The sequence below is a fragment of the Odontesthes bonariensis genome, chromosome 6, assembly GCF_027942865.1.
Source record: "Odontesthes bonariensis isolate fOdoBon6 chromosome 6, fOdoBon6.hap1, whole genome shotgun sequence".
NCBI classification, from domain to species: domain Eukaryota; kingdom Metazoa; phylum Chordata; class Actinopteri; order Atheriniformes; family Atherinopsidae; genus Odontesthes; species Odontesthes bonariensis.
Genome location: NC_134511.1, coordinates 34235701 through 34306625, shown reverse-complemented (window position 1 = coordinate 34306625; position 70925 = coordinate 34235701). Strand labels below are relative to the sequence as shown.

The following is a 70925-nucleotide window of genomic DNA, read 5'->3' as shown; positions in this document are numbered from 1 at the left end:
CAAAGAGGCTGAAACTTTCAGAAGTGAAGCTGGTGAGGAGTTCACTGCTCAGTGAAAGATTTTGTGGTAAATAGTGTAATAATTTGAGAAAATGATTCTATAATTCAAACTTTCCTAGAATCTCATTATCTATGGTGTATTATAACTCCACAAATGTCCTTTGAAGTTTCAAAGAATTGGCAGAGACAAGACTGAAAACTAGTATGAGGGCTGTGAAAACAGACATACCTCTGCAGTTTCGATTCCCTGCATGGACACAGTAATACTTCTGAAAAACAGTAAAACCTGATTACAATTTATTGCTGTATCCGTAAAAACACTACACTATGATGAAAAAAATATCAACAGATAAATGAGATCCAGATCTGTAGCTGCCTTCTCTGGCCCTGAGCTCATTTAGGATGGCCAGAGGCAAATCAGAGAATATTTCTGCGCTCTGATGAATCAAAATGTGAGTTTAATTGGAGTGGAATACAGTATTAGATTTGTAGGGTTGCCTGAGGGAAACTCGGATTAAACTGTGAGCGTATTTTGTATTATTTCAAATTACAGAGGCTGTTTATTATGATTTAACTGGCTCTTTTTTCTGTCTCTTTCTTTTGTATTTATTTTTCTGTATTCTTGCCTGTTTCTTGCTGCCATGTTGGCCATTTCATGTATCTGTTCTCTTCTTCATCTCATAGGATCAACGAAGCAGCTGATTTCAAGGATCACAAGATACAAGTAGCAAGCTGTCTTATCTCTCTGAAAGTGGAGCCTTTACCGGCTTTGTCAGTAAACCTTTCTGGAACTCCGCTCATCAAGATCGTCCTCAGCCATGTCTTGGTAAGAGTAAACCCATACAATCTCCCAGATTCTTCTGACTTGACTCATGTTTTTATCAGTCATTTACACTTTCCCTGAGTGAGTAATACAGAGAAAGTGCTCATTGGCGAATGCAGCTGTTGGCTCCACGTTGCCCACCTTATCAAAGGAATGATGGCTTTATGGTCCGCCCGTAGCTACGGTAGCCAGACCCCAACATATGAAATCTTTCAGCTTGATTTCTAGTACTTCTTATGTAAGAAGATGGGTGACTGTAACTGACTGAGGCTTGTGCAGCTGGGCATTCACCAGCAGAAAGAGTGAGACCTATTTTGGTTTTCATTAGCCTGCCTAGAATTTCCCTCACAGAGCATGTGGCGTCCAGAAAGCAAGCTGATTATGGACATTTGAATTGCAAGCTTAGGGCGCTTGAAAGAAACAATAACTTTCTTTTATGAACAACATATTTTTTTCCTTTGGTGCTTTTTGGCAGGGACTTTGCCAGCTTTCCATGTGAAATGTTTTGAAACTCGGAATGAAAATGTACTTAAAAATGTGCATTGTGTTAACTTTCTTGCCTGTAAAGTAAAAAAAATGCGATGGTGTACATCAAAGCAGTGTAGTCAAGTGTATTGATGTGTGTTAATAGATATTTGGCTATCAAACAACAACACTGATGAGGCAGTTAACAAAACTGGTCGGCTGCCTGTTTGATTTTAAGTGTCCCAGAAGAATTACTCACATTCAATTGAAGAGAATTCCCAATATATATATTTTTTCCCTACTCGTTAAATCTCAGTACAAACTCATGCAGCGTCATGAAATCATGGCAAAAAAACTTTGTTTGCCTTTATTTTCCATGGCAAAATAAATATTTATGCTGTAATTATCTGGCCTGGTTTCTTTTAGAATGATTATTCTATTTGTTTTAGCTGACACCATGGAAGGGGTTTTACTCTCTCTTTGTTATGGAAGTGCGAGTGATGCTCACCAGTTCTGCTGTCTGTTGAGTCAAGGTGTTTCTATTTTGGTTAGATTGGTTTTAAATCTGATGCAAGGAAAAATCTGGTTTCATGCATTCTCTCCTCTCTGTCCCATTAAAAATAGCTGTTATACTTCTTATGAACGCATGCTGACTGGAACGCACTTGGCCCATTTCAACACATTTCAACTTAACACAGCTCCAACTATGATTTATATTGAGGAGCTGCATTATAATTTGGCACACAGTACTTTTGGCGAGGATCATGTCCAGAAAAGGGCTGTTTTGCTATAACTGGTTTTCTGCTCAGACCTGTGGTCAGATTTAGTTCAAAACTGACTATTTTTGGAGTTTTAATGTCTTTGGCTGTCGATGGATACTTATCACCTTCCTAACTTGGAGGCAGAGGGGAGCAGCTCACACAGTATGTGGCCATCACAGTTTATGGTGCTCTTTATGATCTGCATAAGTTAGCTAAACCCCAAATATATCCTCTTATGGCAAGTCACCCCGCTAAGTGTTTTTCGTCTGACCTCTCTCTTTATTCCCTAAGAATAGTGCTCATGACTTCATTAAAACCTTTTGGTGGCCTGAAACAGAAAAGAATCAGCTCCCTCATCTGTCTTTTCATGCTGTCATGGTTACAACAAGTCTTGTGTGCATCTCTAGTACTGTACAAACCGTTAACGCATGGATCAGATCCAAATCTCCTCAGTTTTCTTTATATGACACTTGTTTCGATAAGACATACCAGACCATTGATTGATGGGGTCACCAGCTTGTAAATAACCTTGAGTAATGGCAGGTATTGCTCATTCAAGCCAAGGTCAAAGCCATGTGGTTGATGTCAGAGTGACCTTGCAGTCTTGATTGATGCTCTTTGAGCTCAAAGAAACAGTCTGGTGAGGTCATGCCATTCCCATCTGACTCAGTCAGAAGCAAGGTGCCGCCATCGCTTATTATGTGGTACAGAGTAGGTTTGGTGCCCCGACAAGGTGATATCGAGACTGCTGCAGGCCCACATGCTTTCTCACGCCATTCAACTGTGGTGTTGATTGGAATTTGGCTCCATCAGTGATTTATTACTGCCTTCTGACTCTGGTTTAGTTTGCGAAGAATAAAGCAGAGAGTAGAAGACAGAGGGTGGGAGGCATCGGGGTCTGTAGTTAAACATTAATGCATACGTATAAAGGCCAACAGTACCTCTGTGTCCTCTTCTTCCATCCCAGCATCACACTGATGGTATGAAGTGAATGAATGGAAAGATTGATTTCATGAGCAAACTCAATTTATAGGGTCAAAACTGGGAGGATTTAAAAAACAGATTTGCCAGGGGTGCCTGACTTTACTGGGTTATAAAGAAGAGTGTTAGCTTGGCCGCTCTATAAGACTGTCCAAGGTGATGGATGGAATTCTATGGCAGTAAGAGATGGTGGTCTCTATCCGTGTTCACTACTTCATTTTTTTGGAATGTGACATACAAATTATAAACTTTACAGACAAGCTTCAGCATTTTATTATTTGCTTTCTGGCAGGAAATAGATCAAAGTAAGTCTTTTGTATTTTTAGGCTATGATTAAATAGAAGAGCTGGTTAGCTAAAGCTTTACAAATAGATTGTAAACAGGGTGAAATAGCAAGCATAGCTCATACTAAAGCAAAGCAAAGTAAGCCCTCCCAACAACCCCGACAAAGCTTACTATAACTTGGTTTCCATTTTAGTTTTTGATTCACAGGTAGTAAATATGAAGAATAAACGTGAGTGGAATAGGTAGAGGGCTGCAGGGTGGTGTGGTGGTTAGCACCATCGCCTCACAACAAGAGGGTTCCAGGTTCGATTCCCACCTGGAATTTCTGCGTGTTCTACCACATATGTATGCGTGGGTTCTCTCTGGGTACTCCAACTTCCTCCCACCGTCCAAAAACATGCATGTCCCTATGAGTGAGTGTGAGCGTGCATGGTTGTGTGTCTCATTTGTGTCTGTGTGGCCCTGTGATGGACTGGCGATCTGTTTAGGGTGTACCTCCCAACCAATGACAGCTGGGATAGGCTCCTGCCCCCCGCCACCCTAAATTGGATTAAGTGAGAAGATGGGTGGATGGAATAGGTAGAAATTGAGAAAAAAAAAACTCTCACTACCATCCAAAAAACTGTATTTGCTCACCAAAAAAACTATGAATTTTGTTTTTTAAAATGACGACTCACCAGCTGTTTCAAGTCTAAGTCTGCAATGAACTTGAGTGACTGAACGTTGTTTCCTCAGATATGATTTAATATCAGATATTCCTTAAGATGAAAGGAATACCTGAAGAAGACCTCTCTACATTTTTCTCTTGTGGATGCCCACCACAGGTGTTGTTTTTTTCTCTTTGAGGTTTGTTTCCAGTTCGGACATCTACGTCATCTACTGAATTACAGCCACTCGTAATGTAGCCTATACTGCCATCTGCTGGTGACCATACACGGCCTAGTTTATTCTCCTCAAACCAGTCTATAGAAATGTGCCTCTTGCATCTTTTTATCAGAACACTTAAAATTTGTTTCACTTGAAAATTGAAACCCAGTTTCACTGGTGTATATGCATCGACAGGAATGTTTTATCTGTTAGCAAAGCTAACTCAAAATATTCCAAAACAAGCATTTGCAACATTTTTACACAACATCAATTTGTGGTAAATGCAACATTTTTGCTTGAACTTCATCAGAAGCCTTGGATTTTCATCGGTTTTTCAGTCTACATGGAAAATTACTTAAAAGTTCACCAGGTGCCATCCCAACAGAGGCATGACATGAGTGCGACCACTTGAGCAGCAGAAACGCAGACAAAGTTGAAAGTGAAACTCAAAGTAATTCAAACAGCTGGTAGATCTCTGTATCTTACAAAACAGAAAATTATGGACTGTGATCAAAACCCTGTCTTTGTAGTGGTCTTTTAAACCAAAGAACAAGGTTTATTCAGTTGAGAAGGAAACAAAAAAAAAGTCCAAAATATTGTATGTTTCATTTGAGACAATTTTTCATATGCATACGTTTTTTATTGATAGTAACAATATTAATATTTTATTTGTTTTCCTTTAAGACGTTAAGTTCACACTTGGTTCAAAGTTCACATAGATTCAAACTTAACTTGAACTGAAATTCAAAATAAATTAGTTCACGTTCATTTCTCACTTTTTTATGATCTCCTCTAAATGATCTTCTCATTATGGTACATACTGTACTGTTATTAAGTGCTATGGCTCCCCAGAACATGGGCATCAACCCATCACGACATGATCACTGTTGAAAAGAAATGTTCAATGGTGTGAGAGAGGGCTGCGCTCCCTTCAAGTTTAAAACAACCTCACTCAGTTCAAATTCAGACAAAAAATGTTCAAGAATTTCAAAGCATTAATTCACAAAACTAAACCAGAGGCTATGCATGCCCAGAGGATAGCAACTTGTCAGTCACAAGCTACCCCCCCAAAAAGCATATCCAGCTTTATTATTACATATTACATTATTTTTCAGACATTAAAATGAGTAATTGAGACCATAAACTCATTTGAAAATGTTATTACTGATAAAAAGTACATTTTAACCTATTTTTGTAACCAGAGGGGTTTTACCCTATGCTGCCCTTGAAATAGAATATAGGATTAAGGTCCTTCAGCATTGGTTTATTTTTCAGACCTTTATTATTCACCCTGTGGTATCACGGCGCTGCGTTTATTTACAATTTACAGGATTGTAATGGAAATACACTATTTTCCTCTTTGTTTCCCTACTAATCTAAGCTAAATGGCCTTTAGCTGTAGCTTTTCTCTAAACTGAAAATAATATGAATATATAGATCCAAGTCAATTAATTAAACCATTATACTTAATTAGTTTGGATATTTAGAAAATGAACGTACAAAAAAAATAGGTTTCCCTTTTAGTTTGATCCATTTTCCCCATCCATTTATAAGGGGACTTGGAGTAGTATAGTACCATAGTACTTATAGCAGTATAGAGGTAGCTGCTGAAAAGGAAAATAAAAAGCCATTTAAAAGTGTTTAAAAAGCCATCTAGACTTGTTGGAGTTTCTCATGCCTGTTGAAAACAATAGATTGATTGCTCAGTAACTTAAATAAACACAAAGGTTATTTAATACTTTCTAATACCCACACTTTAACCACGTAAGCCTAAGATGATATCAGTCTGTTTTTCTCACAATGGGGACGTGCTTTATTGCCGGTCTTTTTATAGCTCTTCGCACACGCCCAGCTTAAACCTAGTGGGCAAAGACTCTCCTTCCTCCCTCCCTCTCCCAACCACCCACACCCAGCCATACACCAACGAATACATATAAACACAAGCTGTGTGAGCCAACACACTGATCAATCACAGATGGAGGTCTGGTCATTGCTATTCCTCACTTGCCATAAGACTGAAAGACTCTTGTTACAGCTCCTCCCATGCAGTACCCTCCTCCCTGTCACTGCTCCAACATTGCAAACATCAGCTCTCGCTTTGTGTTGAACATAAACAGAAAAGGCCCCCAACTGCGTCCACATACAAGTGGCATTTTCTGTGTGGACAAAAATATTTAGAATTTGCACAATGATTTTATCAAAGAATTTCTCTACTTGTACGTCAGCCAGTAGAGCTGTTGCAAGATTCTGCACACAAAATCAAAGTTCGTGCACAATAGATTTATAATCATAGAAGAAAAATCACATCAAGATGAAAACAAAAGAAAACAAGACTGCTTTTTTAGTATTTTAAATTCAAATTAGAAGACTTCACCTTTTTTTTTATCGTCTGTGTAGATTGTGTGACATTTCATAATCTGAGATTATTAATAATTCATACGATGAGATCATTGGTAACTCTCACCAGTACTGCTTTTGTGCTATGATGTGCTTTTAACACTGACGTTAAATCTTCAGACAATTATTTCTGTGTAAATTATCAAGTTGCGCTGCTCGAATTTCTTCAAGAACTTTAGATATATAAAGGAGATTAGATATAGGTCTATAATTACCCAACAGTCCTCAATAAAGAGTTGGTTATTTTAAGTAAAGGTTTAATTTTACAGGAACCTTAAAAGTCTGTGGTACATAGCCTGTCAACCAAAAGAGTTTGATTAAATTAATAAGTGTTGATTAAGAGAAAAATCTGTTGAAACAGTCCGATTGGGTTATGGTCTAAAATACAAGTTGATGGTTAAGATTAAGCTATGGTTGTTGTTAGCTCAGAGAGCTTGACAGGATAGGAACACAACACAAGTACAGATAAGAAAATGCATCACAATGAGCAGGGCCGTAGCCAGGATTTTGGAATAGGCGAGGTCAGCGCGCGCCGAAATTTTTACAATATATATATATATATATTAAATTATATAGTTTTTAATATATAGCCTACATTTATGTATATGTACAATATATATTTATATTTTTTAATGTATTTATTAAATTACAGGTCACACAAGAGTTGTATTGTTTAAATGGCTTTTAATTGTATAAACCAGCATTTATTTTTTTAAATGTACTGTACTAAATTTACATTTTTTTTATAGTACACCACCATGTTTTTAAAGAATATAGGGGGTAACTTTGAACTTGTTGAACTGAATGATGAATCAACGTATATCATAGGCCTTCCAATTTACAATCAAATTACCTTTCACGGATAGTCTATGCTTTTACATGAGCCTATGTTTTTAATGTTCATATTTTATGCAGCTGATGGTGTCAGTCGGTCTTTTTTTTTCTCCACTAACCAAATGACGGCTTCTTAAAAACAGTGACTTATCAAATTGCTTCACAAAGTTGTCAAAGAAGACATCATAGCCTACTCATAACTCATTATGCATAGGCTACTGTTTTAAAACTGTTGGCTTTGTTGCGCCCAAGTGCTGCGCTGCGCAGCTTAATCACTTGCGATGTCTACTGAATTGCGTTCTCTTCCACGAGTCGCACCACTCCACTCGCACAGTCTTTTTCACTCACACAGGCAAAAAACGAAAACAAAGCCCATGGATGTTAACCACAATCTGCAAAGCCCGTTTCACAGAGGTTTTGAGGTTTTTTATGTTTGATTCAGTTGGGCATTTTTGGCGGTCCAAAAAAAAAAAAAAAACCTCGGGAGAAATAAGGGAGGTCCAGACCTCGCTGTCCTCTAATGTCGCTACGGCCATGACAATGAGCCCATAATGAAGCCTTATGGGAATTATACACATGAGTTCACGCATGAGGAACATTTTCCTTTGTCAGGTGTGCTTCCTCCTCAAAGTTTTTTTTTTTTTCCCTGTGTACTCCCACCAATCAACTTGTTAAAATCACTCTGTAACTTCTGGGGTTGTTTAATTGTCCCCAGTTTTCCTCACACCCTGCATGACTATCAACACGTCTCCTTGTTTTTGGTCTCCAACTCTGAGATTGAGTTGAGACCACAGCTGCATGTCTTTTTACACGTCCCCTGACGGCATGATCTCACTCAAAGCCCGTTGTGTTTTTGGATTCAGATTTCTGCTCTGCATGGTGTATATGGATAAGCTTCACATCCGCCTCTGATTGAAAAGCCCTGTTAACGACAAGAAGATCTTTGCACAACAAGAGTCACAGGCTGTGTGATGCTATAGTTTATTTTACCTTAAAGTCGCTCAATGGGCAGTTTTCTTTCTTAAGCAGCAGGTGAAGTTTTGTGTGGGGGCTTATTTTTTCTTCCTTTTTTCTGTTTAGTTTGCTGGACTGAGTAATGTCACACTACACCTCTGTGTTCCCTCCCCAAATGGGTTTCCTTCCCTGACTAAATTTATCAACAGTCAGTGTTACTGTAGCTTACACTCTCTCTGTTGGATCAACTTAGCTATTGTCAAGCTCTGGCAACATCTAAATCAGCATTTCTTTTAACACCTCCTGTACACAATGCAGCTGAAGGTGTTAGTATGTTAGTAATAGTAGAGTAAATTATGATTGATGAGTCTCAGTGTTTTTATTGAAACTGCTACAAAATTCATGACTGTACTGAATGCAAAAACTGCTAATTACAACTTGGCTCCCAGTGCTCTGAAAGTATTTTGAAAAATTGAAGGACAAAGAGAAAATCCCTCCTTTTCACTCAATCATTTACTCTGTCGTGTTTTTTTTCTCTTTACATCTTGCCCAAACCAAGCCTTTTTTAGACTTCTTTGCCCCTAGAATGAGCTTGATGAGAACTAGAACTACAGGGTGCATCCAGGTCAGTTTTCTTTTGAAGAAGAAGGCCAAGAATTCATTTATATTCTCAATATTTGACACTCTGTCAATATGATCACAGACTAGACTTCATTTCTTTTGGTAAAAAAGTTGCATTTATGTCTCAGCAGTCTACCTTCATGGCATACAATCCAGCTTATTATTACTGTTCACAAGTGCTGGAGGAAATTAATGACTGATTTCATTAAGAAAAAGGTGTGTGTGCATATCAAAGCTATGGGTAGTATTTCAACCACAAAAAGAATGTCTGTTCTGAATTGGCTGTTGAAATCAGAACAATGAGTGTATGTAACTGTATTCAGCTTTTCTTGATTTGCACCTCACCCAGGAACCAGCTGTCGCTTTGACTTGGCCTTGAGTGGCCCGATGTCTGAGGAGATAAGCTTTGAATGTTTGCTGAAGCTAAAACTCAACCAAAGCGAGGGCTTAAAGTTGTGCAAGTGACCGGGTTGTGTGTGTCAACCCAAGACTTATATCAATTTGTGACGCCTGAGTGTGTTTATTTTCATCTGTCAACACAGAGGAACAAGTTTTGCTTTGGGTCAGAGGAGCATCACACAGCAGTCAGTACTTTTCTTGTCGATGTTGATGGTGGTGTCAGTGCCTGCCACTAGAGAGGTTTTTGAGAGGTGCTGCCATTTGCAGTTCAATGAAATATACCTTTTGATTGACTGGTAACCTCTCCAGCATGTATGACTACTTATACCAAATGGGATCTGCCCAAGTCCACAACTATGTTAAGACCTTTTTTCCACAGCCAGATCCCTTAGGTCGTCATCACAGTTATTACTTTCACTCCCTCACTCATGTCTTAAAACGAAAATTGATCAATCAAGTCAGATTTAAAGACCCATCTTTATTGTCTTGTTTTTGATTATGTGCTATTTTGCCCTCTTGTCATGTTTACCCATAGGCGTCTTATTGTAGTGGTTCCAAAGGAGTTGCATCATGGTTTACAGTATTTGTATCCCTCTGCAGCTGTTTCACTTGGAAAACTTGTGCATCAAAGACTCACTTTACTGTCCCTGCTGCTAGTAATTTCAGATATTTAAAAGGCTCTGGCTACATTACCACTCCTACACCCACGTTTCACCCACTATAATGAATTTAGAGCTATTGATACAATTCATGTTAAGATTCATGTTTAAAATCTGACAAACATTGTAGGTGAAGGTGGAAGATTAACCCAGCGATTGACAGGCTTGTGAACCACATTTCTAATATCTAAGTTGTCAGCAGATGTGAATCCTCATTCAAAATTCTGGGATGTGTCGTTTAAGTCAATTTAGGCGCAAAGCCAAATTCAGATCATTTGATTTAATACATAACAAAAAAGTTTATGCACGTAACTTTTTTACTAATAAGTCAGGCGTATTTCTAATCAATAAGTACTTGGAGTGCAGGACACATACTTGTTGTGACTTGTTACACTTTTGAATGTCGGCAATTAAAGTTATGTAAGGATAAGGAAGGTTTTTCATGACATGATCGCTCTGATTTTTTTTTGCCATTATTTAACTCCACTTCTGTAAAATTCAGAGGCTACTGAGAGGCTGTCACAGAAAGCACTGTAAAATGATACTGTGCTTGACAGCTGCACCAAGTAGGATGCTACAGAAGCCTGACTATCAATTATTTATTGTCCTGAGGACACTTCTCCTCTATCAGCCTGCCACTGGCCTGTTGCATGCTTTCACTCTCACTTTATCCTCTCATCTGCTCCTCTTATGGGACTGAGTGATTTCCAGGATGGTGTTAGCTGGCCTTCTGTAGTTAGTAAAGAGCTTGAATGCCAGCTACAGTCTTGGCTGGTAGATTCTGAGGGGCACTAGGGGAACAACAGCATGAACTCTAAGCTTGGCCGGATCTCAAAATGCATTAAAACCCTCACCAGTGACTATCAAGTCCTTGTTCCTCTCCTCAAATATCAACTGGAAGATCTTATATTTGTGATGGGCTTTTAGTCCATGTATATTTCAGCTAGTGTCTGTTATTTAGGGATTGGTAATGATGGACTGTTTCCCATCAGGCTGTGTTTAAAAATGTGGACTTAATATGGATAATAAGTCCTTGTTCCTTGCACACAAAATGTAAAGTTTCAGTGAGAGCAAATATGACAGTGTTTTACAAGGCGTTTAGTGTGCCAGCTGCACTTCGTCTCTCCACCATCTGCTTTCATTTACACCCTACAAGAAAGGGAGTTATCAAAGCCCACAGGGGACAAGTAATTTCACTTGCAGGTTTGATTGCAGTTCTCCAAAGCTAGCCAGCAGCCAGGTGATGATGGGGTGCGTTTAAGGTAGTCTCATGGCTCTTGGACCCATATTCATGAGTTGAGGGGGGGTATGAATATCTGTCCAGTGTATTCATCTCAAGTGTCTCAGTATGTGATGACTAAAGGTTTCGTATGTGCGCAAAAGACGGAATGAGAGCAGCGAATTGACAACGCAACAAAGTCAAGGTATGTGCTATGCTTTGTAATATGAATCTCTGGGCCTATGGGCCAGGAAACAGACAGCATGACTGTCAGTTTCATTCGCACTCTCACTTTTTCCAGAAGGAAATGGTACAGTCACAGTCCTTATACTTATTCAGTCTGAGGGTCAAAGCTCGAGGAATGCAAGGAGGTGTGCAGTCTCGCTCAGTATACACCCCACCATCAAATGGAAGTGTTGTTTTCTTCAGATGACAGATTGGGGAGGGTAGTGGTTTGACTTGAAACCAGGGCCAAGCCCCAATTACTGCATTTTTGCACTGTTGCCATTAGGTCACTGTCTCTGGAGACTCCAAATCCCAAATTAAGGAGACATGGAAAATGTGATTTATAATCAAATAAGATTTTTGAGGACAAGAGGGATTTCGCTCAGCTGAAAAAATGTGAATTATTTGGTAGCCCTTCTCTTTCCTTGAGCATGATGTCTTCTTTTCGTATTTTTGTTTCAGCAAGTGCCTCTGCTGAATATATGAGTAGGAAGTTGTAAAAGTAATTATGAAAGAATTACTTTGAGAATGCAGGTAATTGCTGTCTAAGATACTCCGTGCTTCCTTCTGGATCAAAGAATTTTTTTCCAAACAGGTTGCTCAATGCAGTATTTTGGGTCATTGATGTGCAAGTAAACATTGTTTTTCCTTTTCATACATTTTTCTCATACAATTTCCCAGTTTAACCTCACCATCGTTTTCTTTTCTTTTTTTCTTAGAGTAAAGAACAGCAGGACCAAGTACTTAACCAGAGCAATAAAGTCTTTCTCTACTGTGCCTTTCTGGACTACAGGTGGGTCTGTGCTTCTTTTTCAGAAACGCAATGTCTCATTTAGATGTACAGCCAAAGGGATTTTATCTTGATTGTTGGTTCTTTGCACTTTTGTTGTTCTCGTTTCCAAGGCTTCTAATCATAAGAAAGGATCCGATATTTAGAAGAGGTGTGCTTTGTTTCACTCAAACAAATCAAACACATCCAGTGATATATCCAGTGTTGCGTTTCAGTTTAACACTGAGAAACAGCCCTCTGTGGAAATATGATGCTCTTAAAATATGGATCCAAAACACTTTTTAGAGGGCATGAATAATCTATTTTGGTTGGATCTAAAGGCTTCCTCCTTTCACTCCCCTCTGCCCTAAAGCTCATGAAAAATGTGAATTATTAGATTCCCCTGTCAGATTGTTCTGTCAAAGTCAGTGCCTCCCGCAATAGAGTGAGTAATTCCAGCCAGCAGTGATTAGATAAAAAAAGACTGTTTTTTCTCTGCTTATTTATCATTTATGGTTTGATGATATTTACCAGGTTAATAAAACTTGACTGTTGTTCTTTTTAGTTCTAAAGAAGGAGTGTGGTCCAATGAAGGCTGCGTACGCTCGGACGGAAACATAACGTATTCTGTGTGTTTGTGCAACCACCTCACCAACTTTGCCATTCTTATGCAAGTTGTGCCCTTGAAGGTATGTTCTTTGGCTGAACTTTGAAGCTCAATTTTATTTAATTTTTTTCAAGACAGTACTGTGCAAAAGTCTTAATCCAGCCTGCATTTCTTTCATTTTTTGGTCTTAAGCAATAGTTCTCCAGGCTTTTTGAAGGTGTTACAACATTTCTCTTTGAACATTGGCCGCTTTTTCACAAATTTTCTATCAAGTCCTTGTACTCTGTACCATTTTCAGAGGAACACATTTCTTTGTTTGAATCACACTGAAACTATACTGAAATTGAATAACTCAAGCATTAAAAACATGCACCTACCTCCAGGGATGTTGAGTGTTGTGTCAACACACAATACACAACTTAGCAAAGAACCAATTTTTATTGATATCTTCAAAATGAGACAACAAAAACAACTGGATTGAAAATCAGCGGCAACAGGTCTTATGGAGGGATGAATCCCGGCAGAGCATGGACCTCAGCATTATCATAGCTTTTGAATGTCATTCAAGAAGCCTCACCTATTTATGGAGTCTACTTGGAGAAAGTAGAACAAAAGCTTCAATGAGAAGGTTCAGGCTATTTGTATGTTCCAAAAAAATTGCTGCACTTATTTCTTGTTTCCAGGAATATATAAGCTATCTATGTGCTACCTCCCCAGCACCGTGTTTGAAGCTTCAAATAAAGCTTCAGTTATTTTATTTCTAACATGCAAGTGTTTTATTTTCAAACACAATGAAAGGATCACCAGCAAATGCCAAAACTTGTTGCATTGCCAGTGAGACTTTTACAATTTTTAAAGATGAACCTTTTTATAAATATAAAATACAAATGCAGCCAGAGCAATGGGAGAAACATATAATCTGTGTGCAGTGAACTGTACAATGCTGGATAATACCCTGAAGCCAAGAAACTTGACTGACTTTTTTGCTTGGTAAGCAATTCTATTTCACATGAATGAGCACCATCTTTGAGACCAAAAACCCAGCTCTTAGGATACATTCATAAGCATAAAAAAAGCAATTTAGCTTTCTGCTACACTCCAATGACTGACTGGGACATTTGAAAAGACTGTGGCCACTGTTGATTATTTCTCTCTAACCCTGTTCAGCTGGTAGAAAATCATTCTATCAAATGCGTTAACATTTATCATTAGACACTGGTCATTTATTCTTTCTTAAAAAAACATCCCTGCCCATGACAATGACAAAATAAATGAAGAGATTTGAAGGAATATAACTGGAAAAGTCACACGGTGGCCAGCCAATCAGAATCCTTTACTGTAATCTATCATCTCTCCTGTTGGTCAGGTACAGACAGACCTACACGCTCACCGTATCAGTTTCACTGGAGGTTTTACGCTGAGATATTGAGACAGCCATGATTAAATGGGGTTCTTTTGGGTCTCTTCATGGTATGTGGGCTTTTGATCATAGCTGGTCTCTCAAGGCACTAAAACGTGTTACTTTAAAAACTTTCGAACACAAGTACTGCACAGTAGTTTACAAATTCACACAATCTGCAGTGTTGAGTGAGTGAGAATGCCAAACCTGTATAAAACGTCTATCTTTTGTAACAGAGATTATGTGCCATTTGCGTCTAGTTGGCATTCACAAAAGCTTCTTTAAATAGAAAAGTGGACTTCTTTTTGCAGCTAAGTGAGCTGAAGTATATTTGATGCTATACTTTCTCACAGCAGGTCTCTAATTAGTGGGCTGCCTCATCCCCCAGCGCAAGGGATCATCCCACGTCTCTCTTTATGGAAGGCTGAGACTCCTCTGCCCTCATAATGACAAGGCACATGTGTAGACAGTTCATAGAGAATCTAAACCAGGCCCTGAAAATAGTTTGAACTCCAAAACAACATCATTGCACAAGGCGCAACTTCATAGATGCGTGCAAATGAAAAGTACAGTCATCCCAATCACACTTGCTTTTTCAGTGATCCTTTTCGAGAAAAATAAATCCTCACAAACCATTAAAACAAACAAATATCATGAAGGAATACTCTTTTTCCAACATCTTTGTTTTGTCATTTACACAGTATAAGACAAAATATCCTGAGCTTATGCACCATTGACAGCTATGGGACAACCTACTGAGAGTTAGCCTTGTTATCATTATCATAAACTTTACAGGCCCACTTTTATTTTACTGGATAATGAAGCAGGCGTAATTAAACAGGCTGTGTTAGCTTTGTATGTGTGTAATGTGTGTGTACCATTTTGGCCAAAAGGCTTTTACACGTTGTCTTGTCCAGTGTTGACAGTGATGTCTTTATATACAGCTCACTACTGGCCACAAGGTGGCCCTGTCAACCATTGGTTACGTCGGGTGCTCAATTTCCATCTTCTGCCTTGCGATCACTCTGGTTACCTTTGCAGTCTTATCGTGAGTACCATCAGTCAGTATCGGACTGTAACTGTTTGGGATGTTTTTATTTTTATCAGTTTTCACATTCTTTATTAATGAACAGATTTACATATGAACAGAATTAGCTTTATGTGCACTGTGTAGCTGAAGGAGTGCTATAGGAATGGCTGCCCACCGCTCCAGTGTATGGCTTCTGTCTGAGTGTGTGACCCTGTGCATGAGCATGAGTGTGTCAACAGGTGCCAACCTGGATGGGTTAAAAGTGGAGGACAAATTTTGTGTGCATGCATGTATGCATGACAATAAATCTGATCTTAATCTTAATTCTATATTTCATATTCTGTTTGCATATAAAAAAAAGTACTAAGTTACAGGTAATGATTGTCTTTTTGCTGCTCTGCAGGTCAGTTAGTACCATCCGTAACCAACGCTACCACATCCACGCTAACTTGTCCTTCGCCATCCTGGTGGCTGAGATTTTACTGCTCATCAGCGCTCGCTTTGAACCAGCCACGGTTGGTACACTACAGGACCTTCTTCATTATAGAGGATGATGGTGGTTACAATAGTTCGCAGCATGTGATGATGGTTGTATTTTTCTAGAATTATTCATATGGGGAACAGGATTTAAAAAATTTGTTTTGATTCTAATATACATGTTTAATCCACAATGATCAGATTTATATGGTCCAAAAAGTATTTTTGGGATGATATTGGATATTTTGTAACAAAAAAAAAAGTAAAGATTTTCATCCATTTATTTATTTATCTATGTATTTATTTGTTATGTTTGTCTCCCAGCCACCCTGTAAGGTCATGGCTGTCCTGCTTCACTTCTTCTTTCTGAGTGCATTCGCCTGGATGCTGGTAGAGGGCCTCCATCTCTATAGTATGGTGGTAAAGGTGTTTGGCTCTGAAGGCAGCAAACACTTCTACTACTATGGCATTGGCTGGGGTAGGTCAAGGCAGAGAGAGGATATCTGTCTTAATTCTATAATGTTTTACTTGACTTTTTTCTCTATCCCTTCTTTGATCCAATAGCCCAGCCTCCATCTCATGACTTGAATTTTCCTTAGTCAAATAATGCTTATTAAAAAGTGAATAACTCCAACAAAGTTCAATAAATTTGCGCTGAGAACATTATAGTACAACATTTGCTTCTCTTGATCTCAGTGCACTGGAGTTTGATGGACAAATAAAACTAATTTGGGACACACATATACTGTCTTTGGCTGCAGGGGAATGCATAAACTTTCTTTTACATGTTGAACCCATTAATGTAAAACGATCCCTTTTTAACGACTTCCTTTCCCTCTGGCCAGAGTAATTTTTTCATTTTGTGCAGTGATCTGTAAGTAATGTGCTTGAGACTTGACTGAGAGCTAGATTTATGGTTGTGTTGAAAAAATAAAAAAAGATAAATGTTCATTTCAGAAATAACTCCAGCTGTTATTAGTTATTATGAAAAGTTAAAGTTTTCTTGTCGTATCATTCTAGAAACCTATGTGCTTTGATAAGCCAGATCATTAAAATATACATACCTCTTTTCAGGGAAATGAGCAATCAGTAGCATGGTAGATAAATCAAACCGGTATTGTGTCACTGGTAACTGCATTAATCCAGCTTTCATTTAAGGTATCCTGTGAAATTATAACCACAAGCCGAGGCAAAGAAACGGCAAGAGACATTAGGTCTGCTAGCCAGCAACCATAGATATAAAAACCATAAAGAAGGCAGGCTTTAAAGGCCACATGTTATAGAAAATTGGAATACCAGGTCTTGTTTGATATGAAGAGGGTCTGGGTGTTTAATAAATACTACGAAACCATCTGACTCTCAGTCCCATGAGGAATGCGCACCGCCACTGTTCTGCAGTTCTTCCTTCAGGACCTCTGAGAGCTATACAGTCACTGCTACCAACAGTGTCCCAGCAATGCATGTCAGCATCATCTTTCTCCTCTTACCTTTGCTGAGATACTTATGTCACTGCCACTAAAGACACTGTTCCCTTCCAAAAACTCACGTATTTTAAAGCTCCAAAACCTAAAACCATTCTGAAGCAGAGCTAAAGCTAAGGGGATTGAGGCACGGCAGAATAACATAATAATGTATGTGAAGTGAAGCTCTCAAGAAAGATGGGAGCCTAAGGGGTTCATGTGATGTTTAAGGAGATATTTTTAGAGATTTTAATGGTATTTTGTGTCCACGTTAAAAATAGACAGTAGGTCCAGCGCCTGTAACCTCAGTTAATTGCAGCCACTGGACAACTGGTGGATATTATTAAATATTTAATACATTTGTGATTTCTGTAATTAATTAAATTTACAGCACAGTTAGGCCATGGCATATTGATAGTGTAGTAACATCACAAGAGTGGCACTTGTCATCAGTATATTTAGATGCTGAGTTCAAAATGAGTAGAAGAAATAGTTTGCCGCCAGACCCCACAACCATCTAGCAAGTACAAATCCAGTCATGGCTACTGTTACAATAATGAATGCGTAATTGTGTCTTTGTGCCAGGTTCTCCATTTGTGATCTGTGTGGTGTCCATAACGTCAGCCTTTGACAGTTATGGTCAAGCTGACAAGTAAGTATGACCCCCACATGTGGGATTGTATGGTATTCACTTGATTCCATTAAAGCCATTGCATAAGAATGAAATCACTAGAGGAAATTGCAAACAACTGTGTTTAATGTTACCTAAAAACTTTTAGGTCAACAGTATGCCATTCCATATTTGCATTACATCATTATAGCTGTATTACCTGTAGGGGAACACAGAGTAACATTTATTTTCCTGTCCTTACCTTTGCTGTTTTAGCTGCTGGTTATCACTGGAGAAGGGAGCCATTTGGGCATTTGTGGCCCCGGTTCTTTTTGTCATTGTGGTGAGGATTTTACCAAAAATGTCTTTTTTTCATCTTTTATTTTGTTACCGACTTTTCATTATATAATGTATTCAGAGTAAACTTGAAATCTGTTCATGGAGGAACGATAATACATGTAGATGCATTTGACGCACTTTCTTGTGCCCAGGTGAATATTGGCATTCTGATATCTGTGACCAGGATCATATCTCGAATCAGCGGAGAGAATTATAAAGTTCATGGAGATGCCAATGCTGTCAAGTGAGTTTATTTCGTTTTTTTGTAAGATTTGTAATCATTTTTTTTTTAAAGGCTGATGATATAATAATGGTTATCGTCTGGTTTGTTTCAAGGCTGACGGTCAAGGCAGTGGCTGTGCTCCTGCCCATATTAGGCATTTCCTGGATCTTTGGTGTTCTCGCTGTCAACACAGACTCTTTGGCATTCTTATATATTTTTGCTGTATTCAACTCATTACAAGTAAGTTCTTCGCTGTGATATTTTCTTTTACCAAATGTTTGCAGCCATTTGTGAAACATTGGCTAAAAGTTGTTTTCCTTCTTTTCTTCAGGGTTTTTTTGTCTTCTTGTTTCACTGCCTCCTGAACTCTGAGGTATGATCCTGAAAGTTTAACATTAAAGTCATTCTTATTTGAAAGAAAGGGGGGTGTTTACTTTGACTTCAGCTTAAACCTTCTTTGACAAATATTTGCATGTTATGTCTTATTTCTCTACTGAAGGTCAGAGCCGCATTCAAACACAAAACCAAGGTGTGGTCTCTTACCAGCAGCTCCATCCGAAACATCAATGTGAAACCGTTCCACTCTGATATTGTAAGTGTTGTTGTTAGACGATTTGCTAAGATAAGAAAGAGCTGTTTGACACATAAATGCCTGATGTTCTCTTTTTCTATCCTCTAATACAGATGAATGGACACAAGGAGGGTGTAACTCCCACTAAGATGAATACGTGGGACAAAAGCACCAACTCAGCCAACCGTATTGACCTGTCCGCCATGTAAAAAGCCAAATCAGCTTTTGTCTGTGGCAGGAGGGCAGTCTGTGGCTCAATTGGGCGAAATGGCAAACACAGGCCAGAGTATTGTCCCACTACGTCATGAAATAGATTTTGACACTCATAAACTTAATTGAAAGTTATAACAAAGGAAGCAAATTGTAGCTGAATTATAGCTTTTCTCTTTAAGACAAACAGACTCTTCGGACTGTGCCTTACTATTCTCCTACAAAACAATATGTTGTGTTCCCAAAAAGAAAAGCAGTGATTTTTGAAGAGGAGTTTTATGATATATGACAGAGATATCCATGAGAGTTGTTCAGGGTTTGCCAAAGACACTCAGTAGTTCAGTATGTCCATTTGTCCGTTACATGGTCTTTCTATCCACTGTTTACACCATTGCGGCAGCGGCTAGTTCTAGTCTCTTCCTGTTCAGATTTGGCACTAGCATGCATCCTTATTGATCCAGCTGCTCAGGCCACATTCAGAGGTGAAATTGACTGAAATCATATGAAATCGATATTCTCAAAACTAGACTAACACACTCAGATAATGCGGTTGGGGATCAAATCCCTTCTGAAGACATACGCTCAACTAGGACATTGAATCCAATGAGCCTTGGAGCAACGCATATGCTCTAAAATTATTTTAGCATATTTTTGTACAAGCAGTAAAATGAAAGTGTATATCAATATTAGTGGTGGGCCGTTATCGGCGTTAACGTGCTGCGATAATTTGAGAGTCTTATCGGGCGATATAAAAAATATTGCTGTTAATCTATTCTCAAAGTTGGGTTGGGAACTGGGTCAAAATAGGTAAGCAAACTGTGATGACTTTTACCTTGATATTTTAGCTCGGGTGTAGGCCGATGTACGTTGTCTGCCGTTAGGTGTGATGAAAACAGAAGAACGCCACTTTGCTGAAGCCTGTGCTAGGCAGTTTATGGAGGTCGCTAATCTGTGGGGGATAGTTGACAAAATCTGCTCTGTTGGAACAGACAGCGCTCCTAATATGGTGGCCGCAGGGAGGATACTGCCCTTCGAGCATTTGCCGTGTGTTGCACATGTTGTACAGATAGCGATTGTAATGTCACTGTGAGAAAGAAGGGGGTTTGATGCTGCACTTGCCAAGTGTCGTAAAATGGTGGGATATTTCAAACACAGTCCGGCCAACGCAGACGAGCTGAAAGTCCAGCCAACCTCCCTTGGGCAAGTTCAGGAGCCGCTCGTGCAAGATGTTCCAACACGGTGGAATTCCACCCTCGAGATGATCAAGCGCATGAGGCGCAACAGAGACGCACTGCACACAACGCTATCTCAACAGCAGCACCATCTGGCCCTCCCAACCAGGGCCGCTGACAGGTTTGGCTGGGCCCGGGACAAAATTCTCTGAATGCCCCCCCCCCACCCCCCAATCAGTGATGGGTTTTGGAAACAGGAAATGAGCACCTGTATTAAGAAACCCTATCTCAAAGACTGATTTTTAGTCATTACTTGGGTAGCACGCATATTCTGAATGAGCCATTTTAATCTAGATTAATCTAGATTAATTTGAAGATTTCAGTGACATTAATCTAGATTAAAAAAATTAATCTATGCCCACCACTAATCAATATACACTCCAAATTCTCCAAAAAAGCTGCTCCCAGTTACAAAATGTCAAAAATTGCGACTTAAAAGGAGCACATTAAGACATTCAGATCATGTTACTTTGTGGTTGCTTAAAGAATTTCCAGTGTTGCTTTGGTCTCATAAAATCCTGATTTTATAACCACAGCATCTAACAAAGCGCCACTTCGAGTAACTTAAACACAACATATATGGTGTGAATTTGGCTTCACTTACATTTACAATGATATACAACAAAGAAAGTTAGAAGCAGCAGAATGTCTTGAACCTTTTTTTTCCCACACAATCCACAGTGTTTCAGCATCAGAGATTCTTTGGTTGATAACTCGACTGTGCCCATGTGCATGCACAGAAAGACAAGGATGGTGGTCAATTAAATAACCTAGCTGAGCTATAACTGTATACAGCAGCATGCGTTGTTGGATTAAGAACATTACACAGCAGCCACCAGCTACAAAGAATAGAGTGTAAAGAAATAATATTACACTTTTTGCTGTTGAAAATCAAATCAAATTTTACAACATCAGTGTAAAGTGTAACATCAAGATCTCCTATTGTAAGGGATGCCATCACAGTACTCGCTGAGTCATGATTCGTGTTTCTGTTAGCCATATGAAAAAGCAGGTTTTGTGACAAAAACGTTCACAAGACACATTGCACATGCAAGAAAACCCTCAAATACTGTGCAAGCCAGTGTCTGAGACTGGTGAGACACCTTTTTTTAATCACTCCTTCAAAGAAAATCAAAAGTCAAGCAGTGAAAATGTGACAGAAACGTGCAGCACGTTGTGGTATACTTTTTGGTTTTTTCACTTGTAATGCTTAATAACGACACCTTTTTATCTCAATTAAGTAAGTAAAGAAGATGTGTAATAAAAACAACTGACTAAGGTGCTGTGAAGTCAAATGTATTTGTAACAGTCACAGCTGACTGAAAGAAAACAAGAACAGCGGAAAATAATAAGTGAAGAAACAATGTTGAGAGTTAAAAACAGAAAGGAATCAAATGAAAATGACAGTTATGAAATAAGTCTCTAAAAGAAACAAAGGAAAGAAAAAATTATGAAGACTTTGAGTACAGTTAAAAGTCATGATAAACATGTTTTTTTGGTACCACTCAGAAGTCTTGCTGAGGCATTTTGTGCCAGCTGCTGGTGAGACAACAGACACAGACAAGACACAAGTGATTTAGACTTCATGTCAGAGAGGATGGATTCCAGCCTGGCAACATTTCTTTAATCGAAAAAGCAACTTTTAATATCACAAAGCTAATCTGCTCATTTAATTTAAATTCTGAATCAAAGATAACACCAAGAGTTCTGGCATGTGCATGGAGATTGGAAGTCAGTGGGTCTTGCTGGCTAAGCAAACCTATGGTGGAAGGGGTGCCAAAATCAGCCAGCTCTGTCTTAATGTCATTTACCTAGAGATGGTTGTTGTAATATGTTAAGTCAGTATTTCACGTCCTGAAGGAAATTTAGGTTGGCTGTTAGTGTAGGCTCCTCTGCATTCAGCTGCAGGCAGATTTGTGTATCATCACCACAGCAATGAAATGAGACATTGTGCTTGTGGAAAATAGAGCCTAAATGTAGCGGAATCCTTGGGGTATCTTATGCTGGACTAGCTTGCCAATTTAAGTGTCTCTCTCTCTCTCTTTTTACAGAAATAAATATGCAACACGTGAGAGTGTTACTGATCTTTTCATCTATCTTTATCATTTGTCTCACACAAAACAGCAGTGTCGTTTCATGAAAGGAAAAAAAAAAAACATTTCTGAAGATGATTATTATAATCAAGTCATATTTGGTTGCAAAGATAAGATGCTGGATAGAAAAAGATGGAGGAAACGTGTTTTTCTGAAACAAAGTGTTCATTTTATGCCTTAAAAATTATGTCATCACCATCTGTTAACTGTATTCATCATCACAAAAGGCAAACCGCAAATGACCAACCTGATTCACACAGCTTTAATCTAGTTTTGGGGACAGCACGCAATAACTACATTATAATCATGGATGCTATAGTAGTGAATATGACTCTGACATAATGTATTTATTTATTTTGTGATTCTGAGTAGTTTATTATGAGTTTCTGCATACTGTCACAGTATCACAAAATCCGTATTGTTCACATGTAAAATTCTGTGTTTATTTGTGTTTTCTCTCTTGAAACGAAGTGGCTGGCATAGTTGCAGTACCTCACATCTCAGTAAGGTGCCAAATGGCATGCTATGCTTTTTTGAGGAACATTGAATTCTGTTCATGTGTTCAACACAATTCTGTGAAGTTTCATGATTTCTTTCTTTATTTCTGTTTCTAGTATATTTGACTTTTTCTTGATTATTATTATTACTATTTTGTACAATGAAATATGAGATATGGTCTGGAACAGGGGGACTTTAGGTTGTTGTTGTTTTCATATTTTTGAGACTTTGTTTAATGTTATTGATCTTACACTGTGCCAACATTTGGTTTTCAAAAGAGGATTTACTGTAAGCCACCCTGCACTCACATTTTATGTCAGATTTAAAATTAAATATTTTAATATTCAAATGCTTGTATATGGCCATTATTGATTGATTGCTCTAGTGCCATAGTTTGTGCTTCTCATTATCTTTATTAAAAACTTTGTATAACTATTAATCATGGTCTCTTTTATTGTATGATTTTATCATCATGTTTAAATGTTTATAGCTATGTTTTGCATGCTTTTTGGTGGATATTTTTGTGTGCACGCCAATAATTTAAATCATTATTGATCAATTTATTTGATAAAAATGCCTCTGAAGAATGATAACTCTTCAAAGCTAATATCTGAGTGATAGATGTGGCCACATCTCCTGGACAGCACAGTTAGTGGCAAAAATCGTAATCATCAATGAATTCTTTAACCAAAGTAAGTTCAGAGAGTTCAGAGACTCAAATTTGCTAACAGTGAGTATGAACTTTTGGCTATATTTCAAGACAGAGGCAATATTAACCTATGATTTTAAAACACAACAGAAGTGGCATTTGTGTGCAAATTATAATAATGAAATTGATGGATTATGAAACTGCAGGATAGCCCACTGCCATTACCTCTTTCTATGAGGGTAAATGTGAAGACCTGGAATATGATGTAAAACAATTTATGCAATTTTTAGATGACAAAAGTCGCCCTACCTACTTTTGGAACCGGATACCATTATCTTAGGGCAGTGGTTCCCAAACTGTGGTACGCGTACCCCTAGTGGTACGCGGAGGTACTGCAGGGTGTACGCAGCGCACGGAGAGTTTTTAATTTATTTATTTTTTATTAAGGCGTCACACTTTTATGGAGGACTGTTTATGAAGGAGACTCCAGTTTTGTGATGAATGTTACATGAGTTAGGCCTGTTAATGTATTCTTAAAAAGAGAGAGAAATGAGTTATGTTCATGTATTCTTAAAAAAAAAGAGAAATGTTACTTGTTTAAGTTAGATAACAAAGGAAGATTATTTTGATTTAGTATTTATGCTATTTTGGTTAATTATTTATATTTCAAGAAAATGTTTTTTATTCTTATGTTGAATTCAACTGAGGTTAAAAAAAGAGAGAGAGAAAGCCTGAGAATTTTATGTTCAAGTTGAGGACATTGAATAAAATGATTTCCATGTAATAACCACTGTGTTGCTCTACTTTTGGAGAATCATCGCACGCGTTGTATGTGTGAGGGGGTACTCGTGGTGTGACAAGAAGGCTCAGGGGGTACTCAGGCCAAAAAAGTTTGGGAACCACTGTCTTAGTAGGGCATTTGACATCAAATCAAAGCCAAATGAAGATATCGAAGCCTAGATTTACGAGGTGATCCTGAAGGCGACATTCACACGCGTCTGTCAGCCTGTTCGTTTGCGCATGCGCGACATGAGATATGAATAACTCATGCGGATGGTTAGAAAGGTGAGGGTATAACAATGTCTGAGCTCAGTGTTTAAAAACAAACTGCCCTTAAAAGCACTTATGCGACTTTCTATCGTCTAACGGATGCAAAGAGACGGAATGGACTAAAGTGAATCGTTGAGTAGATCGCAAATATATTGTGTACTTGCACTGTTGTTTTTAGAACCCACGTTGTTTTTATTTTTGTATGTTGACGATTACTGCGTAATGTTTTCGAGGATGTCTTGCGCCACTGTGAACCTTGTTGAGTGTGAAAGGAGAATTTTTCCACGGGACTAATGGGACTAACCGGCGTTGTGGCGTGGGACTGACCATCTGCTTCAGCTGGAAAGTCAGCCTCCTGAACCTGCTCCGATACTTCAAGTTGACTGCAATTGACTTTTATATTTATAATATCCATGGAGTCTGTTGGAAAGTTTGAGTTCAACAGGAAAGACTTGATTGGCCACGGTGCCTTTGCAGTTGTGTTCAAAGGACGACATAGAGAGGTAACTTTCATATCTAGGCTGAATTTGAAATGTCTCGTCGTTGACATGTGCAAGGCTGGTGTATTTATATCCTGCTTTTTCTTCTTTTATTTCACCTGTTCAAGAAACGTGATTGGGAAGTTGCTGTAAAATGTATTAACAAGAAAAACTTAGCCAAATCAAAGACTTTGCTTGGAAAAGAAATCAAAATATTAAAGGTAATGTATTTTTTTTTTTAAATAATTCACTGTATTTTCTAAGTCAGTCTCCAGCTGTACCTTTAACAGTGTTTCTCTCTCCATCTCTAGGAGCTCAAACATGATAATATTGTTAGACTACTTGACTATCAGGTAAGGATGTTTTTTGTAACTCTCTTCTCACATGAATCTCAGTGCTAGACACGTTGCTGCAAGATGATGCAAATGTTGAATTGTTGATGAAACACTGCACTGCTCATGTTGTACAAATATAGCTTTTGAATGCGGGAGTTTTTTCATGAGCTGTAGCAGGCAGGAACATATGCTCCTAATGCCACATGAACCACCATTAAAAAATAAGAAAAATATTCTTATGACTGAATTTTAGATTGATATGGCTGCTGTGCTACTCTTGATTTCCCATAGGGGTTACTGTCAGAACCAACATATCCTTTTAACTTAATAGGTCAAAGATAGCACAGGACACTAACCATCTGTTTGGATGTAAGTTTGCCCAGTGTGGGTCCTCTTATCACCTTACTTACACCTGCCAGACAGTAGGCACGGCCAGCTGATCTCTTACTATGTCTGCCAGATGGCAGGGTGCAGCAGAACAAACAATGGATTATATAGCACAGAGTCTGACTATTGCCTGTGACAGTAGAGACACGCAGGAATGCAAGGCTGATGACAAAGTTACATGTGTTATCTGTTGACATAACTGTATTCCTTTGCTATCTTCATTCGCCTATTAGTCATAAACCATTTTTATGCAACGGCACATGTGGTAAACACATCTTGAGTGTCACGAAGCTTATTAACTTATTAGCTTTAATTTGGTGACTCAACCCTCTTCCCAATTCATTGTAATCCCCTCAAGTCCGGTGGGGCCAACTCTCTCAACTTCTCACCCTTTTACCTCACCCCTGATCCCCTCACTGCTCTGATAATTTTTTCAATGGCAATGAAGATAGGTGCTGAATTGGGAAATGTTCCTGGATGGTTCTGGGAGCCCAGAGCTGGATAGAGTTTCAGGTCCCTGAGTGTGCTGTTGTCAGGTGGTCCAGAATTTCAAGAGGCCGCTAGGTGGTTGGCCAAAAAAATAGTCAACCAAGTCTTATGCATGAGGTGTTTTCTCTTGTTGTGTAACCATCAGTGCAGCTGTTAGAACACTGATGGTTATTGGTGTAAGTTCCTCGTCTCGCTACATGAATTAAATGAATTAAATATGTTACTTACATATTTACACATTTATCTACTCGTTCTTCAAATCAGTTATGACATCATTGAGACTCACCACTGCTGTGTTTCAGTAGATAACCATCTTGATCATTTGCATTTTATGTTTTTGTCAACAGGAAATGGGAGGATGTGTGTATCTTGTCATGGAGGTGAGTTGTATTAAAGATGGCTTGGATGGGCCTGTTTTTGTGTGAAAATGCAAATCACATCTTCCAATAAGACAGCAAGGTTAAGGATCCTGTCTCACCTGTCTTTTCAGTACTGCAATGGAGGTGACCTGGCAGAGTATCTTCACTGTAAGTGTGCGACGAAACAGAGCCTAAAGCTCACATCACACGCTGTGTAGATTTCCCTTTCACACTTTGTCTTCAAGCTCAAAGCCAAACGTGGCCATTTGCATCATGCTGTCCTCAATGTTGCAAGAAAGACTTAGCATTACAGTTTATTCCATTTTGGGGCAACGATAGGAATTTGGCAGGAGACTGCAACCATAGGTCAGGTTTCAAGTTTACGCAGGCCTGTGGGTGACTAATCACTAACACTCCCAAGTACTTAACCCAGATAAAATTAAACCTCTTGAGCAGACTTGTGGTCGGGTTTCTCCTCAGTTCTTTTCCACTCAATTATGTGGAAATTAGCACAAAATCAGTGCATCATAATAAATCCCAGCTTGTATTTTTTACACAGTTGGTTTTCTGCATGTCTTGTGATCCTATTTTACCACGTTTAAATTCTTACAAGCTTTTTTCGCTGCAAAATTTTCCCTGCCTCAGGTTTCAAACCATTTTTTAAAATGTGTTTGGAGCATTGAGTTCATTTTCACTCAGGCTAGATTTACGTCTTGGTGTTGATGTGTGTATTTAATGCTGATGTGGAGCAGTGGTCTAATTCTGCCACCTTGCCAGAGCTTCTTATGTTGTAAAAGAAGCCCATGTACCTATTTGCAGCACAACGCTCTGTCACATTTGGCAAGGTTGACAAAACACCCACATGACCTTGCCCATCTGCCATTCACTTATCCCCTGTGCTTCGGTGGAATAACATGGCAGCTAGAAATACTGATCCACTGGGAGGGGTGGTGGGTGCTGGCATGTCACCCGGTCTTGATTTGGGTCTCCAAACAAAGTAAATGTATTTTCATGTGGTACTATTATTTTACATGCTATCGTGGTTGCTTTCTTATGTTTAAACCTACATATTTCATTCCTCCACAGCAAAGGGCACACTCAGCGAGGACACCATCCGTGTATTCCTGCAGCAGATTGCTCAGGCCATGAAAGTCCTTCAGAGCAAAGGAATCCTCCATAGAGACCTCAAACCTCAAAATATTTTACTTTGCCACTCAGAGGGGCGTAGGTCCAATTCCAGCAGTACCAGCATTAAGATAGGTAATTTGCTTCAGCCTGCAGAGCATTAAATGACTTAATCTACATTAATTGAAAATGTATTGCTCAGACAAACTCTATGTCCCACACCTCTTTTCTTTTAACCTCCAGCTGACTTCGGTTTTGCGAGGCATCTGCAGACAAACACTATGGCAGCCACACTGTGTGGCTCTCCCATGTACATGGTCCGTATTACGGCCTCTTGCCCTCTTTTTTTCTGAGCCAACAGATTGTAATGTCACTGTATCTCTAAGCTGTAGTTGTGTTTGTCTGGACACAGGCTCCCGAGGTCATCATGTCCCAGAACTATGATGCCAAGGCCGATTTGTGGAGCATAGGTACTATCGTGTACCAGTGTCTGATTGGAAAGGCACCATTTCATGTGAGTGAACTCCAAAATGAACATGAACACGTAGACACAAGGAAACTGGCATATCTCATTTTAGGTTTTTGGCAACATCCATTTAGTTTGCTGACAAATACTTTATAATACGCTCCACATAATCTCAAATACTCAAGAATTTGTTTTGCTCAAGTTTTTAGAAAGGACAAACTTATCTCTGTTAAAACTGAACTTTATGCTTCTCTTTAATAACACCATGTTCCACAACACGACCATAAAAAAACACCTGCCTGCTGAATGATGATGCTTTTCCTGAGTGTTGTTAGTCAGAAAATGTTGGAACAGCTTGACTGCTTGTTAGGACAGAGCCTTGTTTACGGAGGGTAGCATGCGGAAATGGCCAAGAGCCACTTCTGCGAACCCACAGTAAACACTGTTTCACAACCCTAGCTATTACTTTCTACGGTTCACATGACTGTTCCAGTGATACTTTTGGACTGTTGTGTGCTGACAGCCTCAGTTATAACTTATAAACAAAAACATGCTGAAGTTTTACCCCCTTCTTTAGTGCTTTCTTGAATTCTGAATCCCTCCTTTTATCACAGTGTCTTTGTAGTTAAAAAAGGAGATGCATCCTGTCGCTTGAACCTTCTTTTCTTTTTTATTGTTGTTGCTTTTCTTTTTTCTTGGATACTTGTACTCTGAAAAAATGTCCTATATTTCTGGCAGGCAGGACAATGGATTATGATATGTCCAAGGACTAGTGTGCAGTTAGCTGATGAGGATTATGTTTATTTAGCTGGTTTAGTTAGTAGACACTCCACTTTGCCCTTGTTTGGATCACCAAACACCCACATATTGTCTTTGTTTGTAGTATGTATTTTTGTGCTTTCATTCTTGTAATAATATACGCAAAAACATTTATTCAAAATTGTTTGTGTGTAATTTTCAAGTGTAACTGTTTTTTTTTTGCACGTTTGTGTGTGTATAGGCAAGCACACCACAGGAGCTCCGTCTCTTCTATGAAAGCAACTCAACCCTGTTACCCAGGTTGGTACATCTCTGTGAGACCTCCCCACATATACACAAATACTGTACAATGTACACACGCCATGCACAGCAGAAGATGAGAGCAGGGGGCGTGAAAAGGCAGTACTGGGAAATCTGTCATGTTTGCCCTCGGTTTGGCAATGAACGACTGACGTCTGTGGACATGTGACCGAGGTTTAAACACGTGGAGGCTTCAAACACATGCTTCCACAGATATAATAAGCAGTCAGGAAATAAGTGCCACGCCACCGCTAAAAATAGTCCTGATGTGGAAGAAACTGATACAGACTCATGATGGGACTGATCAGATCTCAAACTTTCTCCATCGGCCAGTCTCATGCAATCAATAGTGGAATTGCACAAATGTATAAGGTTACATGTGCTGTTGTGTCCTGTCAGTGATTAAATAAAAAATTTGGTGAAATATTATCAGTACATGCAGATATCTCAACAATCATTTTGAAAACTGAATCTGTAATGTTCAGAAGCTTGGAGCTGGAAATCATTCAAAGGGATTTTTGGTTTGTTTTCCTACTTGGTTCACAAAGTACTTTGCCAACCTCTTGGCCACGCTTATCTTGTCCAATGATACAGCTGAATGATAAGATTGGCCATGTTTCTGTGTGAGGAGCATTAGTTTGTTTTTTCTTTCACTCTATATTTAACCTGCTCCTAGGTGCCAGCTTGTGGCCTGTGCAGCTATCTTTTTCCACATGACCCACATAACTCAACACAGACGTAAACACGCGCTGCCTGACTGACTGTGACATGTTGCCTGGAGCTTTTGTACTAAAGCCATAAATTAGATTAAAAATTCACATATTTTACAGCTCGCTGTGTGCTTATGAAATGTACGTGTCCTATTAGCATTCTAGGTAATCATGTTAGCTACACTTATAGTGCACTGGATAAAGCATCTGCCAAAGATGAAACATTGAATTATTTCACTATCCTGCCAAATTGCATTATTTATTGTATTCTGTATGATTTATGCATGTAGCAATATGTTATCTTTCAAACTGTAGCAAAATGAATCAATAAAGTAGCTTTTTTTAAACCCACTAAGACCTGATTTAGCTGTATGCCTGTGCCTATGTCTGGAGGATGCCTTAATGGATTGAAGTTTAAAAATCAGCTAAATTTGAATACGTTTTTGTACTTTTCCAGCATCCCAAAGGAGACGTCTGCGAGCCTAAGACACCTGCTCCTGGGGCTGCTGCAGAGAAATCACAAAGATCGGATCAGCTTTGGTAAGCGTGCGCCTTTGATAAGCAGAATCCCTTTTCACGATTTGATTCTGAGACATTTTCTTAGATACTTTGCTTGCAAAGGTATCTATTCTCACATGTACATATTTACAATTGCAGATGAATTCTTTCACCATCCTTTCTTGGAGACAAGCTTGTCCTCAAAAAAATGTATGTATTTTGTCTTGTATGAATCAGTGTAATTTACTGTAGCGTCAATAAAGGCGCTGCAACACAAGTTCCTAACGCAACTATATGTGTGCTTTTTTTCGACAGGCTCACCTGCTCCACTGCTCTTATACCCAAGCGCTGGCTCAGGAAGTTCCTCCAGCAACTCCTGCACATCCCAGCTGGCCTCACCTCAAGTACGCTCTCTTGTGAACAGAAATCACAAAAATCACAAAAATTAGAGATGTGAAATTGGCTTCAAAAAGAAATTCACGTGTGGTGTTTGTGTCACTGTAATCTCTCATTGCTAAATTAAATTTTTTTCATCTGACACTCGCTCAGCATTCCGACGGAGAGATGCATCAGCTTCAGCCTAAAGTGCTACACTCACCTACACAAGACACTGCCGGCGTTCTGCGGAGAGAAAAACCCGGTCAAGATGGTAGAAACACATCATCATACACAGTAGATTATGTGATGGTGCCGGCCCAGTTTGCCAGTAAGACTTCTGAGCCTCCCTTTGTAGATGCCTGGATTATTTAATTATTCAGGATTTTCTTCACATCAGCACAATAGGTCTTAATTTGTCTCTTTTGCTGCTTTGTAGGTGAGCACTCATGTGAGGTGCAGGCCGGGTCACATAATGATAGTTGCCTGATATACAGTGGGTGAGTTGGCGCCCCTTCGGGTGCACAGTCTCTCAGAATGTTTTAAATAAATGTCAGACAACTTTAAGTTTTGCAGAAAGAGCTTACAAATATATATATTTTAGTAGCTCACAGCTGTTGGAGAGAGGTTCTGGAGCCACAGGAAGGACACCGCCACCCCCAACCTTGCTACATTCTCCCCCAAAGCATTTTAGGTAAGAAAAAGCAATGCAATTTAAAGCCCTATCTAGTGCATATTCATTTTAGTTTTAGTGAACATGAAATACTCACTTTTGTCACTGCTATTTCTATTGATTTATCAAACCAACACAATCTCCTCTAACTACCTACCCATTCCACTGTTTCTAATATTTCTGCTTCACCTTTTAACTACGCAGCAGTCCCCCTGAAATAGATGGTCGTATTTGCAGTCCATCTGTGCCCATTCCTGTCCCGACTCAGATCCAAAACTACCAGCGACTCGAACAGAACCTACACCCTGTCGGCTTGCATGGCTACACAAGGCATGTACTGCCATCTTACCTCTGCGGCCACCTCAACGCTTTGTCTCGGTGTTCCTGTCTTCCTTTGTCTAACAATGTCTCATGTCATTCAGGGCCATGCTATGCTGTGCTGGCAGCAACACTGCGACCCTCCAACAATGCGGAGGGTGCAGAGCTCCAGGTCCAGACATCGCCTGTAACTTCTCAAATCTGGGAAATGGAGGCCAACCGCAACAGTCCTCTCCATTAGGTAGTCACCTCAACTGGCTTTTTCCATCATCATTCTAGGCGTACTGGACGTATTGGCTCTTTTCAGACATGATATACACTATGTTACGTTGTTTGTTCTATCAAGCACTAAATTGACAGCCTTGTTATATTAGACTTTGACCCAGTCCTAGTTCTGCACTTGGTCCAAGCGCACGGCTCCAGCCCTCAACTTTGCAAATGTAAATTGCCCTTTTTCCCTTAGGGATCAAATTGTAGTTGTTATATAGCCATCCAAATGACTCGAAAAGCCCTGGTTGAACGGTAAAATGTTTATTTAATTTAATTTCTTTTCGCACACATGCTATTTTTTTTAAGTGTTTTGCTCTATATTTAGTTTTTTTTCCAAATGTTAAGAGCAGACATGAACAAGGATGGGAGGACTGCTGGTCAGTTTATTGACATGATAAGAATGAAAACAAGCATATTGATTTTAAAGAGCTGTTTTACAGTACCTCTCTTACAGTCCTCACAAATATCTCACTGTGAAGATATTCAGAACAAATATGTAATTTTGAGTGGATTTCAATACAAAACAATTTGTTACGAAGTGCTGTTACTTAATTTCCCCTCTGTGCATCTACGTCTTTTCACAGCATTTAGAGTACATGCCTGATCTGGTCATGTCTGAGTTATAGGAGAAAATAAACAGTTGACTTCATACGCATTATGTACTGATAATAGATTAACCTTTGTAATACTCTGTGCTTTAGTTGGACTGACCCCAAAGACCACAGAACAGACACTCCCACTCAGCACGAGAACTGGACTGCTCACTGTCTCTCCTGCACAGGTCAGCTTCTTTATCATGAAAGTAGGACATCCAAGGATGATTGTTTTGTCATTACATACTTATGTGACAGTCTGTCATTAATGTTACACACACTATGTTTTTCCATAACATGGTACGGAACAATACGGTATGGCACAGTGCGGTTTGAATAGGCACAGTCCTTCCATGCTTCATTTTCCAATGCAAACAGTAGCCCCTCAATGTGGGCAGGATCAGCTGCTTATCATTTTGAGTGGATTGATGTGCTCAAAAACTTACTTGTGTTTTAATTAATCACGCACAAAAAATGTTACCCGTGCATCAAATTAGATTTTCGTGATTTATATTGTAAGTTGTGACTTACAGACTTTTAAATGACTTCATAGAACAAGAAAGTGTGTACACGCACATTGTTTTTTAAGCCTGCAAAAGGTTCTCTTTGACCAATCAGCGATCTGCATTGCTTCCACGTTAACGTATAGCATCAGCCTGGCTTTCTTAAAACCTCGGCTGAGTTAGTACCAAGAATCAATTAGTATCAGTTACATGGTGCTACCTATAATGGAAGGCCACAAAAAAAGTGAGGCTTATTCTACCACAATATACTGTGTAAAAATGCCAATTGTTTGACAGTGTACACAACATATTGTTTGGATTTGTGTTTTCTTAAAACTTTTCCAAATGATAAGTCACTTATACTTTACACTTTCTACCTGGCCAGGAAGTTGTAACCGATTCTCAACACCCAGCCTACAAACTTTGATAGAGAAAAGTTCATAACATAAATTTTGTTTACAGCAGCAGATTCAGCCTAGAAAGCCAAACCGAACCCAGACTGTCCCAAACCTGCAATCCCTTGACTCATCTCCTCCCCCCCAGACACACCTCAACCGGAAGTCAGCCAATAAAAAGGGCCCTTTTAAAAGGTCAGACCCCTATATGAGTATATCATGGTAAAAAAAGATAATAATTGTATTTTATGTTGTGTATTTATATGAAAACGTGCCTTTTAGCAGTTAAGAGTTGTTGCACAATAATAAAAATGGGATTGTGGCTGCATTGTATGTTCAGATCGCTCAGCACTGACAGGCTATCTGACATGCTACTCAAGGCAGCCTTTGGAACAAATCTTTTTGAAGATGGAAATGATGAGAACTTCAGCTGTGAGAAAAGCATGGATACAACAGGTACCAGTATGACATACTTCTAGTATTTCAAGTCAGGTTTCTCTTCACACTCTTTGTCTTTTTCATTAGCATCAAGACTAAAGTGTTAGGTAATAAGTCAAGTCAACTCGGCTTTATTGATACAGCACTTTTAAGCACAAGGGTTGCCCACATGCTGTACAGAGTGAAGAACAAAAATGATAACTGAAAACAACTAGCAGGACTGACATTACCTCAAAGACAAAAGAAAAGAAAATTAAAAAGTATACAGAAATTTCTTTACCTTAAAGGAGTATAATGAAATATTGCAGCTCAGAAAAAATTGCTGCATTTACAGTACTTCAAGGCAATTTGCAAAATACTGATAAAAAGAAGTTAAAAATGTAACAAAGTTATGACCATGAAATCAAGAGGATGTGATGCATGTTTGTAACATGTGGCAGTTTACAAAATTCATGCTTTGAGATATCCTCTACAATGACCGGGACAGTGCAATTTAGTAGCCATGAGTTTTGTTCTCCAAGAGCAGCCATCTGATATCTGATTTAATTATTCCTATTTGTCTCTACAGCTCCATCTGCTGGGTGTCAGAAAGTTTTTCACCTTTCAGACAGCCCACCGCCTGCTGTCTTCACCATGGGTTCTCCATTCCAAGGAAACACCCCTCCTGATGGCATGGTATCGAGGATGTTCTTAGGTAGGTATTTTAACTATCCTGATGATTAACTTACTTGTTGATCACAGCTTGTGTTATAGGATGTCTTTAAATTAAATATATTTCTGAGTCATCTTGTGAGACTTTTTTTTTTTTCACTTGTGTCTTTAGTACACATTCACTCTATCAGTTATTCAAGGATAAGCTGAATTTGCCTTTTGTTTTGTTTGTAGGGTCTCCAAGCTACTTTAACTCAGCCTGGCAACTTAACAGTCGCCTCTTCCAGCGAGGAAGCCGAAGAAACAGCGAGACTGAACCCATGGATGCTGTTCCACTGATTTTTCACCCTCCAGTGCTTCCTGAAGACACACTGATGGAGGTAGAGAGAAATACAATTTACACCCTCCAAACTGCATTTACAGAAGAACTTGAAATTACAAATTTACATTCCAAATGACCAGTTTCATCATTCACAGTATTGGATGTTTTCTTTTCACAGCAGGCTCACACTGATGCTCTCAGTGACTTACGCTTCACCTTGGCTTTTGTCCACTGTGTTATGGAGCTGGCTTCCTCAAAGGAACCAGGGCTGGATACCATCAGCAGTCCTGATATTTCCTTTCTCGAGCAGAGCTTGGTCACAGATCAGATCAGCCTTCTGAGTAGAGAGTGGAGGTGAGAGGCACAGAGGTTTTTCTGTTTCCTTAAAGTTTTTAAAATTTTTAGTAGCTCATTTTGCCAACAAAACATCTTGGTAATAACTTCTCTCTTGTATGATGTTCCAGCTATGCAGAGCAGTTGATGTTGTACATGAAAGCTGAGGAGTTTCTCTCATCAGCACTGCACGCTGCAAAAGAAAATATTAAGCAAGGCCAACTCCTACCCTCTTCTATAGTCAAACAAGGTGGGACTATGATTATGGTTTAATATATTAAGCATTCACCTTTTGTTCACTGTCACTGTTTTTAGTTTGAAATCTTAAAGAACAAGAGCATTTGGGTGTTGCAGCTGAAAGTACAAAGTACTAAGCTTTGTATCTTTACTTGAACTCTCCAGACAAAGGTGGCTGAATCTACTTTCAATGTATATCACTGAAAAGGTCATTCCCTCTTATTTTAAAGAATGCACTATATGATGCCTGGTCCTTAGCTATGATAATTCAATCCCTTTTCATTTTGACTCTGAACTCCATACATGCTAACACAAGAACATGCATATAGGGCAAGAGCACATATGATACTATTCTTAAGAATGAAAATTTGCTGACATGTTACTTGTTAACTGCAGAAAAGTCCATCAACAAGAGAAACCATGCAAGAATTTCATTAAACACCTGTTGGTCAATCAGAACCAAACTTGTAGGCTTCAGATTGTATGTGTAATGCTAATTAAAAAGCGGCTATTGTGTTACTTTTTTCCAGTGATCAGGAAGCTAAACGAAATTTACAAGAACTGTGTGACTTACTGTCGCTCCCTGAACGATCGGCTGCAGACCTTCTTGCTTGACAAGCAGAAACTTATGGACCGCTTCAATGGCCTCACAGCAGAGAAGCTCATCTACAGCCACACTGTGCAAATGGTGAGCTCACTTCACAGCAGAGGATTTTGATACTCGCCAGTTCCATCCTGTATGTATTGATTATGGATCTTTATGCCAGCCGTTTAAATGTGTGTTTTTACTGCATGCAGGTACAGTCTGCTGCTTTGGATGAGATGTTCCACTATGGTGCCGCATCAGTCCAGCGTTACAATAAAGCCCTTCTGCTGTTGGAGGGTCTGTCCCGAACCCTCACAGAACAAAAGGACATCGACAGCATAGATAAATGTAAGTGGAGGCACTAACATACATGCCACAAAATAATAGCTGCAGTAAAAATCTTGAAAAAAAAACATTGATAAATGTATTTCCCATCTGATCAATGAATCATTCAATATTTTCAGGTAAGCAGTGTATTGAGCGACGCCTCTCAGCTTTGCAGACACAACAGTATCAGTGAGCTCCACAACTGTGTCCATAGCAACTGCATTATCTTGCGTCATCAATCAACCCTGAATGTAAATGCATCCACCAACAGACAAGCACTTTGATCTCACCTTGGAGAAATGACCACTGGAGCATCAACTCTTATCATATCACTGAAATCTGTAATCGTGCACAGAAAAAAAACAGGGGTTCTGTTCTGTGCATGTTCTTGAGAAAAGACTGTTTATGATTGTCGGAATACTTTGATCAGGTACATTTTTCTCAGTATTTGTCTTGTTACAGACTTTATGTGTTAGTGTGTTTTTTGTGTTTTTCATTTTGAATGAACATGTGAATCAATAAGTGATTTTGAAAATGTGTTATACTTGAAAAGAGACATTAGGTTGTTTTCTGTGTTTGAGGCCTTTGTGTTATGTGTTCATGAATGTTCACCAGTCAACAGGAGTGTGATGACCAAATTTTGCCAAGTAGTAGCATTATTACTACACCTGTGCCTTTTTTTGTACATTTTTTGTTGTAGTAGAGAAGTCAATGGAAAGGTAATGAAAGCATGCATTTACCTGATACATAAACTGTGCTTTATGACAGCCAGTCTTAAAGTCTTACAGACATATAATATGGAGTGCAATATATTTTTCTCAACATTTGGACGTGGTTTTGTTTAACAACAACAAATCCAGCAACCTCTCAGTTGGTGATTCACAAGAGTCATGAGGTAGTGCATGCCGCATTGCCTTTATGTGCTATTTGTTTGCACTTTCCTTTTAATTTTCTTGGTTTAATGCAACTTTTAATTGGTGAATGAAGTTGTTAATGATTTTTGCCTAATAGGAAACTAAGTTATTACAGTTACACATTGGATATTTTGTGAAAATTTAATTTAATGGAGGCATGTTAGAATTTATACAATTCCTTTTTGTAATTTAAAGACTGCCAGTCATATTTGCCATGATTATTATGTTGTGTGTGGTCGAAATAAATTTTATTTAATATCAGAACTGTGGAGTTCTTCAAATGATTTCATTGTGATTAATCAATTCAAACTATTTGTCATGGTTAAAATCAGCTCAAATAAATTACATATCTTACTGACATTCCACTTAAAACATTCCTATAAAGTTCCCTAAAATTATTTCAAAATTGTTAGATTAATGTGCTACCTTGTCACAGCACGGTTATTAAGAATAAGTAAATGATCTTTTCCGGTGCTCTCATATTTATAAGCTGTTTTGTTTACGTCATCTTTTCATACCGCTTCCGAAAGTTTGAACGACATCCGGGTCACACAGAAGGTTACTGCGGTCGCCATGTTGCTGAATGAAATTATCCTAGCTCCAAAACATTGAAAAGCGGTTAGGAATATCACTATTTTATATTTAACGCAGTAACACTCGTTACAGTATGTGACCATTTGTAAATATGACTTAGAATTTAAGTAACAACAGCAGAAGCCCCACTCCCTGTAAGTATCACCTTTTAGGTAAAACAATTATTTATTCATTAGCTGCTGGCCTGCTAGCAAAAACAAGCAAAAACAAGCTAACCAGCGGTGTTTGCTAGCACGCGTCTCGTATCAAGGCTTCGTTTAAATGATAGATTGTCTTATTATAAATACCACAGGTTGATATATAAAATTATGTTAGCTGGTTTTATGTAAGTTTGACCCAACCACTCACGCATACTTATTATTTCAGACTGCTGCCCGTATTTTCTTTCATTGCGATGCTACAAGACAGCGTTAGCCAGCGTAACGCCCCGGAGCAAAACTTGAAGTGGACGCTACTGTTAACTGCGTATCAATATGCCATAAGTCATGGCTACATACATGTGGTTCGTAACTGTTAGTTGTGAATGTGGTGTTATTTTGTTTTAAAGGTGGTAGTGTTACAAACCCCATAACTGAAGCTATTGTCGAAGGCTTACGTCAATGGGAAAAATCTCCATCGCAAGTATCATTTGTATTGACATGTATAACTTTTGATTAAATGCATGTTGACCTCAGCCTATTTAATAGTAAATAAGGCTAGGTTAGAGCTGTCATTTCCATTGTAGGATAGTGTGTGAAACGCCTGGCGATAGATATTTTATCAAGCGCACACAACTGCAAATTTAAGTAAAAATTAGTTGTAGTTTCATTACTTTAAGAACGTAGAGTTAAAACCTTTTGCAAAATAAATCCAACTTGTATATACTGAGTAGGTAGCCAGGCACATAACACTGCCTATTTATAAAAAGATCATATCGTATTTGTAAATCATAATGCATTATTAAAGTGTTATGTTCCTGCAATAATTTATTGAGAGTCCTCCCCGTTTATATTTTTTAGATAACATAGTGTAATTGCATTTACTATTGGCAATATGCTAAATTAATAAAAGATATATAGGTGATATAAAGAGAATGTAATATAATGGTTTAAGTAATTTCACATTAGATTATAATGAAATTAACATAACATTAAATTAACAATCTTAACTCAAAAGAGACAAAATTAATCAAGTAAATTATATTTGTGATAATCTAGAAGTGATTCAGTCATCAATACTTACATAATGACAATAATGTTAAAACATGAAAGTTTGGTATTGCTAAAAAGCACCTTTTATAAAGGATCTCTTTGAGTTGCAACTCTATAGACACCTTTAGAGAGGGCAATACTTGGATGAGCAACCAAACAAAACTGATTATTATTTGTCACTTTTAGTTGTTAAAGATCACTTTTTTTTTTTCTTCTGCCCTTGCCACAGATCATTGTGTTTATATAGTAACAGAGTCACGCAATGCACCATGGAAGTGGATCACAGAATATCCAACGACAGCTCCAAAAATCCAAGTCTGTCAGTGGGTCAGAAGCAGAGGAACAGCAGCAGCAGCCGTCTATGGCAGCAACACAGCAAGCTACAGTTAGCCACCCTCAATCTCCTGTGACCACTTTTTCTTCTGCAGCCAGCCCTTCAGCCCCCCAGTCACCCAATTATCAGATAATCATGAGTCGAAGCCCAGTCACGGGCCAGAACATGAACATCACATTACAAAATGTGGGACAGATGGTGACTGGTAACCAACAGATCACTCTAACTCCACTCCCCATCCAGAACCCAGCATCCCCTGGCTTCCAGCATACTACATCTCAGTGGAGGTTTGAACATGCTCCATCCTCCTACATTCAGGTCACCTCACCTGTACCTCAGCCCATTCAGCCCCAAAGTCCCACCCAGCATAGTCCAGTTCCTCTGCAAGGTGTCACAAGGCCAGGGGCTCCCCCAAATGCATTGGGAGTATGTGGACAGAGCCCAACACGATTTGTTGAAGCTGGCATGTTGGTGCGACAAATCAGTTTAGGCAGTCCGTCGGGAGGAGGCCACTTTGTTTATCAGGATGGGACAGGACTTGCCCAGATTGCACAAGCTTCATCCGGTCAGGTACAACTAGCTTCTCCAGGAGCACCGGGCTCTGTGAGGGAACGTCGGCTCTCTCAGCCTCATTCTCAGACCGGAGGCACCATCCACCACCATGGCCCTCAAAGTCCTGTTGCCACTGGTACCTCTCTCCCCACTCTGAGCAGCCCTGGTCACATTACCACTTCCAACCTACCTCCACAAATAAGCAGTATCATTCAGGGACAGCTGTCACGCCCTATGATATTTGAGAAGATGGCACAAGGTGTGGTTACAGGAGTAGGAACCACAGCTACAGCCTCTTTCAGCATACCTTCCTCCATTCCACCTTCTAGTTCATCCCTCACTAGTGCACCCCAAGGGATCCTCAACAATCCTCTTGCATCCAACAGCATGAATACAGGCACTGTGAAGAAGCATGTTCCCAAGAAGTTAGAGGAAATTGCTCCTTCTACCCCAGAGATTGCCCAGCTGAGAAAACAGTGCTTAGAGCACCATACCAAGAAGATGGACAGTCTGAAAGAAGTGTTCAAAGAATATCTGATTGAACTCTTCTTTCTGCAACACCTTCAAGGGAACATGATGGACTATCTAGCATTCAAGAAGAAGCCTTGTGTTCCCTTGTATACTTACTTGAGACAAAATGACTTGGACCTTGAGGATGATGAAGAAGAAGAGGAGCAGTCGGAGGTCATTAATGATGAGGTATTCCATTGGCTGGCTTTACACTGGAGGCTTATGCATTATTTTCACCCATTGAATATCGCGCCCCTTTTAAATCTTAAATCTTTTATTTATTTTTACAGGTAAAGGTTGTTACTGGAAAGGATGGTCAAGCAGTGACGCCAGTTGCCATAGCAACACAGCTTCCTCCTAATGTTTCTGCTGCTTTCTCTACTCCACAGCAGTTTCAGGTGAAAGAGGCAGTTGAAACAGAATCAAGTTGTTAATGATTTTAACTATGATTACATTTTTAATTGAATTTTATTGGAAATCTTTTATAACTAATTATCTTACTAATTCCTTGAGAATTTGTTTGTGCAGGGACACCAAGGAGCTGCTTCTGGCAACATTGCAAACCCTGGAGATATGGATGCCTTTAAGAGGCAACAGGCTATGGTGCAAGCAGGTAGGGCAAGGATCATAGACTCCTGTGTCTCTTACGTTGCTTTGTTTCCTCCCCGTTTGCTTTGTTTTTGTTTGTTTTCTTTTGTCCCTCTAATTGCTTCTGCTTTTAGATATTTGGCATCCTCAACTAGCGCTCTGTGTTGAAGTCTTAAACCGAGGAAGGAGAGGTGACCTGTAAGGTCGTCAGGAGGTCATTGCTCTGTGCCGAGTGCCTCTTTTTTTTTGCGTTATGAGGGTATTGTGTGTTTTAAATCCCAGATCAGGCTAAGAGGCACCGGATTGACGTTGGTCGCCATGGGCTGATTTTCCAGCATCCTGGTGTAGTTCCTTTAGGATCAGCTGGCGTTCCACTCCAGCAGCTCATGCCGACTGCGCAAGGTAGGAGTGCTACCACCAGGCCGCTCTGTGTTCTGTTCGATGCTGCTGGACCTCTGCCCTTTCTCAGACTAAGGAAACTTAAAAAAATAAAACGCATCATTCATCTTCTACAAAAAAAAACTCCAAGCGGCATCAACAAACTGATCTTCATCCATCTGCTGGATTTCCCAACAGTCCACAGGAAGATCAGGCTTAGCTGTTACATCTACCAGCTTTCTGTCAGGATAAATTGGGAAGAAGACGATCCATTTCTGAAGAAGAGTAGCCACTCATTGGGAAGATGCCATGTCTTATGATTTGATTTGATTCATTTATTTTTTCTTGTTGATCACCCGTCGTTATCCACTTTTTTCCACCGACGTTGTTCATCGCTTTTATTTGGCAGACCTTACCGTGCTGATGGATTGTACATCTAATTTGGAGGTGGATCTAAGAAAATGGAAACCCTGTGGGAATGAATTCACTTTCCAATGGGTTTTGCTTGTTTTCTCTTTTTATGAATCCACATCATGTTACCTTTTGGTTTCCCATTGTCTTTCCTTCACAAGTCTGTCTTTCGAATGTCCATCTTTGCACCATCAACATGGATTCAAAATCATCAAGAGTGTCTTTATCCCATGTTCACGTTAAGTTGATTTTCTTCCATGTATCATGACGTTTTATTCTGACTTGGCTTCTTTCCCTCGGCCTAAGTAGGAGGGGAATCATTTGGAGGAGTTTTGCTCACGGCACAGATTTTTGCGATTGTGGTGTTGTGGGTGTGTCAGGGCCAGGTGTTGATGGCGTCTAGGCAAGGTGATGAGACGTGCAGGGAGGTAAGGCAGGTGCTGCTTTAGTGTGCACAGCTCCGCTCAGGCCTGCTGTCTGCAAAACCCCATGTGTGTCCCTTTGCTCACCCTCTGTGCTTTGTCGCAATCTGAGACATCCAGATGTCTTGGTTAATGCAATAAATACATCACTTCATGCATGCTAAACATGCTGTTTTGTGAGTGTCCGCTTTGTCGTTGTTGTTTTTTTCCCCCTTTCCTCTCCCTGTCTCTTTTTATTTTTAGAAGTTATTTTTATTTTTATGTGTAACATTTCTATTTTCTCTCTAAAACTTCTTATTGCATGTACAATTTTGATGTTTTAACCACATTCTCTCAACATTTGAAATGCAATATTTTGGTTTTGCATTAATCAAAGTAGTGTTTTATTTGAGAGACATGTAGATTCTCATATTGATTTCCATTTCTTCTGTAATCATTTTGCTGTATAAGTTTCATTAGTTCCGCTCTGATCATCAGGGAGTAGTACACTACTGGTGATGTATGTCGTACATCTAGTTCATTAAGAGGAGGTTCCAGGAGCTCTGAAATCAAAAGCTCACACAGCTCTTTAAATGTAAAAGTACGAATGTATTACCTACTTTCTACATTCAAAATATATAAAGTCTACAAAGGGGTCTCTCAAATCATAATGAAGTGAAAATGCCAAACACTTCGTGGCATTTAAGCAGCTATATTTTCAAAAGAGAAGAAAAATACTTGTAAACACTTGGTTTTAGGTTTACAACTTAATTCTTACCATTTTTTCTCTGTGCTCTCTATACTATTCCTTTGTCCTATACTTTGGTTGACATGTACACAGGCGGGATGCCGCCTACTCCCCAAGCAGTCCAGATTGCAGGGCAGAAGCAGAACCAGCAACAGTACGACCATTCGAAAGGGCCACCGGTACAGAATGCTGCCAGCCTGCACACCCCTCCTCCCCAGCTACCTGGACGGTTGCCTCAAGGAGCCCTTCCAATTGCAGGCCTGCCCATGCAAATCCCTCAACAGGCTCAGTTAATGGAAAATTCAGCCCAGTCTGGTGGTCAGCTTCAGGCACAAATGAAAGTGCAAGCAAGTGGACCTGTCCTGGCCACAGTGAACCCCCATACACAGCTTCAGGCCCAGCTGCAGCAGCAGATGCAACCTGGTATTCATCTCCAGTTGCAGCCCCAGCAACAACAATCCCAGGCCATTCTACAGCCAGGACAAGCGGTCAGTCTTTGCCATACAGTTTTTTTTTTAAGCCTTTTCAGACATAACATGCATAACATGAAAGGCTCGTCAATCTGTTAAAGCAGTATGAATTTAGTTAAACATAGGCCAGGTTAATGTTTATGTTCCTCTTGGCTTGATTAAGACATGCGTGCAGCGGTGACAGAGAGAGCCTTTGGGCACACAAGATTGGATGGTGCATTAAAAAAAAGCAATAATAATAACAGATGATTTCTGTGTGCTTACACAGACATTAAGCTGAAACATTCAGTTGCCTACAGCTAAATGGAAAAGGATGTCTGTCTGAAAGGGATTATAGTCGATAAATGGTAGTACTGTAAATTTTATTTTAATAGATTTTTTCTCTCCCTTCTCCTCAGACGGTGGCACTTGCTCGCCCTGGAGTAGAGCCAAACCAGCCAGGTCAGAGGATTATGACCAACTCAATATCAATAACATCTGTGACTCCTGCTCCCCTGTCTGCTCCAAACTCCACACCAGCTCCACATACTGGAAGTTCTCTTCGTCCTCTTGGCTCCAATATCAACCCAAGCACCCAGTCCAAACTGACTGGAACCAACGGCATACCTGCAGTCAAAATAGGTGGCTTTGGTCAGAATACAACCATGCAGTCCTCTCAAGAAACTTCTCAAGATAAGCAAGTTGAACAGGCCAAACTGGTGAGTTTCTTAAGCACGTTGTTTGTTACAGGTGCTAACAAGTGATTTGAAGTCCTGCTTGAAATTGGCAGATCCCCTTTGAACGTGATTATTACACCTACAATGTGTGCACTGTTAATAGGCCAGTAAGTTTCCAGATGCAGTCCAACTCCAAAACATAGAAACCTGAATATAAATTTTATTTAGACTTTATAGATTTATAAGACAACACCAGTGTTTCCCATACATTGAGGAAACTATGGCGGCCCGCCATAGTTTCCTTTTGGCCGCCATAGTTTCCGAATCCCAATCGTTTGAAACAGCGATTTTTTTTTTTTTTTTTTTTTTTTTTTTTTTTTTTTTTTTTTTTTTTTTTTTTTTGGAAACACAGCGATTTCCTCGAAAACCAACCAATATGACTATACAACAGGTGAATTAGTAATTAAACATGTCCTAAAGTGTGCAATGTCAGAGTTTTGAAGTTTAGTGGCAAAAAAGGTTTATGTGTTATTAGTCGCTGTCGGGGCGATTGACACACGTTATAGATTAGTGGGTGCGCGTGCATAAAGATCAGCTGTAATCATCGTGATTTCGTTGACAAACATATTTTTTTGACCTATTTATATTCTGAGAAATAATGTGAAATTTGAGCAATGACGAGTACACTAGTATGTTGTCCGGTATGTTGCTTAAAAAAATAGTAAGCTCAATAGTTTCTGTTTAAAATAAGGTGTTTCATCCGTCCCGCATGTGTGTTTCAACCGTCCCGACTAGGCGGAGCGGGGTGAAGTTGGTTTTATATACGACATTCGCCTATTTTCCAGCTTTGTAATTGTAATAGCGTCACGAAAACCGCACCAATTAGCCTCAGGATGGTATTAATATTTACAGAAAACTAAGACTAACATACCACAGGCTTTATCAACTCACCAAAGTAAGCCTGAAAGATCAGAGTAACCGCGCCGAATATATTTCTAAGTGAACTACGGCAGCCGGAGCGCTTAGGGACCGTCGCAAAAGTGCAACGCCTTTTTTTGTTCTCACTGGATATTCAACCAATGAACACCAAACCACTTCGGATGGGTTTGTGAACTCACTATAAAGCTTTCAGTCTTTTAGTTTCCAGAAAAATCATTTTAGGTAGAACATTTACTCAGTGTGCATAGTTAATTCCATTTTAGATTTTTATTTTGTAATAGCTCTCTTGTTTTTAAAGATATCAACACCAAACCACTTCTGATGTGTTCCTGAACTCATTGTGTACTTCCCACACCCTTTGTTATCAAGGAAAACCTTTTCAAGTTTCTCAAAAAGGCATAAGTCCTCACTGTATATGATCCATTCATATTTTTCATGAAGTTTAGTTTTAACCTGTAAATATTTTCTATTATAATTGTTATCATTGGGTTTTAATGACAAGATGAGGTTTCCTCATAAGCCCACAAGGGTTTCTGACATCTCCAGCACACATTCCTTTTTTTTAATTTGTTGTGTTTTATTGTGTATTTTTTTGTTATATTTGAATGAATGTGTGCAAATCAATCAAATAAAATAAAATCTGCAGTCGCACAAATTTACGCAGCACAAATTCACGCCGCGTGAATTTACCCCCCCCCCCCCCCATAGTTTCCAAAAATTCTGTGGGAAACACTGCAACACTCTTGAACTAGTAAAACTATTGAGACATAACCACTGGACAATCCAACATTTGCAAATAGTCAACAGGGTCACAAAAATACCAAGAGAAAAGGTGTTGAATGCTCAGACATGAGGTGCTTTTGGATCACAGAAACCATTGCATAGTTTCTATAAATATGGAAGGGTGTCCCTTTGTCTTTGTCCATCCCCTCTGTAGAAACTGGTGCCAATAATATTTTTGTTGTACTGCTTTTATGGGCTCTTTCTTTAGCTCTTTTTTTTAAGATTAGGAGCATTCCCACCATGAGAGAAACCATATTTTTCAGAAGTGTTCTTGTAATTTGTGTAAACAACTCGAGTGTTAAATGCATGAATGCCTCATTGTTACGAAAATACTCGTAGCATCGGTAAATGGTCAGTATAGAGGACTGTTCTAAACATTAGCTTCTAAAACATGAAACAAACTGACATTGAAGCTTACCCTTCACTGAATCAAATGTGATGGAGAACTGGGTTTTGCATTACATCTGCGTACCTGTGTTCAATGTTACAGCTTATAAAGTTACACTGCAGTCCCCATAACACCCGAACAGTTCTTAAAAACTAAATATTGATCTGAAAATGGCTGTTGCCCTAGTAAAGAAGGCAGAAAATAACCACCTCTAAATAAGATTCATGGTGACTGCATTTTCACACACTGCTTCTGCACTTCAGTTTAGTTTATGTTTAAAATAAGGAAATCAAATATGTAATGTGTTATTATTTTTTTAAGACAGAATATGGACCAAATGATTTTTCTTTATAAAATGTCCTGATTTGTAAAATGTCAAATACCTGTATTTGATCAAATACCCTTTTTCTAATTGGGTTAGATGACAAAAGGATGGCTCTTTTTTTCTTTTTTCTTAGTCCTGGTCACAGTGACTATGTAACATGCTGTTTCTGTATCCCAGGAGAGTCAAGTGCATCAACGCATTTCTGAGCTAAGAAAGGAGGGTCAGTGGTCAGCCAGTAGACTCCCCAAACTTGTGGAGGCTTCACGTCCAAAGTCCCACTGGGACTATCTACTGGAAGAGATGCAGTGGATGGCAGCTGATTTTGCTCAGGAGAGAAGATGGAAGGAGGCTGCTGCTAAGAAGGTTTGGCAGACAGAAGAAATGTGAAATTACAAAGTATCACGACAGAAAAGGAGCAACCAGAGAAATGGATGTCTCTTTGTGTGTTTCTGTTGCAGCTTGTTCGCACATGTGCCCGTTATCATCAAGAGCAGAAGAAAAGTGAGGAGAGATTACAGAAAGAAAGAGAAATTCATCTGCGTCACATTGCTAGCACACTTGCCAGAGAAGTTGAATTCTTCTGGTCAAACATTGAACAGGTATGTATGTTTATATAATAATATGTTCTTATTTGTGACAATATTGTGATTGATGGATAGTCATTTTTCTGACCAGTCTAAATTAGTTATTTATTTGTTTTTGTTTTTCCTTCAAGGTTGTGGAAATAAAACTTCAGTTTGAAATCTATCAGAAGAAGCTTAAAGCACTTGGGCTGCAAAAAGCCACAGGTACGTCCCGCTGAGCAGCTACAGAAAATAAAACTATACTTCTGCTCTTTATTTTCCTACATGCGGTTGCCATGGCATGAGACTCTGGCTCTACAATTACTCACATGCAAATGTTATTTATGTTATCGTTCACAGTGGCTCTTTTTTTATTCTAACAAAATATTTATCATAGTACAAACTGGTGTTAAAATCTCCTGTCCCTTCACCTGTAACTTTTTTTTATAACAAACTTCTCTCACTTGGAATACAGCGCCTGGTCAGTCAGTGGCAGAAAAAGCTGAAAAAATGGTAGATATTTCTCTGACATTCAAATGAACAATAAAGCTGAAGCATATATCATGTGTAAGTCGTGTGTAAATGTTTACATTTTTTCCATTTAACAGGAGGTGGCCACTTCTGCTAAAAAAAGAAAATTAAGTCCATCCTTGAATGATGAAGATGGTACGTGCCAGCTGAGAATCATAGAGTCAAAATAGACTAATGTGGATATTTAAAGACTGTCATTGCTTTTAGTCACAGACGAAGAGAGCACCATAGAGGAACAGGAGGTCATGGAGGGAAAGGAAGACCACCAAACAGAATTGGTTGATCTTGCCAAAGATGGTATGTGCTTTTAATTTCCTATGAAAGTGTATTTATAGTTGTTGTCATTCTTTTATATAATTAGATTTATTTTAAAATGCATTCTGCTACAATTTCCAGTTTCCTGCATTAAGAAAAAAATTGCAATGAGTGAGGTGGCAGTACACATCTTGCAGTTGAACTATTTTTTGTCTACATAAATACACAAAGCCATCACAACATTAACTGAATGAAAGGTGGATTTGGGGTGTTGGTATAAACTGTTTAACTCCTGTTACGAAGGTTTGATGAATGAGGGACCTAAAACTTAAAACATTGATTCAACATACTGTTGGAAAAATATTGTGGGTGTGTGGCAAGTAGTGCAGTATCAATCTTTTCACAATCTCATTGTATACTGGTGCACAGTCGGTTCTAATGCTTCATATGCTTCTGAAAGTAGAGTTTATGCTTATATGCTGTTGTTGCTTACAGTGGTGTATTTGTCTGTTTTTCTGTTATTTATTTGATTTTGTGTTTTTAGCTGAGATGCCGCTGGATGCTTTGATGAAACAGTATGCGGGCGCCTATGCTGATGACTTTGAGTGGCCTCAACCTAGTTCCCATAGTGATAAGGATGACATGGAAGAGACTGAAGGTGCCTTTGCAATCAAAAATCACAAAGCATGTCCAACTTCATTTTTAAAGGTGAGGAATGTATATAATTTCTTGTCTTTTGCAGAAATGGAATGTCCTGCAAGCATTCCTCCTGAGGCGGTATTGATTGACTCCCTGCTTAGTGTGGACCAGTACCGCGGTGCTGACAAAGCCACGTCTTCTGACTCTGATGGGAAGGGTGGCAGAGACATAGCTGAAGTGGCTGCTGCCACGGAACTCATCCTACCTAAAGGCAGCCTCAGAACCACTTCATCCGTAAGATGCATCCAAAAAAAAAGAAATCTTTAGAAAAAAAAATTGTATCTTTTTTTTTTTTTTTAACTGATCTTTTCTTTCACTAGACCCGTAGCCCTGCGCCTTTACTGTTGCATGGGCTGCTGCGAGATTATCAACAAATTGGTGTGGACTGGTTGGTAAACCTTCGCAAGAAACACCTCAATGGAATCTTAGCTGATGAGACTGGACTTGGCAAGACTGTACAAACAGTAGCTTACATGGCCCACTTAGCAGGCCAAGAGGGTATGTTGCAATTTGAATATGCATATGATGTTATTACTTAGTACTTCTTTTTTTCTTATTATTTAGTCTTTGTCCACAGGCATCTGGGGACCCCATCTTATTGTAGTAAGAACATGCAAGTTGTTGAGCTGGGAACTTGAGTTCAAGCGCTGGTGTCCTGGTCTTAAGATTCTCCTTTACCTGGGCAACAGGAAGGAGCGCAGATCTAAGAGAATGGTAATTTTGTGGAATTTAAACCCATATTTATGAGATATTGTAATATAAAAGTCATCTCTTCAACAATCAGTGGTTTTAAATGTAGTGACATTGTTTTCTTATTGCTTTGCAGTGGTGGGAGGAATCAAACGGCTTCCATGTGTGCTTGACATCATACAAGCTGCTGATGAAAGACCAGAGCCATTTTCTGAAGAGAAGATGGAGGCATCTGGTTCTGGACGAAGTGCAGCTCATCAAAAACATTACAGAGAAACACTGGGAAACAATCTTTGCTCTCAAAAGGTAAGCGAGATGGTAAAGTTGACATGATGACTTTGATGGTGTAATCTGTACTGATGATCATAATTAACATGCTTTTTGTTCTAATGATGACATCATTAAGAGCTGTAGGGTGGTGAAGATATGCAAAGGCAGTTGTGCCTGTAGTTTTGTTTATTTGACTGGATTATTGTCTCTTGCTGACTTCTTATGAGACTCCCCTGACTGAGATATTTTCCATCCTCCAGTGAACAGAGGATTCTTCTTATCAACACGCCTCTGCAGAACACTCTCAAAGAGTTGTGGACTATGATTCACTTCCTGTTACCAGGAATCACCAGGCCCTACTCTGACTTTCCTGTTAAGGCAAGCACAGATCAGAACCAGGACTATTGCCACAAACTGGTCATTCGCCTGCACAGGGTGAGTATAGTGTCTACATATTCCGCTGCCTACTGAACTCTCTAATGGGATTTGCATCACCTGCATTTGAAATACTCTTTTGCTCCCAACTTTAGATGATCCAACCATTCATCTTGAGGCGGTCCAAAAGAGATGTTGAGAAACAGCTTCCCAAGAAATATGAACACATCCTGAAGTGCCGTCTCTCTAGCAGACAGAAGAGCCTTTATGAGGATATTCTCACTCAACCGGGGTCAGTTTTTTATTTTTTTTCTCAACCCAACAGCTGTAATAGGATTTCAGAGAATTCAACCAACACTTTAAACAGTGGCTGATGACCACTACAGATGAGTTGGGTTGAACACATGTGCTGCAGTTTTAAAACATTTCTTCTTTGCTTCCTTTAGAGCTCAAGAGGCGCTGAAGACGGGTCATTTTGTCAGCGTGCTTCAGGTTTTGATGCAGTTGCAGCGAGTGTGTAATCATCCTGAGTTGGTGGCACCTCGAGAGACCAACAGCTCCTATTTCTGTTCCTCTCTCCAATACAATGCTCCATCGCTGGTGCTTGAAGCTATTGAGCATGACTCAAGCAAGGTATACACTTGTGCTGATAAGGTCATAGAAAACAACATTATTCGCTTGATGAACTCTAAAATTGATCAATGACCATTTGGGAGAATAGTTGTAATTTTTTCAAATACAGTATATAGTTGTGCCTATGTAAAGATGTTTTTTCTTGCTTTCTACACATTACCAAGTACTGTAGATACATTACGTATCAGTGCACAGGCAACAGATGGTACTTTGGGCCCGGTCAACATCATATTGCCCACGTGATTTGTCAGTTCTAAAACCAATGAATGCAGTGTTAATTGAATACTCTGGCCCCTTCTTATCTATTTATATTATTTCTATTATTTTATCTTTGTGTCTTTTTAGTTAATTTTTAAAGAATCTCTCTTAATAGCTACACTTTGATTGTTTTATTTGGTCTTTTCCCTTACCCTTCCAGATTGCCAACATGTCCATATTTGATCTAATCAACAATGAGAACAAACTGACTCGTTACCAGACTGAAGAGTCAGTACCCAAACTGAAGATCACTCAGCAGCTCATAGAGGAGATCTACACAGGTCCAGACCCACCACAAAGACCTAAGCCGTGCCCGATAAAACCCATGAGGTCAGCACAAAATTCGGCCCTGTTTAACTTAACACGATGCATGTGACAATCCTTAGTAGATTTAAAATTACTATTAAATGTTACCCCAACATTGTTACAGTTGTGTTCTCAGACTTGCATGATGTAACCTCCATCTCTTTTCAGATTGTTTCAGCCTGTGCAGTATGGTACAAAGCCAGAAGGTCGATTTGCTGCCTTTGCTAATGTAGCAGGTCAGCGTCCTCCCACCAGCTCTCCCCCAAGTAGTACTTCTTCTACCACCCTCAGCCAGTCAGGCCAGACAAGAGGCAAGTCCCCCGTCACCACTGCAACAACGACACCCACTTGTCTTGGTAAGTTTTTAGGGTCAATGTTACATAAAGGACAGGGAATTAGATTTTTAACAGTGGTTACAGGATTCCTGATGATAAACACATCACATTTTAAGAATAAACTTCATCTTCTTTGGTTTTTTTGGTTGGGACTTTCACCTCATGTGCTTGTGATATGTGCATTATGCAGTGTTATGCTGCATGATTGAGATGCTATTTTGAATTGAATTTAACTTCATTTAATTGGTCATGCACACAACAAAATTAACACTGCTCATATATTCATACATGGTTATCATTTGTATTTGCAGCACGTATGTAGTGTGCTTCTGTGTTGAAAACTCATACTCCTTCATCTTTAAGGAGGATTTTATTTTACTTTCACAGACAGATTGCAGTGGTCATAAAGTATTCATGTGTTTAAATTTATACTTTCATGCAGCAGTGGTGGGTTGGCAACATTGCTTTTCTGTAATGGCTCCCTATGTGAAACAAATGTAGCATTGTGAAGCTGCTACAGCTTTCCAAGCCCTCAATCACTGTCTCTCTTTTATTTATTTATTTTTCCCTTCTGTGTTATTTGATAGCTACTTGCTCTGGTCCCTTGTAATTGCTTATTGATTTAAAGATTTGTAGAAAGTTGTAGTGATATATTGCAACTGCAATTCACTGCATTTCTGTCACAATAGAGAAAATGGAAGAAATGCCTCCATTTTTGTTTGAAGAAAAATGTATAATTGTTTTACCGGCCATAATTACTTCAACACCTAAGTGACTTTAATCCTTGCAGTTTTAACAAGAAATGACATCAGTGAAGATAAGTTTAGTTGATAATGAATATGGTGCCCTCGTCATCAAAGCCAGCAACTCCATGTGTGGAATTTTTTTATTTTTTTTTCTTCACTGTAGACAAAACCATTGTTTGAACACTCTTTATACACCTTTACTGAACTGTTTTGGAAGAAAGACGTATACCATTACACACTTGATATTTTTTTAGCAGTGTCATCAATAGCTTCCTTAATATTGCTTGCTGTGTTGGCCTACCACTGCTCAGTGAATGTATGAAGAAAGCGGTTTGATCTTACTGGTATGACTAAATATTGGGTTACTCTTAACACGGAGTCCCATACCCCATTGCCTTGTACTTCACAGCCATTGGAACAGCTACTCAGAGAGCCCAGGCTACTACTCCTGTCTGCAGCAGCAACAACACTGCAGCCTCCTCTGTAGCCTCCTCTGGGAACAGTGGCATTGGGCAGCATGTGTTGGGGACTGCCTCTGTGGCCTTGAGCCAGACCTTAGCTGGTGCAGTTATGGGCTCTATGGTTCCCATCAACCAGCCTGGATTAGCACAGGTCCCCAGGGCAGCTTTGGCCCCCAGCCATGCCATCCAGCCCAGCTTATTGTCCCAGAGGTTGGTCCTTACATCTCAGGCCCAGGCACGGTTGCCTAGTAAGTGGCCTGCCCTTCCCTCCGTCTCACCATTTTCCCTCCACCTCTGGCACAACAGTTTTTGGCTGCTCTTCTCTGAGGCCTTTACTTGAGGCACTGCTGATATGTGTTAAGTCTTAAAACCTCTCCAGGGAAAGTGGCGTCATATATGCAATGGTGCAGCATTTGTGCAGCAATTGTGGTCACATGTCGTGTATCAGTTGATATACAACTGATGGTGAAATAGAATTCCCTGAAGATTAGACCTTGTAGCCATATCAGCAGCATCTCGACAGCCTCAGCATTCCCCAATGTCTTTCTTGAAACTTGCATGTACACTATGAATGACCCACTTATGTCGCACTTCACTACACTACACTACACTGTTCAACTTCAAGGAAAATTCCAGGATTTTTTTCAGCCTGGTCCCTATTTTCCTTTTAGTATGAGTGGAAATTATTGGTATCATAAAAATCTTTGCATTCAGGTCTATGACATTTGTCCTCTGAAAGAGTTAATTTTACAAAACTAATTTTTTAAGAACAGTGGATTGTGCCTTTCTAAATTGTGGCAACAAAATGTAAAGCCACACTTTCTTTTCTTTCTTTCTTTTGTTTTGTCTGGGCCACACTGAAGTTTTGAAGATGTTTGCAGTGACTGTTTTGCCCAGGGTGATCACTGCCAGTCAAAAAGGAGAAGAAATCCTCCATCAAAGCACCTTTTCCTTAAGAAAGACTATGCTCTGAGAGCAGGCGTCCAGATGACGCTTGAGTAAAGATAACTTTTATTTTCTTCACACTGCAACTCGAATAAATAGCGATTGCCACTGAATTCATAATCCCAGTGCACATAGTCATCAACTCCATGTTTCCCCTCTCAGTATGGGTCCAATTGCAAAGATTTTTGTGCAACATGATCAATATTTTTTCACCCAAATAAAAGGGAAAATGTAAACCTGGTCAAAAAATTCAGAATTATTCCCCCTCTTTTTATTATTAGTATTATTATTATTTTTCTCCCGATTTACTAATTTTTCCTTTGTTTCTTGCATAAGCCTTGCTGCAGGAAAAATACCAAAAGCTATAGTTCCCTTGTTTTATTTCTTTGCTGTCGTTACGTTTTTCCTTATCTTGTGCGTCACTCCAAAGCATGTGGTCCCACAGATTATCCCACCCGGTTTGCCTCAAATGAGAACAGATATACTCTTTCATTAACCCACTGTAAAAAAAAAAAAAAAAAAACACCACATTTTTGTAAAAATCATCTTTATGCCGTTTGTACGTGGCCACCTAAGTAATTGCTTTTTGAATAGAATTTCAGCATAGCATTTGTTTTAATGAAATTTCTGATCATTTTTGCATTTACTTCTTTCTTTTTTACTTTTTTTTTTTTGTTGTTGTTGTTTTTCATCGTATGCCCAATGAATAGCAATTCGTGCTTTGTAAACACAGTATTTAAACTTAAAGGCCATTAGTTAAAACACCATAAAACCTAAAAAAAACAAAACTGGAAACTGAAAGAGCAGCAATTATTACTCCCTCAGCAACACTACTGCAATCAATGCCCTTAACCTGACAGCTTCATTGGAGCTGCTCTGTGACCAGCAGGTTTAAATGTGTGAAAATGAGATCGTGGTCAGAACACTACTATAAAGGAAGCAGTACTTGAAACTACCCTGAAAAATATAGGTAAGGCATCCTCAAAGGTCTTGGTAGGGAATTGTGTATCTTATGATCCTCAGATTGTTCCACATGTTTTTGAGACTTCTTATAGCATCGGTGCAGAGCACACTTGCTACCATAATTGGACCATTACTCTTGGGTTGTTAGACTGCATTGCCTCTACTGAGGTGCTTTATAGCTTAAAAGTATCATCCTACCTATTGATTTTTCTTTTTTTTTTTTCAATGTCAGATGAGATTAGAATCGACACACGATGTGCACTCAACTCTAGTGTTTATACGGAAACATTCTTAGATAAACTTCTTTTTGATGGCATGAAGAAGTTTTATTTTATTTCCTAAAGCCACTGACGGGGTGAGATTTTTATGCATGCAACAAGGTATTTTTATATACTTTTGGCTTAGTCTTAAATGTGGTTGTTGGCCTAAGATTTAGGTAAATTTAAGCATATAATGAATGTAAAATCCATTCACTATATTATTATGAAAACTGCTAATTCTTTGTTTATATGTAATTTTTTCCTTGAAGTAAAGTGCATACCTTTGTCAGAAATTTCATTGGCCATGACAAAAAAACCTGAACGGGATATTAGTTTTGCCTTTTTAACTGTACTTCTTGGTGACCCGTGTTGCCTTGAAAAAGTGTTGAGTGCTTTATGTATGTTTATTTTTAAGGCTCTCTGTCTCTCCTGAGTCATGCCTTATAGACATTTTGCTCCCTCGTAGTTTATAAAACTAGGAGCTGCTATGATTTGGTCCTGGAAAGAAGCTGTGCTCATCCCACTGATTAATCCACCCTGGTTCTGCATGAATTGTCTCTTTTACACCCCTTTTAACTAACAAATTCAATTGTTTTGTGGATATAAAAATGTTAGGACATTTTAGGACTATTTTCATCCATCCTTTAAACGCTTGCTCTGATTTTCCGTTGAAGGTGGAGACGTGGTGAAGATTTCCCAGCTGGCAAACATAGCAGGCAGTCAGAATCGTATCTCCCAGCAAGAGACTCCTGTCACTCTGCAATTCCAGGGTAACAAGTTCACTTTGTCCCCCAGTCAGCTCCGCCAGCTCACCACTGGACAGCCCCTGCAGCTGCAAGGTACACTTTGTAATCCCATTGCCACATTTTAGTAATTGCGTACGGTTTGACTAGTTTTTAGACCTTTATTGAAGTACGAAGACCTTCTTCTAATGTGCTTAGTCCATTCAGACAATTCCATTGTTCGTAAACTGATAACTGGTGTTGCATCAGGGTTGAAAGGTGAAATCACACCAATGTCTCTCCAGGTCTTAAAAGGGAAGACCTATACGTTGCATTCCATCTGGAGGGATTAGAATATAGTTATTTTGGTTTCATCATCTCGTGTCATATTAGTGAAGAGACCTTTACATGTCTTCGTCTTTTTTATTTAATTTTTTTTTTTTTTTTATCCTTCCGCAATCAGTTTTCCATAAAGGCTAGATGTTTTGTCGTTTTAATTTCCTTTTATTGTTGTTTCTCTTGCCATAAAAACCTTAATTCCAACAGCATTGCTTATCTTTTTTCCACAAGTTAAACTGTTTCATGTCCAGCTTCTGTTAGATGACCTGAATATTTGTCTCTGTATTTGTTGTGGATTTAGGCCTTCACATCGTGCCAGCTCCAGGGCAGCAGATCTTAAGGCCCCAGGGATCCATGGTAATGCAAACTATGTCTCCAGCTGTTCCTGCTTCCAATGCCTCTGCCACACCTCATCCTGCCCTGTCAGCAGCCCAGCAAGGTGACTCATTCACAGCTAAGATATAGCTGAACTATCTCTGAATCAGTTATTTTGGTAACATCCTCCAGCAGCCATTTTTTTATCAGTATAATTCCAAAAGTTAATAGTTTGCTATGTGAAATAAATTGCAACCTTGCCGAATCAATAAAAGCTTCTTCCATGGACTGTAAGTTTAACACTGGTATTTTTATAAGATGATTAAATGTATTCTTGTGTTAACGGTGTATAATTTGTTTTTAAGCATTGGGTGTGAATACAAATGCCACATCATCCCCCATAAGAACAACTACTGCAGCTCATGGGGGTTCACAGGTGAGCAAAATAACATTCTCACAATGTATGAAGATGCCACATGTAGGTAAAACCTACCTTTTGCATTGTTTTCACATTTAAACATGCAAAACCTTTAATCCTCTTTATCACTGTTAAGTATCTACCCATACACATTATGTAATTAAAGATTGGTCCAACATTGCAGTAAGCTGGTTGTCAGTTAAGCAAAACCCACACACCCACAAGATGTTATTTCTGCCCAAGTGTAAAGCTAGCTTTCAATTCCCAAAATCGTTTGTTCCTTTTCCACAGAAAAGTAAATCTTTTCACATTTTTGTTTGAATACAGTGAACCCTCGTTTTTCGCGGGGGTTACGTTCCAAAAAGAACCCGTGATAGGCGAAATCCGTGAAGTAGTAACCTTTATTTTTTTTTTTACAATTATTATACAATGAAATACTCCATAATACATTGAAACCAAAGAACAAAACCTTTTTACAGGCCCAAGCATTTGTTTAACAAATAAAAGTACTGTATAAACGTTTTTTTTTTACAAATAACTACTGTACTAGTCTGTAAAATAATCATTTTAATCATCAATACGAACTGAAGGCTTCAAATTGCGGAGATCAAGACCGCCCCACCGCGACCCGAGTCATTGGATTAGAACGGGAGAAAATGAAAATTGGTTATGAAAAAAAAAAAAATACAAAGTACAGTAGGACAAATAGTGACTCACGTGTGTTTCACTGCTCTTCTGACTGAGCTGCTGAGCAGCTGCTGACTCCGCTCTGTAGCGTTTTTTTCTTCTAAAGCCCGCGGTGCAGGTGTGTTTTTTCGAGAGAAGGACATAGTTATCGGTAGTTGTTGTCGCTCTTTTTTTCTTCTGGGCAAAAAGATTTTTATATACCGACATGCCACCATCGATTATGTTTGAGAACTGTAATGAACGTGTACGTGTACATATTAAACCGCAATGTTATGGACACACAGGTAGAGAAGAAACGGAGAGACTGGTTAGCCAATCAGAATGCAGAACACAATGCACGATGCAAATCCGTGAAGCAGCGAGACCGTGAAAGGTGAACCGCGTTATAGCGAGGGTTCACAGTACTTAAAAAATCTTTCGTTGCTACCCTGCACTGTTTAAAGAATTTCCAGTTTTTGGAAGAAGGTACATCCCACAGAAGTTGTTAGCTTTGTGACTTCTTCAAATGGCTACATTTGTTTTCTCTTACTAGATTATTGTAAGACCAAGCATTTCTCAAAAAGAATAATTACTCCTGTCATATTTGTGTTCAGGTGACTTCAGAGGAAAAGAGTCAACTGCTTAAAGAGCGTTTGAGCCGTTTGGTGGCAGCAAATGAACAGCGCTGTAGCCGCAGAGTGTTGTATGGGTCAGATCTGCTCCAGGTGTGCACTTTGAGCTCAGAACCTGATCACTCTGCCCTTACTGCTGGAGGCTGGAGGTGGGTCGGCAGGGAGAGCTGCCTCAGGGCTCAGAAAACCTGTGTGGGTACCACTTCTACGCTGCAGTCCTCGCTGCTCTCTGTGCAGAACAACCTGGGGACTGCCAACAGCCATATAAAGAGGTAAAGCTTTATGTTTGCTGTATCGCTTCTCATTCTAAAACATTCACCATGGCTGTGTAGTGATCACCAAGAAAAGCTTAAATCATCTTTATTTATAAAATTCTGTTTTTATTTCTTATTCCTTACAATGACTCATGCTAGTTATGCTTATATTTAATATAATTATGGCTGTTGTCGTCTTGTAGGTTGACGTGTGTGGTGCCTCCAGCTGTAGCTGCTCCTCCTCACTTGTACGCAGCCAATCCTCCAGTTCCCTACCGCCTTGAGCAGAAGTCCTTTCACCAACGGCTGCTGGAGGCCTCTGCCCCCCACAGTGCTGACATCCACTATTTAACATCCAGACATCTCTTCAGTTATCCTGACTTACAACTAATGCAGATGGACTCAGGTTTGCTCGTTATTACTATTATTATTCAGTTCATTAATATTTTACAAACGATCAGAAGCAAACACAAACTGCAAAACAAATACGTGTTTACAACCAACTACAGCATAAGTTGGAATGTGTTTTGACCAAAGCTAAGTAGAACTTTTAGTCCTTAGAGCTTTTTCAAGAATTTAAAAGACTCCATCAGATAATGAACATGTTTCCTTCAATTCCTCTGGTTACACAAGATGAATTTTTATTCTTCTCATAGAGGAATTAGTTATCGTGCACAACCTAAGCGCAATAAATGTACTGATTTGCACTGATTATTTTAATGGTATTCAAAGCAAACAATTGCCACGGAAAATCCTGTGGTTAATCTGCACAAGTTCTTTCTGTGTAGAGTTACTGACTTGCTTCTGTTGTCAGAGAAGCATAATTACCATTTCCTAAACAACTGGAAAAAAAAATTCTTGCAGCTCAAACCCTGTCCACATTAAGAATAATTGTATTGATGTTTTTCTTTCCAAAGGTAAACTAGAAGCACTTGCTATTCTGCTGCAGAAACTAAGGTCAGAGAGTCGCCGTGTCCTCATCTTTACTCAGATGTTGAAGATGCTGGACATCCTCGAGACCTTCCTGGATTACAGGCAGCTCACTTATGTGCGCATTGATGAAAGCCTCACCTTTGATGAAAGACAGGTAAAATCACACCACCATTTCATTTGTTTCTCACGTGCAAAAACCACCATTAAAACTACTCTGTTGTCACTTGTCACAGTGGAAATGATGTGTAGAATTAGAAAATGGAGCCACGTATAACGGGCATTCTCTTTGGCTAAAAAGCCACAGACAAACCTAGGGATAAAAGCAGACGTCAGCGTTGCTCAGACTGCTCTTATGATGTTTTTCAAACTGCAAAGGTCTCCAAATTTCGATTGTGCTTTCATATTTGTCCCCGTCTGCAGCACTCAATGGTTTCCCAAGGTCATATATTGCACCATTAATCCTTTAATAGACATCCTAACCTTCACATACCTCCATGTTCAGGCTGAACAATTGAGCAACAATCGGTAATATAATTTCCCTTTTGGGATTATTAAAGTAAAATTTAATCGAATTGAATAGAGTGGTTATGTTCATGTAAAAGTTTCCAAGGTTTCATCCAAAGAAATCTGACAGTGACAACATCAGCGAAGATGCACACATAGTATTTGCCGTTGTGTGAGACTCGACGGTACATAAAATGAGTTGAAACACCAAGAGTGAGAGTTCTAATTTTTGTAATCAAATAAAGCTCTTAGTGGTTATGTGAAACATGCTGAAAGATGAGATGAATGCAGTTCTTTTGTACATGAACAATCAGATCTGATAAAGAACTCTGATTAGATTCCAACATGTGTTTTTGATTACATTTACACTGATTAAAGCGCTTATTAGTCTTGTTTTGGAGTCACTTGTTGCTGGTATAAGACAGCAAGGGTGCCGACAACTAATTGGTTACAGCAATTGCATAAAGATTGGTTGAAATGTCTGTTGTTCGAAGATAAACACTGAAATGAGCAAAGAGAATATATATGTTTCTATCTTTTTAAAAGGAGCTTTTGTATTGTTAGGAACTTCTTTCTTTGTCTTACTTTCTTCATGTGTTGGTGTTGTGGATCTGCAGGAGAATATGAAGAAGTTTAACAGGAGCAGGCAGGTGTTCTGCAGCATCCTGACCAACCGCTGCTGCTCTGCAGCTGGCACCATGGTTGATGCAGACACCATCATCTTCTACGACACAGACCTCAATCCAAGCATGGACGCCCGCACCCAGGAGTGGTGTGACAAGATAGGACGCTCCAAGGATATACACATATACAGGTGACATTATGCCCACTGGGAAAATCTGTTTAAATATTTTTTTCCCTTAATTCAACACTAGAAAAAGAGTAACCAGATTTGATTTCCTACTCCTGAACAGTGATTGTCAAGGTTTTTTTGGGGGGGATTTTCTGGTGATTCTTTTGAGTGTTTTCCAGGTTGGAGAGTGGGAATTCCATTGAGGAGAAACTGCTCAAGAATGGCACCAAGGACCTTATAAGAGAGGTGGCTGCCCAGGGCACTGACTACACCTTGGCTTTTCTAACACAAGTAAGATTAACTCATCGTGGTTGCTTAAGTGTTCATTTGGAATGAAAAACCATGTCTCTTTTTATTCAACCCAGGTTATTAAATATCTGACCTCATATTGTTTTTCTATAGCGAACAATCCAGGATCTGTTCGAAGTAGAGGCAGGCTCGGGGGTGAAGGTAGAGGAGTTTGTGGTTCTTCACCAGGAGCCATCAGCCTCTGAAACCATTTCTCCCAAAGTAGCAAGACCCTACATCCAGGCTCTCCACAGTATTAACTTGGATGCCCAGCCAGAGGAGGAAGAACAGCGGGATGAGGAGTTACGAGCCAAGGAGTCAACAGAGGAGTCGGAGAGCCAAACTAAAGAAGAGCCCGTTCAGATAGAGGAGCTGAATGCGGTCATGGAACAGGTAGTTGTATGATCCGTTTGCAAACGAGTTTTAGCTAAGAAATATTAATGGGATAAATTAAAAAAAGTTTTTCCCCAGCTAATTGTGTGTGTCGCATTCAATTATCCCACAAACAGCTAACTCCTATTGAAAGATACGCCCTTCATTATCTTGAGTACCTCCACGTGAGTGACGATGAAGCTACCCTTAAGGTAAGATATTTGATTTGTTGTGGTGTATATTTTTGCAGAGATTTTGTGTGGAAGTCAATGATTTTAAGAACCCCCATAGTGTCAGTGGGCTCTTTATAATCACAACAGTGTTTGATTAGTGTACTGTGTGTATATTCCCCAGGAGCAGTTGGAGTGCGCTAAGAGAGGCTGGGAGTTGCAGCAGCTGCAGAAGCTGGGAGATGAAGAGGAGGAGCACCAGGTGACGGTGGGAGAAGAAGATTTATTCACGTACACCAGAGAGGATGCTTACAACATGGTGGGTAGTCTTAGTCATATTTATCAATCAAACAAGAATTGATGTCTGGATTGTGTTGAGCTATTGTTGATGCTGTTTATCATTTCAACAGGAGTATGTATTTGACGCAGAGGATGGTCATACAGAAATTATGCCGGTAAGGCAGCAAATGTGGCTTATTTGAGAATTGAGTGATACATTTAATAATAAGGAAACAACTGCTGCCATGGATTTGTACCTTCACACACAGGTCCTTGTGTCATGTGTGTGATTATGTTGAATTTTTCATCTTTTTAAATTAGTATTTTTTGAAAAGCATTGTTGCACAAAATAAACTCCTAATCTGCTCTTGGCCTCTCTTCTGACTCGCAACATAGCTGTGGACTCCACCCACACCACCACAGGATGACAATGATATTTACATTGATTCAGTGATGATGCTGATGTATGACACCACGCCCATGCCAGAATCCAAACTGCCTCCGATCTACATCCGTAAGGAGCATAAGAGACTCAAAATGGACCCCTCGGGTAAAACATTTGTCATTTATGGACTTCAGCTTCTATTGCATAACAAATATTTTGTTGTACAGTTGGATAAATGCGAACGCTTTGTTCGGAATATTTGCTTTGAGAAGTTTTAAAGTTTCAGGGAAGAAATTGTCATAATTTAAGATGGTTCTCCAAACAGATTCAAGTATAAGTGCATGCCAGGGCTTTTTATTTTTATTTTTTATATTTCTGTCCTTACTGGACTGTTTTTGTCCAGTAGCGGCCAGGAAGAAGAAGAAGGGCCATGGAGAGACAGTCATACCTCCACGCTCCCTTTTCGAAAAGGCCAACATGCTCAAAGTTCGCCGTGAGGGCAAGGACCAGAAAAAGAACTTTTCCCTTAAGCAGCAGGCACCCTTTGCAAAGCCCCTACCCTCCCTGGTTAAACCTGCCATGGAGGCAGGTCAGGACAACCCGGAGTGGCTCATCAGTGAGGACTGGGCTCTGCTTCAGGTACTGCCTTCACTAACTGTGTGCATGAGGATCTTTCTTTCCAAGCTGCATAAACTGATGCATCATTGCTTACTTGATGTCACTGATTAAGTAATGTGTTATTGTGGTGTCTCTGTTAGGCTGTAAAGCAGCTTCTGGAGTTGCCTCTAAATCTGACAATTGTGTCCCCTGCCCACACACCTAACTGGGATCTGGTGAGTGATGTAGTGAACTCCTGCAGCCGCATCTACCGCTCACCCAAACAGTGTCGCAACCGCTATGAAAATGTCATCATCCCCAGAGAAGAGGGCAAGGTACTGAAAAGAGAATCACCCTATTCTCCTTGAAAAACTAGCTTTTTGCTTATTTGTCTAATCCATTTCTTAAATTTTTCAGTTGGTGTATGAGGCAAACCCTAAGAAGAAAACCAAGAGCATATACAAGGTATCCGGTCCTGTCTGATCTTTGCATTTGATAAATATATTCTTTTGCTCTTGAATTTCTGACTAACATCTGTTAACTTTGTTGTTTTTCTTTTCCTTCTTCTTCGTCAACATTCAGTCTAAGAACAGCCGTCCTCTAAGGACATGTCAGATCTACACCCAGGATGACAATGCCTCTCAAATTCAGCTGTACAACAGTCGCTTTGAACTGATGAAAATAATTGCCAGCAAGAGGAGCCCTCCAATCAAACCTCTGTAAGTACTTCTCTACTACTCTTCAAGAGGCTAGGACTGAAACTGGACATTTTCTGAGAGGGGAAACTACTTTGAATGGGATGTCGTGTCATACTGTTCAAAACCATTTTGAATGTTAACCAAGAAACTACACGCTCATTTCCTATTGTTTAGATTGGATACATTTATATTAATCTATTTAAACTTCTTACAGGTTAGGAATGAATCCATTCCAGAAGAATCCGAAACATGCATCAGTCTTGGCAGAAAGGTGTGTTTGATGTTGCTATTTCTGTCTAATTGGGGGTCCTAGCAGCGAAGCTGCAGGAACCCATTGGAATAGTAGCTTTTCCTATTATTATTGTTCAGTTTCTGCTGCAATTGAAGTCTATGGCAGCCCCATGAACGCAATGCGAGAAAGTTGTGATATTTGGCACACGTAATTAGCCAAGTGCCAATAACAAACTCAAGAATTTTCATGGCTCAAGAGTCTACTCTCTAGCGCCACCAACACGTCAAAGTTCAAAGTGCATTCAGCCTAATAACTTTTGAATACTTGGTCCAAATTTCAAAAATGAGGCATCGTTGGAATCCTTGGATCATGACGAGTCCAACGCACCCTATGACGTCAATTTGCGTATACTTAGATTTTCCGCCATTTTGAATTTGATCAAAAAGCTTAAAAAAGCATTTCAGGTCACACAGATTGTCAAATCTTCACGAAACTTGGCACATAGACTCTTAAGCCCAAGCCGCACAAAAGTTATCGTGTGGAATTTTGAATTAGGCTTCCGTTTTTCCATAAAAGCCAATCAAACTCGAGGATGACGCCGCCAAACCGGAAGTGAGGCTATATCTTGGCAACCATTAGATGTTATGACGTCAAACTTCTAACACAGACTCATATCCAGGCTGGTAAGAGGCCAACGAAATTTGGTGACGTTTAGCCTATAGATGGCGCTATATGTAGCAAAAATGCATTTTTGCTCATATCTTTGGACCCATTGGTCCAAATTTCACAACTGAGGTACCGTTGGAATCCCTGGATATAGACAAGATCAACCCACATCATGACGTCATCTGCGCCATCTTGGATTGTCCGCCATTTTGAATTTAATTGAAAACCTTTAAAAAGCATTTCAGGCCACTGAGATTGTCCAATCTCAACGGAACTTGGCACATAGAATCTTCAGACCAAGCCGCACATAAGTTATCATGTGGATTTTTTTATTTCACTTCCGTTTAACCGCGACAGCCAATCAAACTCTACGCCAATGCGCAAACGAGACATTTGGCCGTATCTCTGCGATGCATTGATGTATCAATGCCAAACTTGTTGCATGGACTCACAACGCATTCCTGAGTAGCCCAAGCCTTGCCTATTGTGCCATTCTGCTAGGACCCCCACATTGCTGCTTGCAGCTATATTTTTTATTTGAAACTCGCATCTATAAATCAAAAATGATTAACTTGTTCTTTTTTATACAGTGGAATCAGCTATGATAAGCCTCTTCCTCCCATTCAGGTGGCATCACAGCGTGCTGAAAGGATTGCCAAAGAGAAAAAGGTGAGCATCAGCAGTGTGTATATTAATGCTCATGCTACAAGCATTCTAGCTTCATGTCAACAATAAAGAGTGTTTGGTTTGACTGAAATCTAATATTTAAGGTCTTTGCTTGGAAAAACAACCATAGTGCCTGTGTTACACCTATGTAGAAATAGTTCTTTACAGCTGTATGCATCCATTTTGTTTAAGTGAAGTTATGCTAGCATCTCCCAGCATGTGGTAGATTTTTATCAGATATTGGCCTCCATTTTTAAACTTTTTTTTTTTGTTGTGGTTTTGTGCGTTTTTGCAGGCCCTTGCAGAGCAGCAGAAGGCTCAGCAGTTAGCCCAGCAGCAGACGGGAGCTCCCCAGGCCGGGGCTGCACCTGGTCAGCTCCAGGCTCCTGCTGCTGGAGCTCAAGTCCCTCAGGCCGCTGCTGGAGCCACTGCTGTGCCAAATGCAGCAGTACTGGTGAGAATCAAAACATCCTCTGCAGATGTACTTCCACATAAAGAGAGATCCAAAATTCTTTTGCTCAGTGAAACCTGTGCACAACTCTTGTTTCATGTTTTTCAGGCCGGAGCCATTAAAAACGCCACTGTAGGCACAACCATTCAGGCTGGTATGTTGACCTGCACATATCACATATCATATCACAGTCCAGTTGGTGTTTCAGTATCTAATTCATTGCTCTTTTTTTTTCTGACATTTCCAGCCACTGTAGGGGGGAATGTGATTGTGAACACAGTAGCTGGAGTTCCTCCAAGTCCCTTCCAGGCCAGCAAACGCCTTGCATCTCCAGTCATAGCCGGCACCCTGTCTGTGAGTCATGTTTGCTGATTACTGCCTCTCTGGAATTAATTACAGCAACACAAATAGCCTGTGTGCTGTTGTGAACATTTTGTAGACCGAATGAGCACTGCAAGCTTCGCTCATTGTTTTTTTGTCATTGTTGATCCAGCCTGCAGGCACACCTGGAGCCCAGGTGGTCCATGCACAGCAGAGAGCGGTTACCGCTACTGCAGCGCCCGCTGAAGTGGTCGCTATAGCTACAGGTCAAAGTGTCAGAGCTGTAACCCCAGTGACGGCGTCTGCAGTAGTTTCTACTACTCTGAGCCCAGTGCAGTCACAGACCCGCCCACTGGTGCCCCAGGTCACACCAGGTAATAGAATTAACTTGGTCTTTGCTCCTGAATTTTCTTTAAAACTCCTCATTGTGACTCCTATGCTGTCCTCTTTCCAGCTACCGGTATGCAGTTGACACAAAAGCCTATCACCCAGGCCCATTTGCAGATGCTGCGACAACAGCAGCTGCAGCAACATCAACAGCAACAGCAGCAGGCTACTTCCCCTCAGATCAAAGCTGTAGGCAAACCTCAGGTACACCATCAGCATCTTTACCTGATAGTTCCACTAAATACAAAAGTATGGATATAATTTCATTTAAGCATGGCTCTACTGGATCAATTAAAGTGAAAGTGCTACCTAAGATGTTGACATGGTCACAGTGACTGTATCTTAACCTGCTAATGATTCTCTTTGCAGGAGTTGTTAAAGATGCAGAAACACAAACTGCAGTTACAGCAGCAACAGCAGCAGGTGGCTGCAGCCGTGGCAGCCGCAGCAGCCCAGGGCCAACAGGCCTCAGGGACCCACCAGCCCGGCCAGGTGCCACCTGCACAGGCCGCCCAAGCCAATCCTCAGCTGGCTGCTGTCACAGCACCCAGACCTGGGACCGTGCTGACGGGCACCCCTGTGAACACCCTGCAGGTGGCCAGACTGGTAAGATTACCATAAAGATCCTTTCACACAGAATTTGTAACGCAAGAATTTAGACAGAAATTATCACCACATAGGTTTTCAAGATGAGCCAGGCATCACCAAACTAAAGTGACCAGGCCTACATTACTCCCAGATATTTATTTGCCCTCCATTTAAAATAAATAAATATCTGTCCAGACAAGAATGCAGAAATTCCCAGAAATGCTGATATTAACATGCCAGGCCAATAGGTGATGATAACAGATGATGACACCATCCATCCATTTTCTATACCCGCTTAATCCGTCAGTCAGGTCGCGGGGGGGCTGGAGCCTATCCCAGCAGTCATCGGGCGAGAGGCGGGGTACACCCTGGACAGATCGCCAGTCCATCACAGGGCCCAGATGATGACACTCAGTGGAATTTATTCAAATAAAGAGGACATGGAGCTATTGTAAATGGTTCAGTTTTAATGTTTTGGGTACACAGTTTGAAGTTGGATATCTGGTAGTAATGAGACAGCCATCAAAAGTATTTTGACCTCAGGCAGCCTACTTTCTTAAACGTTGGCAGGTCTGCATCCATATAGACTGTCTCATTAGTGGTAGCTGTCTGTTTGACAGTGCCTTCTCTGTCCTTTCTTCCATCTTATCTGTCCCATAACAGATTATTCCTTGTGACTGGTAATAACCCATCGTGGTCAGTTTGAAAAAGATGCTACCAGTTCCATTCTAAAACAGCCAATGAAACATGAGCTCCCAGAGTTGTCTAGTTTCCATGCTGCTGGAGACCACTATTGGTGGTCTTTCTTAATGTTTTATTGTTCTATTGCTTTAATACTACTTCAATTTTGTTTCCTGTCATAGACCAGAGTCTCCACTCAGGGCCAGATTCAGGCCCAGGCAGGACAAACTGCTCAGGTGACCCTCACTAAACCTCCTGTGGTGTCTGTGCCAGCCGTGGTCTCATCGACTGGGGTCGCTACGCTGCCAGTCACAGGCATTAGTGTGGCCATCGGTCAGGCCCAGAAAACAGGTTTGTTTAAAGTTTATCATTTCTTGAACAATGATTTTTTTTTTTTTTTTTTTTTTTTTTTTTATTTCCCACAGTTGATTCTAGTGTTGAGACTTTATTTTCATCTATTCTTCCTCAGTATAAACCGTATGATAATTGGAACAGAGATCCAAAAATCTAACTGGATCTTTGTTTTTGTTGAATGAGCCAGCATCATTTTTAGCTGCAAAATGAGCTTCTACTTTCTCTTTTGTCCTCTGTCAGGTGGCCCTGTGCTGACGCCGCCATTCCCTCAGATGCAGGTCCAACAGCTGATTCAGATGAAGAAACAGCAGCAGGCAGCAGCTGCCGCCCAGCAGAAAGCCGGGCAGCCGCAGCAAGGACAGGCCACTGTACAGCAGAAGGTAAACAGTCACTAAGTTTCTGTTACCAGTCCATGTTAACAAAGGCAGCGTACGCATATCTGTTCTGTGTGCGAAAGTGTACCACAGCTTTTTGGTTTATTCAAAAACATCTTAGATGAGAATTAGTTCAAAGTATTAGCATCTTGTTATTGATTTTACTGTAATTCTATTACTTTCTTAGATTGGTACCCAGCAAGTGACAGTGCAGGCAGCCCAGTCAGCCCAGCAGCAGCAGAAGGTGACCTACACCACCACCCAACTCCAACCGGGAATCAAAACCCAGTTCTTCACTACATCCATCGCACAGGCTCAAAAACCGGCCGGAGCCCAACAAATCCAGGTGTGTCATCAGAGGCAGCAGCCTTCATCATGAAATACTTTTTTCCATTAAAATGATGGGTTTGTGTGCTGATATGGGAACTTTTTTTTACTGCTCGTATCAGGTGGCTAAGCTTCCTCAAATAGTGCAACAGCAGCCAGCTGTGGCCAATATTCAGCAGATTGTGTCTTCTCCTCAGCAGGTGAGGGTTTAATGCTGATCGTTACTAATAAGGGACCTTCTGTAAGGCTAACGGGTTGTAGGTGTAATCAAGAACTTACTCCAGACTAAAGAATAAACACCACTGTAGGCTTTTAGAAATGCTGCTTTTGAAAGGCGTTAAATGCTTTTGTCTCTTTATGTCTGCTCTAATGATGTCTTCATTATTACTGTGACAGACTTATTTGCCTCTTATGGACGCACCAGAGAGCGGTTTAATGCAGCGCAACGGATCAAATCAAATATGTCAACAAGGATGGAAATATTTAGTTTATTTGTTGCTTCTCTTCAGATCCAGCCTCAGACTGTCACTCTGACCCAGACAGCCACCTCGGCTCCCGCTCAGGTGCAGATGATTCCTGCGGGGACAGCGACAGCCCAGGTGGTCCAGCAGAAGATTATCCAGCAGCAGGTGGTGACAGCTGCCGCTTCACCCCAGATCCAGACACCGCCTCCACACAGCCCCGCTCAGCAGCCTGCTGCACCCTCTGCTGCAGAGTCCCCAGTGCAGCAACCCGCTCAGACCCAACAGCCCAACAAGAGTCAAGCTCGCCAAGGGGGCATCAGGGCCAAAGCCCCTGCCAAGCCCAGTGGGGGGAACAGCTAGGAGTACACACTAATGAAAGTGTTTTCCTGCCGTACAGACAAAGTGACGAGGTTGTTGCAGGTCCTGCTGCATCTGAGTGCAGATGCATTGTTAGCCTTTACCACACTTATTGCATTATTTTTAGTGCTAACAACTACGCTGTATTGGCAGATCGGCCATGATCTGTCAGTATTTCCTGTGGCATCCATAACTATGTCTTTCTGAGTCAACACCGTTCCATCCTAAATTTGATTCACATGTGGAATTATTTCATGAAATAACAACTTCAAAATGTAGCCATACAACTACTGCCCAATCCATCATCTCAGTCATGCCTTCCATCTAATGATTATATGACATGAGTCATTCTACATTGAGAATGAGCTCTTTATTAGAATAAGTGTATTCATATCTAGTCCCTTTTTATGTCTGATTCTCTTGTCTAGGTAACTGAATGGAAAATAATGCACGTTCCTTTAGACATTTGTTTTTGGGTTTGTTTGTTTTTTTTTCAGTAAATACACTGTAAACATGTACTTTAGTATTTTGTGTTTACTCATGAATTGTCTTTTTTATTGATGTCAAAAGAAAAAAAAATGTAAATATCAACAAAAACATTTGTACTTGTAAAGTAGTCGTGTTTTCATTGGATTTTTCAGCCTAATTGTAATAAAGTGTTTTGTTTTTATACACAAATCCATCTTTTTCTTTCATTAAAATGTTGTAAGTACTTTGAAATCTTGTGAGTTTTTAAAACCCGTTCCCTGGTTTTGGTACAGATCGCATGCTGTTTCTACAGCCTAGTATCTGCAGTTTTAACACTTAACAGCATGAAGTGAACACCGATTTGAGACTATTTGTTAGTCAAAATATAAGGATTTCAGTCCTTTGTGGACTAAATTGAATATACGTTTTATTTTTAGTCCTAGCATCAGGTAGCAATTACATACCAGGTCCCAGCTGTAATAGTTATCATTTGCATTTGATCTTTGGAGTCTTTGACATTAAACTGAAGAACATGTCTGCTGCTGTACTCAGTAGAAATTATAATACTCAGAGGCCCTGCAGACTTGTCTTTGCCCACAGGAGGTCACTGTTGCACCAGTCTTACTATTCGTTTCAAAATCTGTTGCTTTTCCAGTTCTTGAAATTTCCCATCTGCTCCTCAGTCCACACCCTGTGTCTTTTCTATCCCCTGGTGCTCTATGGCCAGTCCATATTCACAACTAAACGAGTGAGACAAGGGAGGTGAGGTGGAAGAGAGGGATCAGATATGAGCAGATGGCCAAAACTGGTTCCTTTGGCCAGGAAGTCACTCCACCCCAGACCGCTCTTATTTAAACATGGAAAATTCTGCTACTTTCCTTGTTTTAACAGGATGGCATTTAAGTTAGAAACATGCAGAGTGCTAACAGTCTCACAGCTATTAAACATGCAAGACAAAACAGCTGTCAGATTTGAGAGTTTGGTGGGGGTGGGAGTAGGTAATATGAATCACACTATTTCAAACTTTAAATGTCATCACTCGCTTCACAAATCCTGTGTGAAGGACTGCATTTGCTGAAAAGAACTGTGGCGAAGCCCATTTCCCAGCCCTCTGTTACC

The 70925-nt window shown here is 39.8% G+C and overlaps 3 protein-coding genes across 13 annotated transcripts in view; all 3 read left to right on the top strand.

Annotated features, from left to right (window-relative positions):
• The window catches only part of adgrd1 (adhesion G protein-coupled receptor D1), a 31179-nt gene extending 10836 nt beyond the window's left edge, over positions 1 to 20343 (top strand). For all 3 annotated transcript variants that reach the window (XM_075468472.1, XM_075468471.1, XM_075468470.1), the window contains 13 exons: positions 684 to 825; positions 12209 to 12282; positions 12824 to 12947; positions 15209 to 15312; positions 15698 to 15809; positions 16096 to 16249; positions 17817 to 17883; positions 18118 to 18184; positions 18333 to 18424; positions 18517 to 18643; positions 18735 to 18776; positions 18903 to 18995; positions 19088 to 20343. In XM_075468472.1, coding sequence (XP_075324587.1) covers positions 684 to 825; positions 12209 to 12282; positions 12824 to 12947; positions 15209 to 15312; positions 15698 to 15809; positions 16096 to 16249; positions 17817 to 17883; positions 18118 to 18184; positions 18333 to 18424; positions 18517 to 18643; positions 18735 to 18776; positions 18903 to 18995; positions 19088 to 19183 — 1294 coding nt within the window. In that variant the 3' untranslated portion in view covers positions 19184 to 20343. The remainder of the gene's footprint in view (positions 1 to 683; positions 826 to 12208; positions 12283 to 12823; positions 12948 to 15208; positions 15313 to 15697; positions 15810 to 16095; positions 16250 to 17816; positions 17884 to 18117; positions 18185 to 18332; positions 18425 to 18516; positions 18644 to 18734; positions 18777 to 18902; positions 18996 to 19087) is intronic.
• Positions 20344 to 24686: 4343 nt separating this feature from the next.
• On the top strand, positions 24687 to 37812 carry ulk1a (unc-51 like autophagy activating kinase 1a). 4 transcript variants are annotated; one of them, XM_075468468.1, is made up of 27 exons: positions 24687 to 25209; positions 25314 to 25406; positions 25497 to 25538; positions 26744 to 26776; positions 26887 to 26923; positions 27842 to 28015; positions 28124 to 28197; positions 28293 to 28394; positions 29347 to 29405; positions 30573 to 30655; positions 30773 to 30823; positions 30929 to 31017; positions 31163 to 31319; positions 31428 to 31488; positions 31596 to 31682; positions 31866 to 31991; positions 32084 to 32220; positions 32951 to 33030; positions 33808 to 33935; positions 34081 to 34196; positions 34747 to 34872; positions 35064 to 35209; positions 35330 to 35505; positions 35616 to 35734; positions 36252 to 36409; positions 36520 to 36655; positions 36772 to 37812. In XM_075468468.1, exons 1-27 carry the CDS (start codon positions 25120 to 25122, stop codon positions 36825 to 36827), a joined length of 2736 nt encoding a protein of 911 aa, XP_075324583.1. In that variant the 5' UTR covers positions 24687 to 25119; the 3' UTR covers positions 36828 to 37812. The 4 variants fall into 4 exon arrangements, with proteins under 4 accessions (XP_075324583.1, XP_075324582.1, XP_075324581.1 ...); XM_075468467.1 differs by having other exon boundaries at positions 31593 to 31682; positions 33811 to 33935; XM_075468466.1 differs by having other exon boundaries at positions 31593 to 31682.
• A 275-nt stretch (positions 37813 to 38087) lies between these two features.
• Positions 38088 to 70050, top strand: ep400 (E1A binding protein p400). Of its 6 annotated transcripts, none has more exons than XM_075468460.1 (54): positions 38088 to 38276; positions 39562 to 40917; positions 41019 to 41126; positions 41257 to 41341; positions 41599 to 41718; positions 43348 to 43742; positions 44123 to 44422; positions 46993 to 47178; positions 47274 to 47414; positions 47531 to 47603; positions 47854 to 47891; positions 47987 to 48044; positions 48117 to 48206; positions 48709 to 48822; positions 48907 to 49097; positions 49184 to 49361; positions 49441 to 49577; positions 49690 to 49859; positions 50084 to 50258; positions 50354 to 50490; positions 50645 to 50831; positions 51250 to 51419; positions 51564 to 51751; positions 52886 to 53185; positions 55780 to 55944; positions 56468 to 56605; positions 56847 to 56917; positions 58180 to 58469; positions 58655 to 58857; positions 59369 to 59538; positions 60506 to 60702; positions 60861 to 60972; positions 61084 to 61362; positions 61479 to 61553; positions 61696 to 61830; positions 61922 to 61966; positions 62187 to 62340; positions 62582 to 62814; positions 62934 to 63107; positions 63190 to 63237; positions 63355 to 63491; positions 63685 to 63741; positions 64959 to 65037; positions 65330 to 65488; positions 65594 to 65639; positions 65733 to 65839; positions 65979 to 66180; positions 66261 to 66397; positions 66563 to 66799; positions 67645 to 67813; positions 68057 to 68196; positions 68378 to 68536; positions 68640 to 68717; positions 69027 to 70050. In XM_075468460.1, exons 2-54 carry the CDS (start codon positions 39595 to 39597, stop codon positions 69339 to 69341), a joined length of 9375 nt encoding a protein of 3124 aa, XP_075324575.1. In that variant the 5' UTR covers positions 38088 to 38276; positions 39562 to 39594; the 3' UTR covers positions 69342 to 70050. The 6 variants fall into 6 exon arrangements, with proteins under 6 accessions (XP_075324575.1, XP_075324574.1, XP_075324579.1 ...); XM_075468459.1 differs by having other exon boundaries at positions 62579 to 62814; XM_075468464.1 differs by lacking the exon at positions 41599 to 41718.
• The last annotated feature ends 875 nt before the right edge of the window (positions 70051 to 70925 follow it).

What these genes read in the sequence shown, in the direction of transcription:
- ulk1a (XM_075468466.1), top strand. Translation starts at nt 25,120, where the DNA reads ATGGAGTCTGTTGGAAAGTTTGAGTTCAACAGGAAAGACTTGATTGGC. An exon ending in CCTGGCAGAGTATCTTCACT is followed by an intron (nt 26,924 to 27,841) that starts GTAAGTGTGCGA and finishes ATTCCTCCACAG; the next exon opens with CAAAGGGCACACTCAGCGAG. An exon ending in CATCGACAGCATAGATAAAT is followed by an intron (nt 36,656 to 36,771) that starts GTAAGTGGAGGC and finishes CAATATTTTCAG; the next exon opens with GTAAGCAGTGTATTGAGCGA.
- ep400 (XM_075468459.1), top strand. Translation starts at nt 39,595, where the DNA reads ATGCACCATGGAAGTGGATCACAGAATATCCAACGACAGCTCCAAAAA. An exon ending in AAGGATATACACATATACAG is followed by an intron (nt 60,703 to 60,860) that starts GTGACATTATGC and finishes AGTGTTTTCCAG; the next exon opens with GTTGGAGAGTGGGAATTCCA. An exon ending in TGCCAAATGCAGCAGTACTG is followed by an intron (nt 65,489 to 65,593) that starts GTGAGAATCAAA and finishes CATGTTTTTCAG; the next exon opens with GCCGGAGCCATTAAAAACGC.